Source organism: Brachyhypopomus gauderio, chromosome 16 (assembly GCF_052324685.1).
Source record: "Brachyhypopomus gauderio isolate BG-103 chromosome 16, BGAUD_0.2, whole genome shotgun sequence".
In the NCBI taxonomy this organism is placed as follows: Eukaryota; Metazoa; Chordata; class Actinopteri; order Gymnotiformes; family Hypopomidae; genus Brachyhypopomus; species Brachyhypopomus gauderio.
This window is the reverse complement of record NC_135226.1, coordinates 8,085,658-8,157,746: the sequence shown is the minus strand read 5'-3', so window position 1 is coordinate 8,157,746 and position 72,089 is coordinate 8,085,658. Positions and strand designations below refer to the sequence as shown.

The window sequence follows — 72,089 nt, the reverse complement described above, 5'->3', positions numbered from 1 at the left end:
AAACAGAATAAATGTGGAGCACCTTGTGATCAAAATGTGAATCTAGCTCTGCACTTCTCTGGAATACTGAATTACTGAGTAGTGAATTACTGAATATTCTGAATAATGTAATAACGTTTTGCTGAAAAAGGTACAAGCATTTGAAAATGCATGCATTTATCATAATTCATCTTCAATTTTCATACATTAGGAGTCAATAAGCAACATACTGCAATTATTTTCAAATTCAGAACAAATCTGGACCCAAAGGCACAATACTGCTGAGTACAGAATTCACTGTCATGTCTTCTGCTGTCCTGCTCTGGTGAATTCTGTTCTGATATGGACTATGTTAACACTCTCATTCGCAATTACAGAGACAAGCGATGGCATATCCTTCAGGCAATATGTCATAGATTTCAATATACAGTATTTGGCTTGTCAATATAATAATTAAATAATATTTTTTGTTAGTGACACCCATTTTTTTAATTGAACTGTATTCATTACTGGAATAAGTACAACACTCGAAATAAACTGCTTTCCAACACTGAATCTTTTTACATTTTGATAATTGTATCCAGAGTTCACTTTATCAGTTGGGAAATTTAAAACGATCCCTAAAAAAATAACAACCAGCGTCAGCCAGAACAGGATAGCTGTTCCAAACTGATTCTAGGGACACGCCCTTCTCGGGCCACAGCCTTCAGTGGGCCACAGCCTTCAGTGGGCCACACCCTTCAGTGGGCCACGCCCTTCAGTGGGCCACGCCCTTCAGTGGGCCACACCCTTTGATGGGACAATGCCCTTTGATGTGCACACTGCACATATACACATATTCAAAATGACACACTAATCTCAAGATGGACGTTTCTTTTTACCTCTGCCTGCTGCACAGTTTGTAGCCAACAACAGGAAACGTTCTCTTTGAAGACATTAGTGAGCTCCAAGCAAAGCTAGGAGGTTGTACAGTTAACTCCCAGGGTGTAACTCGAAACCATACAACCTACTACCTCAACCTGGACGCACACAGCTCTGCATCACGGGTGACTCTAGGCTTCCTACACAGAGAGTCTGGGATTTGACTCAGACAACGGAAAGTGAAGGTTTTATACCTTACAGTAAACAGGACTGGCGTCCTGTATCCAGTCTCACATCTGCAAACGTACGTACGACTTAAACACAACCAAAGAGTTGGGCTACCACAGAGACAGAGACCCATAGAGACGAGCTTGTGCTGTTGACTTGACCACAAGATCGGATCTACGGGTTAATGACAAGTGGCTCCGTGCTGACTGCAGACTTGGGGATTAACAATGAACAACATTGTTTCGGAGTAACGAGACGCCCAAACGGATGCGCAGAACCAGGCCGGCCAGCACACTATGAGGCTTCTCTTTATTTAACACGCCTCACCACTTGATGTCCATTGCGGACCTACTAACAGATTCATATGAACTTTTGACACGAAAAGTCCTATGAGGGGGACACTGCCATGGCCTCACGGGACTCGCAACTGTTTGAAAAGGGGTTAAGGACTTACCACACGGTCAAGTGCGCCTGTTTACCTTCGTTTTGACCTGGGGAGGAAAATAAAAAGTTTACATGTTAAACTATATAGTTTCAGTCCCATTAAAGTAGACTATGTGGGGAGTTCCACGTTTTGTGTTAGAGTAACAGTAAAGACATGAGACGTGAGAGCTTCAAACTCCTCATGGGAAATTAGGGGGAAACAGAGCAGCATAGGAGATCATGCCCCATCATGAATTCTGCAACAGACAGTGGGGTTTCTCCACTCTTTTCCTCACGTTTTCATCTTCGGTCATCCCTCACACTTCAGTGACAGAGATTTACAGGATCGCTATTACAGAATGAACAAGTGAAGCTTGTCGCTTTCAGCTGAGCAGAGGAGAGAAGACAAAACTCGGGGAAGCGGAGAACCGAGCCGTGTGAAGGCCGCTCCTCTTATCGCTAATTCAATAACTACAACAACAGATCTGAGAGTAAGCCGCAAATTACTGGTTGTCTTTGGACTGAGTTCATACTAGAAAACGTTATAATGAATTGCGGGAATTCCCCACAGGCTCACGTTATAATTGAGAGGCTGAATTGGTGCGAAGTCTTCTTTTTTTATTTTTACATGAAACTGACAACCTAGAGCGTCATGTTCTCTGACCACCGTGACTGAAACGTCTAATTTTCAGGAAAGGTTTTCGACAACCATGACAGGTCTTGGATAAGCGGACCGTTCACAACTCTTTCGGTTAAGCTCCGTGGGCTGCTAAGCTGAACACGGGCGGTCCGATGTCTGGGCTGTAGATAATGTTGCAAAGGATTACGCTCAGTTCAAAAAAAGGTCAGTCATTTCGTAAACATCTACATCCTCCGATGACTGGCTGACTGAGCTACCTGAGCTGAAATTAGGTGTTCTAGGACAGGGTATGGAAGACAGCATGTTTGCAAACAAGAAACAGATTATTATGCAACTGGTCATCCGTGGGTCATGTGAGGTGTCATCCACGATCAGTTTAATAGTCAGTTTCTTTCAAAGACACCGGCATCTTTTCATCAGTAGAAATCACCACATTGGACTAGAAACCCAGTGAGCGGAACCACACATCACAAAGTGCAGTAACGTTATGAAAAAGCAACACCGTCAGGCAACATTTATCTGAGGAAACAATGCGCATGTGTGTTGGGCCCACACCCGGGCCTCCGCGCGCACAAGAGCGCTCTAGCAGCGGGGCCACTCACGTGCCATTTGGCCACAAGGCAGAGTTACACGCAGAGTCACTCGGTTCGTAGCAATTACTCAAACATATGACAGGACTCATGACTCGCACACTCCACCGCATTTTACCGAGCAAAAATAAGTCCCGGCAAGGACTGAATCCTATTAAAGTCGCAGGGAGAGAGAGAGAGAAAAAGAGAACTTCTGGCAGATGCATCACACTCTTCTCCAAATCTCCCAAGCTCATAGCTGTGACCAGAAAAATGCTTTTGGATCGCTTACATGAAAAATTGAGAGGTGGGCCTCTGTACAGCTAAGCCTGCACTGACAATGGCGTTAATGGGTTCATGCAGAGTGTTTCAAGGCTTGTGTTTTTTCCCCTCTAATGCAACTTATTGACCTCCTGTCTCCTGAAAGGGACTGTCCATCTGAAATCTATACGACTATAATGCTGCTAATTGTACTCATAATGCATAGTATGCTATCTAGGTAATGATCTTAGTACATATTAAATATCACCTATTTACACATGAGTTTATTAACAAAATTTTCTCCATCAACAAAATATTAATCTCTGCAATAAAGATGCTCACAACTCACTACTTAGGACGCATGATGACCTAGACAGGTGCTGAGAAAATTTCCCAAAGGAATCAAACTCACTAGGACTTTACACGTGTTTCAAAATGGAACATTGAAGAAATAGGCCCTAGGTCGCATGAACAGGGCACCACACCGGTCTGTGGTAGTCAGCCTCGGAGGAGATGGCTGGTGTCTGAAGAGTTCAGTGTTCGGTGTACAATGTTCCTCTGTGCACTCTTCCAGATATAGAACTATCCGAGAGCATGTCCCTTTCCAGATATATATTTTTACATATTAAAATGTGATATATTTAATATGCATTATATTACAAATCGCCAGATATGAACTCACTGGGCCTTCGTTTTATACCTTACAGAAACAGAAAAGCACACGCCTGACCCTGCTCTCAGCTGTCTGGATTCCGCACTTCCTCATCAAGAACATTTAATTTCCCTTTTGTGCTTACTTTAAGCCGTCATCGTGTAGACGGGGGGGGGGGGGGGGGGGGGGGGGACCCGGAGGTGAGCAGGGAGATGGCTATGGTCAGCCCCTCTGGAAATGGACCCGACACCACTACCCAATGCAAGCGGAGGTTTGCCTGGGAGAGGCGCCAAGAGAATGACTTTGTTTGACCCGGCTGCCTGTCAACCGTACCGCGCAGTGCCAGACTAAACACAGTCAGTATTTCAGCGGGACTTGCTGGCAGCAGCTGCAGGCGCAGGGCTGTGAGCTGGGGCAACAGAACGGGGGCAAATTCTGGGGTCCTTTTAGGGGAGAACTAGAATGGGCACAGAGAAACACGCAACCTGCCCCAGGCCTCACGGAGAGCTTAAATACCTATCTGTATACTCACATGCTCACAGCCGCCTCCGGCCCTCCATGTATACCCACATACCATTGGATTCAATTCAGTAGATGTCAGATCTTAGATAAACTGCAGGCAACAGATGCAACACTATGTGCAAGTGTTCAGCTTTAAAGTCATGCAGTAGGATATCAGGTCCAATCAGAATATCAGTGGGATATCAGATCTTATCAGAATATCAGTGGGATATCAGATCTTATCAGAATATCAGCAGGATATGAGATCTGATCAGAATATCCATAGGATATGAGGTATCAGACGATCAGTGGGATGTTTGTCTCCGCACCAGGACTGCTGGGTCATTTCACGCGGTGCCATGAAGATAAGCAATGGGATCAAGTAGAATATAGTTGTCAAAAGCTTTCAGATGTCTACCGAAATAAATAGAGCTGTTTCATAAGAAAAGCACGTAAACTTCACGTCCATAAATAATACCACTACTGAGAACCGGCCCGAGTTGAATCCATCAATACTTTATGAATTTCAAAATGATCCCGAAGGCTGCAAAATGAACATAAACCTCCGAGTGACTAAATATGGCACTTTGCCAGGATCAATGCTTACAGCATTTTAAAAAGCCTTTGAAAGCATTAGCTTGATTGGCTTTTCAGAAGCACCTTGCATGAATTCAGACTGCATTTTACTTTAATTACCTGCCTTGTTTTGAACAGAATGCTGATCAACTCTGCACAGGGTTAATGGCTTCTTACCAAAGCAATATACCATTGAGATTTTACCCATTTAATATCTAATACGATAATGCATCATCAGAGCAATGATGAAATGACCGTGACACTTCATATGCATAAACAGCAGCCTGTGAAGTGAGATCGAGTCAGCTGTGATCAGCCCATTCAACTTCGGCAATTTCACCTGATGGACGGTATTTATTTATACGTCTTCACACCCTCTCCACTATCCTTTCATCATCAGGCTTTGGTTTGTAGATGCTACAGCGATTACAGAAAAGAAGTTGTTAGCGAAATAATTTTATTTTTAAAGGTGAGTATCAAAACCAAATCCAGAAATATATTAAGGAGACACCGTGCTTGTTAAAAACACTGAGCTGAAACTCTTAAAAAATCAACTGTGAACTCAGTCCTGACAAAGTGTTAAAACAACTCACGTTGCCCTGCTGTTCAGTCCTGTTGTTTTTGACTAGTTTGCACCAGCTTATTGAGCAGAAGCAATCACAGCTAGCTACAGAACTACTGTTCTCTTCAGTACGTGAGAATTCCTAAGTGTTAAAGTAGACCATACCAATACACCAAGATTTCCTCTATCCAAATGCCATAACATATATCATAACACAAACCTTGCTCTTTGCAGCATGGTAAACACACTGCTGTTTATAAAGCACACTAGTTTGTTTTTTGTAATTATGTAAAACACTTTCCTATCATCCAGCAACACGAAGAGAGTTAGATTCGTTAGATAATGGTTCTTCGTGCTACAGAGCTTGAAACCTCTTTGTCATGTCCAGCAGATGAAACGATCCAGGACACGATAGCGGTCCAGGCCTGCATGGAATCGTGACACTTTCCTTGTGCTGCTCGCTTTGACCGTGGGGGATGGGAGCTTTTAAAAACGCTGGAACGAAGACGGGCAGGATGGGCGTGGGAATTGGGAGCAGTGGCCCCGTCCCCGAGGGAGGCGGCTGACGGAAACCCCGCAGAGAGGCATCACGGGAGACGCGAGGGTCAGGTGAGGGCAAGGACTGCACAGGGCTGGAATCCGAAAGAAGCAACAGGACACCGAGCCTGTTCAGCTGTGTGCGTTTCTGTGGTCTAATAGCAGCCTTGCTCAGGAGCACCGCACTGGTCTTAAATAGCACTAGACATCACAAGCAGCGGACATGATATGATACCGTGCCTGCTGTATACACTGCACACATCTCTGGCTTTGATGGTTTGTTTGAATTGGGCCAGTGCGCAGTGTTGCATAGCAGAGCCAGGCTAGAACTGTTAATGCAAACTTGCTTGAATGTTTTCAAATAAATGCGATCAGCCATACAAATGCTCTCTTAATTAAAAACGGTGAATGGCTACTTTTAGAATTTTGTAACAGAGGACAATAAGAAAAGCCAAGATGAAGAACAAACATTTAGGTCTTTTAGATCAAATTTTTGTCATTAGGGATGATGTAAAGAAGCACTATAATGATAAAAATGGATCTTTTTAGCAGATAGAGTTTCTAACTAAACAGTTTATTAGCGCTTTGGAATAAGGATACAGAGATTGCAGTCAGTTCTTCTGATCCTCCCTAATCCACATAACTCCTGAGAAATGGGCTTTATCACTGGTAATTACATAAATGTATGAAAGGTAACCCAAAGACTCGGGGCCTTGTTCTTTCTTGGGAACCAATGGAACAAAAAGCAAAACCACAGCAATTTGCTTTATACTTCTGGCACAAAAAAGGCCCATGTGTCATTATGTCATCTTCAAGCTCAAGTGCACCCCATACAGAATGTATAAAGTGTAAAAGTTCAATATGACAACATGACAAAGGCCTATGAGATGCAGGGGAACTATTACTGTTTCAATTGTTCAGAGAATTAAGCAGAAAGCACGAAAACCAAACAAACCGAAAAATAATAAAAATGTAACCCCCCCCCCCCCCCCCAACTAAAGCACAAATGTCCGAATCGAAAGCTAAACCAGGGCTGAGGGTGCAGGAGGTTCCTGGAGCTGGCAGCGTTCTTTCCCTGCTGTGCAACATGCTCTCATTTCCCTTTGTGTGCATTTAACCCATTAAATACCCCCAGATGACTATTCAGTGGAGGAGCGTCTACCCCAGGGGTTAGTGGGACACTGATTAGTTCCTCACAATAGATGTAAGAGGTTAAGACAGTAGTGGTACTTCTCAAATTGTCCTAACTTCCTGCTCACTTTCTGTTTTCTTACGGAGCAAATGTTCCAGGTCACTGTTCACTCTGTTTAAGGACCCAGTGAGACATTTTACTCAGGTTTCGTATGTAAGCCATATTGTGCAGATCCATTGTATGCCGTGTGGTTTGGGTTGAGGTTGGAACAGCAAGAAATAACCAGAATCATCCTAGTTTTCAAATTTTGAAATGTTCAACGACAACAACGTTTGAAAATATTATGTTCAAAATCATAACGTCTGAAATTGGACGGTATAGCAATATTTAATATATAGTTTGGATGTTACCTAATAATAAAGTATACAACAGAACTACTAATAATAATAATATTTTATCCAGAATCAGATAAACTTCATAAGCCCAACAGCAACAGGTCCTGTTAATTCAGCACCAGGAAAAACACACTTGCTACTTCCAGTCAAACTTTATGGACTGAAAGCTAAAAAAAATGGAGCTTAACGTTAGGAATAAAAAGACTATTTGTCCTTTGTGGCTGAGTGTAATCTGCTGTTTCGCCTCAGTGGTGAGGGAACGGAGCCTCAGGACGGTCGGAGGGTGCCGGTGATGTGAGCTGAGAGGCATCCCATGCTCCCTACGTGCAGTGACCCCACCATCTGTCTGAGAGCGAGCGAGGTGTCAGCTGGGCGGAACTGGACTAGGGTGGTGCACTAGGGCCCCGGGGAGCCCCGCCGCACCATAACTGCAGACCTCGGACGTTGACATTTGCAAGCTGTAAAAGCTCTTTGGCGAATATATTTTTGACCTGGGAGTCTTGAGCAGACGGATAAGGGTGGGGCTGCACTCGTAGGGGGTCTGCGCCCGTCTGGACCGTGATCTAGATTCTGACTGCAGGATCACCTTCCACAAGGAATGTGGGAAGAAAACTAATAATACTGATAATACAGATGAATGAGTAATTACCATCACCTGTATAGTAAGACTATACTACGGTGAGGCTCCAACATGCATTCTGGCTAAAAATCAACAAAAATTGTAAATTTTTTGAAAAGATGTAATGCCTCATGTTAGAATCGTATGTAATGATGTTTTTAAAGAATAAAATGAGATTAATCATTAAAACAGTACTTTAAAAAGCCAATAGAATTATTAACACAATGGCCACCCTCCCATAACAATTAGAATGAAAGAATGAATAAATAAATACACAAATAATAAAGAGAGGCGGGTGTGCTAACCAGCAGCTGATCTTTAGACTCTGTCCAGAGTGTCGCCGCCTCGCAAGATGCAACAAATACAAGACAAAAGGACTCGCGAGCGAGAACGTGCGTTGAGATTTGTGATCTGAGGCGAGCGAGATGCGTTACGCCGTCGTGTCCCGCCTCACCGTCCCTGCCGGGCGGGACACCAGCCTCCCCTTCTGCTTTCTGACAGGAACCACGTCCCGCGCCGCTGCTTCGCGTCTGGAGCGCGGTGACACCGGCTCGGCGGAGACCATGAGAACACAGCCTCCTCAAAAGCAGCACCCTCATGCTTGGCCGGTAACCATGGAAGCAGATGCTTGTCCCCTACCCCCCCTCCACCCCCCCCCCCCCCCCCCCCCCCTCCCTCCGCCCTCCTTACCTCTGGGCGGTGGCGGGTCGCTCCGGGTCTGAAAGGAGAACTGGCTTTCTTTCTCCTCGCCGGACCAGCCGTTTCCCTTCAATGGGGGGCGAGGAAGGGGTCAACGGTCTAGACTTGTTCGCATGGTCCGCGGAGCAGCCCTGGTGTAACCCTTGGTCCCTCGTAGTGTGGACCACTGCAGGGTGCAGCGTGGAGGGGAACATCAGAGATGTGAACGTGGACCGCGGGCCCGTCCGGTTCGGCAATGGCGCTTGTTTACCAATCAGCCGGGTGAATATTGAACCTTCCGTCTGTGCGTGTGTTGAACGGACAGCTTAGCAAGCATTTTTTTTTTTTTTTTTTTTTATCAAGCATGTGTTGCGGGCCAACTCTCTCACTCTGTTCTGTCTCCTACTCTCTCTCCCTCTCTTTATCTCTTTCGTGCTCTCCCTCTTTCTCTCTCTCCCTCTCTCATCTCCAATGCCGTGTCCACATTCGCGCTTGCATGATGAGCAGATGTGGACAAGCTTGCTAAAGTTCCCCAGAACAGACTCATTTTAAACAGAGACTGTTTCAGTTCTGTTGTGATCTCTACAGTCAGTGATGTTGGATTTTTGTATGATGTAACATTTCTATTTTTCTGTCCCTCAGTTTGGACAACAATGATCTACAGATGGGGAACAACGTTCAGAGAAGAATATGACTGATTACTGCTAGCATTGACATTGCAGCTTAAGGGATTTATTTATAGTTTTTTGTGTGTCTGGCTTGTTAAAATGAAGCACATGTGATTTTGTAAGTATGACAAATGCATGTTTATGTTTTCTAGTCATCTATTAGTATCTCATGACAGGAGTCTTATTTCTCTGATTTGTAACATTGCATGGTGTTTGAATTTAATCATTTACTGAATTTGTATGTATGTTTGTATTGCATATTTGTATGTATATAAAATATGAAACGTATTATATATATTAAACAAACAGTAGTTGCTCAAATGCTTTCTTTGTGCAACAAATATACACACAGATCAAGTGGTATAATATTTGCGAAACATGATTTTAGTGAATAATTGATTCAGAATATCTGAATCCTATAAGCAGTCACTGTCACAAATGATCTCAATGTTTATTTTTATTATAGTAGGTTTGATGTCATGATGTAAGTGCTATTTTGTAGATGATCCTAAAATTGAATTTCATCCTAAAAGTTGATGAAAATTCTGTCATGGGCTTTGATTTTTTTCTTTTTTTTGTATCTTGCAAAGAAGGGACTGATCTTACTAAAATACACCTGTTCTAATTTGTTGCACATATTTTTTGAGAAACATTTATATGGGTTTTCCAGTATTAGATATGAAAACTGACTTTTTCATTCATGCAACAACAAAAATCAGTAAGTATTCAAATCAAAGGTATGATGCATTTCCTCACTGAACGCATTGTTTTAATAGTGCATGGCATAAATGGAACAATTAAAATGTACACAGCTCATTACAAAGAATTTGGGAAGGTACTTCTGACTCTGAATGCTGTAAGCCCAAACTTCTTAACAACCAAGTCCAGTTATTTGGTTCTAAAACATACATGCACCAAACCAGACAGTTTGATTTAGGTAGAGGGCATTTTGAGGAGATGTTTGATTGGTTCAGACAGTCTCCAAGGAACGCAAAGCGTCAGCATCAGTGTACACAGACACACACACACACACACACACACACACACACACACACACACACACACACACACACACACACACACACACACACACACACACACACACACACACACACACACACACACACACACACACACACACACACACACACACACACACACAGGCGGGGGCAAGAGCACGGTTTGTGTGCAGCCTAGATACAACAGCCAGCCGCCATCTGTCTGACTTTCTACTGACAAATACGTGTCTACACTTCAATCAAGAGAGCCAAGAGAGAAATCCCCAGTCCTGTGCCGTGTCACAGGTGTTCAGCATTGCAGCGAGCCCTGTGAATCCCATTCCGCTTAGGTGCAATGATTTGCACAAAATTTGTGCTTTAGCAGTGTAGCCATTAAATGGAAAAAAAATGTTTGAGAAAACAAGGAACCAAGTTATTAGAAACGTATGGGGTGGAAGTGAAGTGGGCTTACTAAAACCTCTTTCTACAAGGACGAGCTTTTGTCTGTAAGGAGTTGCTTCTCTGGCTCTTGTCTTTGTAGTGGTAGAATGGAAACAAGCTCACTACAGTCCATCTCTCCCAGGTAAGATGTGCACTGCTGCATCATAACACTGTCACCATACACCCCGATGCACACACGAAGACGGTGACTCTACTTCAAATTCACTCTGACGTAAACAGACCATGCTCTAGATATTAAGACATATTTTTGCATTCATTCTAAACCTGAAAATGATCAAGGACACGTCTAGACATGGTATTTTGAAATTCAAAATCCTCCAGACAAAGGACCCAGCTACGCACGGTTAGGAAAGGGTTATGAGCAACAATGCATCGTGACCTAGCAACAATGAGCTGTGACCTGGCAACAATGAGCTGTGACCTGGCAACAATGAGCTGTGACCTAGCTAATGCCCTTGACCTTCGACAGACTGCAGATCCACTCTGTGACGTCACGGGGACAACACATTACGTTTTTTTTTTTTTTATAATGCAGCGTTTGTGACTTGTTGACAGCATTAAATATGCCCTTAAGGCTTGCCTGAATGTGTGACTCACGACAGAGGTAAAGTCAAGACCCGCCATGATTTCTTTGGCCAGCGTCTGTGTCCACCCTATGCATTATTTATGTGGCCATCAGTAGATTAGGCAGCAGGTTCAGCTCTGCAGTATGGTGGCCAGAAAGAGAATGAAATCCCAGCCAGGCGACCAGTGCACCCACACCGATACTGGCACAATAGAGCAGCTCCTGTGCTAACATTGTGTCTCCTCCACACTTCTGTCTGTCTCGGTCTCCCACACACTCTCTCTTGCAGGGAGAAACACATGTGCACACATACATATACACACACACGCATGCACACGCACACGCACACACACACACACACACACACACACACAGCAAGCTACTACATCTGCAAAAATCTCTCAATCATTCTCCAAACCACCAGTTGGCACTGTATGCACCAGTGTGTGTGCTCATGTGTGTTTTTGATTCACAGTCAGTCACTGATGCCATACCAAAAAACCATTGTGTGGTTTATGGGAGATATGGGTAAACTAAGGAGCAAAAATAACTCCCAAAACACAGCACAACGTGATTGGCTAATCAGCAAGCAAAGAAATCCAGCTCTAACACTGCAGCTCTGTGGATTACACCAAGCCGCGTCGTCAACAAACAAACAAACCAACTGACCACCGGTTTCAGCCTGGAACACAAGAGTCGCACAACGTGATTCTCCCCCCTTCATTAACACAGCTCAGAGAGCAGCACTGTGTGTTTAATGCTCTGAAAACTGCTAAGTGCCTTTGAGTTACACAACAATGTATCTTGTTGGGGGAGTGTGGCATAATCAAGTCATGGAATAAAAGATTATTACTTTCTCCTGCACACGCACACACACACACACACACACACACACACACACACACACACACACACACACACACACACACACACACACACACACACACACACACACACACACACACACACACACACATCCTGCATGGACACTTATTTTGTTTTACTTTGTGTAGTTTATTTACATTCATGCATTAATTCATTTATTTAAGTATTTCTGCAGCTACAGTCTCTGCATAGGACGGCATTTAAACAAGCTAAGAATAAACCTAGTTCTCTATTTAGGTACATGTGTGACATAACTTCAAAAAAGGTTTTTTAATAACTTCAGACTTTTAAACACCATTCATATCTTGATGTTATGGTTCATAAATGGAGATTAAAGATGTGGAGTGGAAGAACGTAGCCACCTGAGGACAAGGTGGATGGGAGAGTAATCGCTGGGACTCATGTTGGACTATTAAGACTAAACGTTCTCTCCGTTTCTGTCATTCTCTCTTTCTCTCCAGTGCGGTCTTTGTGTGTGGTGCAGGAATGTGCTTTACATTTCAGACTTCGAGTCTGGTGCTCTAGGCCTTACAGGCCGTCTTAAGCCACAGCATGGTCACTCACACACACACACACACACACACACACACACACACACACACACACACACACACACACACACACACATATATGCACAGGGGCAAGAGCAGGCAAACATGCAACACACACACACACACACACACACACACACACACACACCAACACACACACACACCAACACACACACACACCAACACACACACACACCAACACACACACACACACATTCACACTCTGTCCACGTTTATGTGAGAAGCTGTTCCTCCCTTGGCCCTGTTTTCCATTTGAATAGTTAATAAAACAGCCACTCTGAGAGAGGGAATCCCTTAGACAGGGGGACTCGAGGACAGGAACTATGGCTTTCAAACGGCCTCCTCCCTCCTGCCTCTCACGGCTGCAACCCCGCGAGACCCACCACTGGCTCAAGTCATTATTAATGATGGGCCTTTCCATAACCCAACTGTCTGCGACTCTCCTTTTATGAGACCCACCTGGATTCCAAACGCTTATGAGTTATCAAGACATGAAACATTCCTTTAAGCAAACAATGCTACAATTTCCAATACGCACATTTGTCCAAATTCCACAGATTGCAGGCATCGGGATAAGAAAAACAAAATAAATTCATGAAAATAACAGAAGAAATAATAATTGTGGGCTAAATTCTGTAAACGTATATGAACAAGCTATTCTGAGCTGCAGAAATGATGTCTGGTGTTTATATCAGCTAAATTATGGAGCCCTAGTTTCCTTTCAAAACTGGCAGCCATGGCTAAAGAATGAGTTTGGAGAACTGCAGGTATGGGGAAGAACTGGAAAGGATGGCAAAGCACCTTGACATGTGCAGGAAAGCAGACAGCCTTTCATTCACTAACTGCTGCCGGTCCTACGCTCTCTAGAGGGCAGGGCAGTGCGCAGACTTTGTGACAGGTGAAGCACACGTGTCTCTTGACCAAACGCTCTTCCCTTCAGCCTTGTGTACTCACACATGTGTCCATCCTTCTTTTGTTCCGGGAACCACAGAGGGAAGGATCTCTCAGGCCTGAGTGCAATAAAAGCAACAAGAATCGGGGACTGCCCTCTCTTATTTCTGTGATTTCATTGGTGCACTGTCCACTGGGTGCACTGTCCAATGATTCGGATTAGTGAGGTTTAGGATGTTGAGACGGGTAGTGATTGGAGGAAAAGGAAAGTAAGTCCCTCCCACCACCAGATTTCTTGACTTGAGCATTCAGATTACACTAAAGGCAAAAACATAGATATATGTATGATTTTATTATTCGAAGTCCTTGGAATGCAGATTTACGGACACACGGTGAAGGCAGACCCTTTACTGGCTGTTTGACATCCTTATGTTTTCTCGTTGAAAGAACGAAAGACAGTATAAAAAACTTTCAACCGCCATCTGCACTTAAGGAACTGTGTTTTGTACAAAACATAATAACAAATGGATCCGGTACAGCACTGGTGACTCTGGGCCACATCTGTGCCCGTCCTGCAGGCCCAGATGATGGAGACAGGCGATGGGTTCGAGGTCGGTGGCGTGTCGGCCAACCAGACCAACACAGAAGAGGAACATGACATCAGAACATCAGTGTGCCGTCATGCCCACGATCTATTCAAGGCTTACAGTAGGGTTTTTGCGACGGCCCGGGGGAAACGGACTGCGCTGAAACTCTAGCCCCGCGCTTTCTCGACCCTCGTTTTTAGCCAAGTATCGATGGTGGGGACTAGCTTAAGACAGAACAGTCGTCATTACACACAGCTCTTCTTACAGGACTTACTGGGGCTTCAAACCCCGCGAGGCACTGACATGATATAGGCACTATAACCACACGATCATATCATATGAAAGTTCCACATTACTAAAACAGTGGAATACATCTGGGTATATTCGATGTATACTGTATACAGAAGTGGTAAGGTGTATCAATCCTAAGGTCATTTCATTTAGAAAATTAAACGTTGATTGCTCTTCTGACATGCAGTAATACAGTTACCTTACTTATCATATGACTATTACTTTTCTTTCTAGTTCCACAAAATATTGTTATCCCATAAAATATTAATATAGGATGATTGGGGAAACTGCGCAATACTACATTAAGTTTCTGACACTTCCTGATATTTTATGTTGATTAACTTTTGTGTATTTTTAAATTTGGATCCAAACACGTTTTGTGATGCATTTTATATTGATTTTATTTATTTATGTGTTGTGGTTTTATTTATTTATGCGTTGTGGCCAAAGAACTCTACCATGAAGTTGAACTTCACTGCCTAAACTATAAGCCAATGCTGTGCTCAGAGCAGTGTGTTCTGAAAGCTTCCAAGGATATGTTGTCTTCGTTTTCATCATATGCCAAATGATATTGAACCTAAGGTCACAAAACCAACAGCCAGTTTATCAGAATGAATTATGTTAAATTTCGCAAACAAAATAAACTGGAATACTTCATCAAGCATTTAAACAACTAGTTCACACAAACTGCCTGAACCCTCAGTCACAGTGGACCATCGAATTCTTATTTAAAACAACAAAAAAGAAAAACACAACAATAAGACCAGTAGCTCAGGGATTCAGATGAAAATATAATTTAGTGTTTGCGAAGACTTCCTTTTGCAATAAATGTTTTCTTAGTACATATCATAAGTAAAAAATTTTCTTCTTTTTTGTATTGTTTTCCACAGTAGTCCAATAATATCGTAATCCAACATTTGGATTAGTCTTTGCACCAATCAACACCAAATAACTCAGTATGTTACACTGAACTTGCACAGCTGTGTATTTACTGTGCAGACAAGTGCCTGCAATATTACTTTATTACCTTATTGTTTTAAAAAATCTTTCTCAAAAGCCAACAGCAAGCCCTGAATAGACATCACAACGTTCTTTCTTTCTCCCGTGGCCTGAAACCGCCTATTACCTCAATATGCTGGCAAACTCAAGTCTCATGTGCATCTGAAAATATTTCAGTCAATTTCCAGTATGCTTTAGAGCAAAACAGAGTTACCACGACGGCATTAGGATGGTTTCATCATTTCTACACGTCTTCTCAGTGTACTCTAAATAAATGGCTCACCAAAAAAGGCTGAATTCAAATATGATGATGATATGTTATCCTTGCTGAAGAACAACAGTGTGGTAAAAAGCTTGCGTGAAGTTAACTAGCTAATTACAGCTTTCCTCTTGCCCACCAAATCCTTCGAATATTTTCATCAGCCCTGCTCACAGCACGGCTTGTGCCTAAATGTCATTGTGAGCTGAAAAGTTGACACTGAGTCACCGTAACAACCCCCCCCCCAACCCACGACTACTGGCAGCTGTTTCAACAACACTGTCAAACTGAAACATGGCACAGTGCACACCGTAACTCCTGGTAACGTCAGGATTTCGTCACCTCCCCGTACAGTTACACTCCGATGACACCGGGTGAATTAGTGCAAGACTAAGTAACCCCATTTGCCTACTTACAAAACCAAATTCCCTCAGCCTGCAGGACCAGAGGAGGGAGAGTGTTTCCTGTGGAAACCCGTGATGGGCCGCAGGACGTGCTGACAGAAAGCTCGCTCTGGTCACGTCATTTCCCCAAATAACTGTCCTGTGAGGTGAGACAAACCCTGACGTTTCCATGGTGCTCTTTGGACATGACATTAATTGAAATTAACAGCCAAGGGCATTAGGCCTGTGCATACACTCATGATAGGGTTATTTAATTAAAATCAGTGTGGGCTATTTTAGCCTTTAAAGATTTTAAGTTTTCAAAACCATGTAAACCACTATTACAGAGTGTTGTTTTAAAAGCCACTTGTGTACCTGTGTGGTGAAATGGACTACATCTTTTTTTGTTCAACACTTAATAACAAATAAAAGACATATTTACTACTGGGATCTACCCAGAACAGTTGTAAAATAGATTGATTGTTTAGCATTTGTCTAAAAGCCCCAAGGTCCTAATTAAAGAAACATATTTCATCACATATTGTAACCATCGTGAAGCTGATTGAAATGGTTTTAATTTAGCCAAATTCCAGGTTAAGACCAGTTATCTTATTGGTCTACACTTGATCAGTCACACATGTAAGGGATCAGAAGTACTGCAGTTGGAATCACACTTAAAATCCCTGCAAAGTTGGAACATTTAAGCAGTGTTCTGAGATGAGCGGCAGTTTAGTGAAATCTTGCTCATTGCTCAAATTGCACAAACCTCAGGAGCATTAACGGTGATCTTATTCAGCCCTTTTGTACAGCACTGTTAATAAGTCTCTGTTGACATGCATGGTAGTTCATGTTAAAGTTTAAGTATTTTTTTTTTATTTGCATTTTACAATGTACAAATGTTGTCAAAATTAAAAATTGTCAATCTTGCCTAAGAGACCTTTATTTAAAGAAATGAAGTCAAGTAGAAACTGTCACTAATTATTACAGATAGAGCAAGAGAGCATGAGAAAATTTGTGTGTGTGAGAGAGAGAGAGAGGGAGAGAGAGAAGAGGGAGAGAGAGGGAGAGAGAAGAAACTTTGACTTCATGCGAGTCTTATTTGTGCATGTGAGAAAGGGGATTTTGGTTTCATTTAAATGTGTGATTTAAACTTTCATTGTCAAGTGATAAGCACTACACTACACAAAAAGAAAAAGTATGTTTTCTTTCTTAATGTTAAATCCACAGACTGGCACATTTTACATATAATTAAGGTTAAGGTTAATGAATCAATTTAAACAATTACAATCCCACTTTTGTATATATAAATAGAATTGTATAAATCCTAATAAATTAAGAGATCAAAACAATATACATGTAATAAAGTCTCAAAAAGCATTAACTGTCTTTTTAAGCAAGCACAACAAATAATGGATTATACAGAAAAGGTTCAGATAACCTTTCTAAATGTCTTTATAATCCAAATACATTTTTCTACATCAAATCAAGCTAAATTTCCAGAACCATCAGTGTCCATCTTTTCGGCTATAGGTGCAAAATGTAACCTCTCAAACCAGAGTTCGAGGCCATGACCCTCAACTTGTGGGGAAGAGCAACACAACAAGCTTTTCCCTCAGTATCCGACTCTGTTCGGCTGATAAGGCAGGAGAGAGTTTGTTTACGGAGTGCAGAAAGACAACCCCGACAGGAGCTCATTAATCAAAAGATCCACTTTACAAAATGAAAGGACGGCGAAGATTCACACCACGTCTGTTATCACAGCCTCATGTGGACAAACACACACACACACACACACACACACACACACACACACGCTGCGGCTTAAACGCACTTCTGCCTTGACTTTATTCAAGACCAGCGCCTGTGTAAACACAGAGGATTACACTTACCTCAGCCGAACTGACGCCCAACACTGCAAAAGGGAATAAGCATCCTAGCTTATCTCCAATCTCTCCCAATTACACTTTTCAAACAACTGCTCTGTGGACCGCGGAGAAACTTGGAGCTGGGAAGTGGAGACACTCTACCCCCCCCAACCCCCCCCAACCCCGCAACCCCTCCCCCCTTTCCTCCTTCTTCCCGAACCCCATCTCCCCATCTATGAGGGGAATGGCTTTAAGCGTCCGTCAGGCAGACCGCCGGCTCGAGCAGTGTGCGGCTTCAGCACTTCCCTGTCCTGCCCTCCAATGAGATTCTTTAAGCCTCTACCACATGATTCTGGGCAGGAAAAAAAAAAAAAAGAAAGAAAAAAAAAACCAGCAGCAAGCCAGGGAATGAAAAAAAGAGAAAGATCGTGCTAGAGTGAAGTCTGTAAAATCCTGGCTGAAGGCCTCTGTCCACCTGAGTTTCGGGTGCAGGTTTTGAGTGCTCATATGTGGTAGTTTATGGAGGTGGTGGAGCAGAGTGGGGTTGGCGGTGGTTTGGGTGGAGGGGTGGAGGGGGTGGGGGTCTGTAATCTCTGCCCCGCAGAAACAGGCTTCCGCGTGAACATGATCCACCACTCTGTGTCCGAGCGCTGGAATGCGAAGGCCAGGCCGATGTGTGTGTGTGCGCGAATGTGTGTGTGTGTGTGTGTGTGTGTGTGTGTGTGTGTGTGTGTGTGAGTATGTGTGTGTGTCTATGTCTGTTTGTGTACTGGTCTATTTGAAACTAGCCTTAACGCTACAGTATGGACAGCAGCAACATACCAAAATATCAACATCAGTCAAGCACCATTTTTTCCTGAAGAATAAACATTATGTCTTATAATATATTCACTGTTTAACTTGAAATATGTTCACATTTCAAGGATAACAGTGAGGAGGATGCGTTCAACACGTGGCATCATTCTACCTGTTTTTTTGTTTTTTTTTTGTCCTGTTCCCCAAAATAATTTTTTCTCCGAGTCACAGGTCAGGACAGGTCATTTTATACGTCGGCACAGAACTCCTGCGTTGTCACCGCCATTAGCTGCAACCAATCCCCAGTCATGAGATTCAGATGACAACCGTCACGTTTCGCAGTCATGCAGAGAGCTCTGCTTTTTTGGAGTTGGCCTTACATCACACAGCGCCGCGCTGGTCGTAAGGGACTGTTTTGGATGTCAAAAGAGATGAGGATCACTTTCTGTGGCCAAAAGGAGCAGGGAATATAAGTCGTAGCCCCTCAGGACAACTTTCAGACTTTTACTAGTTTCACACGTACCACAAGAAGCGTTTGTCCTCAAAGTGGACTGGAAATGCTCAAACTCATATGATTAAGACACACTTCCTCTGCATACAAACAGGCTGTCTTAAGACAATCACAAGACAGGGACATCCTTTACTGCAAGTCTGAGAGAGACGGCCAGCTGTTCAAGCTCTGAACATAAACACAGCTTCTCCCGTGTGTGTGTGTGTGTGTGTGTATATGAAAAAGTAATTTCACCTCCTTTTCTCTAAGCTGTAAGACGTCCAAGTGAACCTGAGCTCACGCATGTGAGTTTTCTTTCGCTCTTTTTTTTGTCATGCAGCAGTTGGTTTAGTTTGAAATCAGAGCGCGGGACCACACGCACCCCTTCGCTACACGGCCCCGGCACCACGCGCGTCTCACCACGACGGCGTCGGTGCCCTTTTCCTCAAATTATTCCGTAGACTAATCAGACCCCAGGGACGGTGTCCACAGAAGGTGGGGCCCCGAGCAGGCTCCATTAGATCTCCATTTGGACTGGAGCCAGCAATGAGCAGATGATTTGTGCCTGTGGGACAAGTCGGTGTTCCACCCACTGAGGTTCTCTGATATTTTTTGCAGTCTACAGGCCAGTGAAGTAATCAGCTCACTTTCTTTCTGCATCTGTATAGGTGGGAGTGGATATTAGTCTCTTTTAAAGTGGCTTGTGCCAATGGTCGTTATGCCTCTGCTAAAACAACGTCCATCGCGGACGCTTTCATTCGTGCTGAAGCCATTCGGAGCTTCCGTCCCTGCCTGGGACACCCGTACGGCGTGTACACGCCGACTCACAGACACTGCAGATTGAACTCCGCCCATGCATCAGGTCCCACACAGCAGGAGCTGCCTCTGAAAGTGTTGAAACAACCACACAGAGAGCGAATGACACTAAAATGCAGTATGTGTTCCCATCATCTTGTACCAGTACAACACAACATTCCAAAGCACCACAGTACTGGAGTTTTAGGCCAACATTAGATGTGTTGTTTTAGCAATGGTATAATGACCATATTTAATTATTTCTCAACCTCTGTATTAAGATAAAACCAAACGAAACACAAGAAATATTTAGATGAAATTAAAAATAACAAAATGGCTTCTAGAGGCAAAACCATTTATTTTATTTAGTATTATTTAGTATTTATTATTTTTTAAATATTTAGCGTGACCCTCCTTGATGCAAAGTACATCTCTAACCTTTTTGGGGAGAAGGTCCTGAGATGTTCTGAGGTAATATTCTGGCACCATTCCATTCAGGTTCCATTTCATTTAGGCCTAAGAGAGCCGGGTTCCTGTTATTGCTCTAGTGTAAGGGGGGGGTCACTGTAAATACTTACTGCTGTACTATGGAAGTGTTTTTTTCTGTTTTTTTTTATATCTTAAATACTGCATACATGTTGTGTCTTAATAAAGATACTGAGAAACAATTAGATATGGTGGCCTCAGACTTTTGTGCAGCACTATGTGTGTGTATCTATATACTTACATAGAAAGGCTATATATATATATATATATATATATATATATATATATATATATATATATATATATATATATATATATATATATATATATATATATATAGATATAGAGGAGAGAGAGAGACACTTGGGGTCTCTGCCAAATCATCACTATAACTAAAAATACTATACTTTATGAATGATCTAAAAGCAGTTTTATGAAGTTCATGTTAATTACATGTTAACCAGCTGCAGTATCAGGGCGTGTCTCCAGTAACCAACCATATCTAGTCCTGAGGAACTTTTGGTCCAGGCGTCTTTATCACCTCGTGAGTCAATTCACCTGCAATATTGCAGTGAGGAGATGTTACGTAAGGTGCTATTCAAGTGGCAGTCAGTGTCTGCAGCCCGCGAGCCCAGTGCCAAATCAACACATCACCAGCAGAAACACCGACACCTACGACAGGGTGTCACCTCCACTTCCACATTCAGCCCTCAGCCTGTCTGCAGGTCATAAAAACACCACTGCACCCACACGCCACACTGTAAAATGTAAACTATATATAATTCTGTCTTCCAAGACATTTCTGTGTTCGCGTACGGGCCGAGTTTGACAGTAAATTGCGTGGTCATTACTGGAATCAGTCTTCGGTTAGTAGTTATTTCACTTAGGGTCAGAATCAGGTAAGCCCAGACAGGGGAGCTGTTTTGGTCACATTACGGTTTAATGTACATTTCTTAAGTCAGTTCAGGTTGAACTGCTGATTAAACTGGTAGTTTAGGAAAATTAATAAAATGAACTAAATGGATACAAGTCTGTGCATATTTAACCTGTAGAAGACACGTGTCCAAAGAACCAAGACAGTTTAGAGGATGATAGCAACCGTCCCCTGACTTTGAAAGGTTTTCAATTATTCATTTAAAACTGTCCTATCCTGGTGATATATTATGCACATTATCTTGACAGATATTCACATTTCACCAGAAAAGACTTGTCGGTCAGGATGAGAAAATTCTATGCAACAGCTCTATGTGTTCGAGTCAGCACATTATTATGGGCTATTATATCACAGTCTGTCTAGACAGTAAAACAATAAATAAAATTGGAGAAAATAACAATGGGAACTGACGGTGCATTCTTTGCCACTCACAGTTCAGTTTGTTTTAACGTATGTGAACACACTTGATATTGCATCCTTATTCTGCATACTTTAAAGTCCTGAATTTGTTTAGTTTATTGCAATTCAACTGTGAGCAAAACAGCTCATTTTAAAAGGGAGTTCTAAAATACAACCACATCAGTTTGTCCTCCAAAACCAAATACCACCGTGTTTTCTCGTCTTTCTCCTTCCATGTTTTTTGGTTGACTGATCAAAGGACAGAAGGCTTTTAGCACGGCGCTAAATAACCCTTTAGCTTAACAACGCAGGGGAGTTTAGATCTTTTCGTCTGTGGATCGGTTAGCTGATAATTCCGGATTCTATTGTTGCCCTCACAACTCACAAATACAACGGCAGGACAGAAGAGAAAGGACACCGACATTCTGCAGAGCCCTTCCTCAGTAACTGCAGGCCTAATCCCCTCGCCTGATACGCTATTATTAATAACCTTTTAATTAAAGCGCAGAGCGACATTGAACAAGAAGTAAGCTGCTCCACACTGGGCAGTAGAGGAACGATCAATACGGCCCATCAGGACGCCCCTGCTACGCCGAAGGACGCCGGCAATGAAGAGTATTCTGTGAAGTGAACAATGTCACGCAGGCAGAGCCGCAAAGGACAAAATAGGTTTGCTCATCAATTGGAACCGGCAGCCAAGGAGGGGGGGGGGGGGGGGGGGGGGGTGTCTCAAATAATGTTAAAGACTTCACTAATGCCTTTTTTCATCACATATTTCTGAGTTACATTTGTAAATATGAATTGGTTCATGCGTTTAAACAATTTTCTGTCCATACAGGATCACTGAATACCATATAGAAAAGAAAAGCCTTCTTTACGGTTTGTGTTAACTTATAAGCTTGAAATGAAGCAGATAAGTAAACAACAGCCTTGCAACAGTGCAAAAGCCAAGCAGAAATGAAAGATAAGGAGATGAGAGGATGGGGGGGGGGTATCCGATGAAGTAGAAGCCGGAGTTGAAAGAATCGGGTAAGGCAAGCTGCTCGTCTCTCTTCAGCCTGTGTTTGGCATGCAGAGGTCATGAGCTGGTCATGAATCGCTTCAGCTCCAGGCTGGGGCGAGAGGGGGGGGCAGAGGAGGGCAGGGGAGGTTTGAGTAACCATGAGGGCTTTTGATCTTGCTTGGTCAGCCAAGCAGCTCCGCAGAAGAGATTCCTTGGGCTTCTAGAACAGGTTTGCCCCAGTAGGGGGAGGGGCGCGGGGCAGGTCAAGAGCACCATTTCGGTTTTCCTCTTCACTGAATCCAGACTCCCTTTTTGACCCCTCTGAGCTCCCGTAGCTCCACAGCGGCTCTAAGTGAAAAATGCACTCTGCTATGAACAAATCCGCCAGCCTCGAGTACATGTTGCGTAGTCAAAAGCCTTCTTAGACCTTGTGTTCAAGGAAACGTTTGCTTGCTCATTAAAAACTTGCTCGTTACTCAACACAACAAAGAACGCCAGAGGAAGTCTCATTTGAATCGCCGTTGCCATCTGATTCAGTTAGTTAGTCAGCTGAGATTTGAACAAAAGGTTGTGGTCAAACCAGGCATTTAACAGAGCCAAGACCCCCTTATAAGGCATGTTACTGCCATGAGTTTGCTGTAAAGACAATAATTAAGACAGATGGAAAAAAAAAAAGCTTTCATTACATGTACATAAAAATAAATGACTCAGGGCAAGGTGTACTGGCAAACCAGTGGGGTGTTCTCGTTTTACCAGTACAGTAACTCCTTCACAAATTGTTCTGGCGTTTTTATTATACATGTCTCCGTGTTTCCATGGGAGTCTCTGGACTAAGGGAGTTTTACTATCAGAGGGCTCGACACAGCTTCTCTGCAGTACGCCGTGAAGAAATTCTTCTTGCAATATGGTGTTCATAAAATGCTAAACGTTGGGATCACCGATTTTATAAGCTGATCATTTGGTTTCGGTCCCTAATTACTCGTTGCTTTCAGGCTGCATACTAAAGACAAGTAAAAGCATGAACATGACCGTACTTTTAAATACGTATGAATTAAAAAGCATATCACGCCCTCAGCAGGATCTCCTAATATTATAAAACAGCCTGCATCCCAAAGTGACAATCGTGACAAATAATGTATACGGCTAAAATGTAATTTGGAGGACGGAGAGCTTAGGTTTATGTAATTCAAGGTAAAATAATAAAAAATGTGCAGGACCAAGCTGGACAGATCCAACTACGTAAACGCGAGGTGTGTGGGGACACAGCAGCCATCATCCTGTGCTCTCCTTTACCCATCACTGAGTCCTGCAAATTCCTGAAACAGACCGGTCCACTTTACGGTAACCCAATGCACAAACCAGCCCAGCGGACTCTTGTTCTGTTGATAGCCATGAGCAGGCTCTCTCACTGCATGTTACGGTGCTATTCGCAGTGGCTCTTGACGCTACATGCTTTTTAGCCCCTGGATATTGACAGTGCATTAAGTGGGCGAGAGTAATGGGATATGGCCTGGGTGAGCTCCAGCACGGAGCACTTTGGGGAGAGGTGAAGTGAGGACAATGTGAGATATTCCTCAGAGCTCTGTTTACACTTACCCACAGAGCTGGCTCCTCTGCGGGACTGTGGAGGGCTCGATGCAGCCTTCCCCGGCCCTTACGACGGGACTTCTGCCCACGGGGCGGTCTAGGTGGGCTCACTTTAGGGCATGTTTAAAGCTACACATGAGGCTCCATGAGGAAAAGGCAGACAGGCCATCATGAATCACAGCGAACACGCGGCCAGTTTGACAGACGTGCAAAAACAAGAGCGCAATTTCCCCTTAAGATTTTGTAATATGGGAAAACACTCCGTTCTTTTGGATACTAGATGTGGGTTTTTCTTTCTTTGTCTCTGTGCTGTAAAAGTGCACCGAGCACGTCATTGTAGCTCTAGATTTAATCAGCACCTAAAGCTAGAGGAAGTGCACCAAACATGACGTATTCAACATCAACAGCAGATTGCCATGTTGAATGTTAGCTCTGAACACAGAGATCTCGGGTACCTAGAAGTGTGGCAAAATGCCTTTTGTAGCCTAATGTAATGTCCTCAAATGTATGGTAATAAGAATACATTTAGTAATACATTCAGCAGTCATTAGACAGCAATCGTTTTAATGCCTAGTGAGGAAGAATTGACAGTGTACAAAAAATCTACATACCGCCCGAGTTTTACAATTACATTATAAATATGAAAATAAAAGTGGATGGTTTATTCTTATTTGTAGATGCAGTGAGTGTCATTGACACTGGTGCACAATTTGTCTGTGCAACTGCATAAAACCAGAATATCCAACCTGTCACAAATCAGAGACAACAGACCAAGCCCATTTGAGTCACAGAGCAGGTTTTTTTTATTAATATTTTCCATATTAATAGAATCTCATACCATTCTAACTGAACATATCCACTTGACTGACAACATTAACTTGATTTGATTTTTGTAGATGAATAATTATTAAGACGTTTTATAAACTGCCCATTGGTTTCAGGGATAATGCCACTACCTGTTAAGCAAATTTGTGCGTTTATATTGATAAATGTGATTAATAACTAATACATTTTAATCATATTCACTGCATGCTTTATGCCATAAGAATGCAACATTCAATCATTGCATCATCTGATAAAACATCAACAAGAAACTGAATTGTGAGAAAATTTAATGAGGTAAAAATGAACTTATTCTTAGAACTTTACTGCCATCTAGGGATAACAATATTTACTCTAAATAAAGGATTCACATTAAGTGTTTAGCTTAAGATTTTATAGCTTCTATTGTTTTAAAAAAAAAATCTATGAAAATATCAGTCCACAGTCGCACCAAACTAAATTCTTTCACCCATTTGGAAGCACTTGGTTATGTTGTCATGTTGCCATCACCATTATAAAATCCCCCTTTCTAGTGCACTTGTGTTTGCTGAACAAAACACACATGCACATGCATTTAGCATGTTGTGACGCATTAGGTTATTTCTGAAGAAATTATTAACTGTACACCTTTGAGAAAAGGCTGCAGACGCTATTCTACAGAGGATCCTCACTAATGACCATCCAGTGAGCTGTTTCACAATAGCCATTTCTATAGAGTCAAATACCAGCCATGTGTTTGATGGTGCTGGGGTACTTCAAGTTTAAACTCAATTCCACTACACACTCTCTAGTAAGATACTGTAGCTCCAACATGATAAGCGGAGACAGAGCTGGCTAAACAGATGGACCATTTTCAGGTTATTTTCATGTCTAAAAAGGCATCTTAAAAGAGGCTTAAAGATAAAGGCCAAGGAGAAGGTGTGTGAGTTAATCTGGACCTCCCATAGAAGACGGAGCTATGGGGTGTTGGACTTGACCGTCACACCGTGGTCATGCGGTGGGTCTCCCACTCTACCCACAACCTGCGTGCCCACCAAGCCCGTCTTGTTGCATAGATTCACAGAGGAGCCCAGTCTGTCGGCCAGCGCAAATGGATTCAGGTGCCGGTACTGAGCAAAGCACAAAGAAAATAGTGTGGATATAGAAGTTGTTTCATAATTGTGGAATTATTGCACTGTTTGTGTGTCTGTGTGTCTTTCTGTCTCTCCCACAGAATGTCACTATTTCAAGTTGGGATTAGTTCATGGGTTTAGAAGTTATTGTCAACAAAATTACTCTCACAGATTTATCACAAGATTGGATTGGTCTATGTTTGCATACCATAAAGAGCACGCGCACTAACTGAATCACATGTAAAGTGTGCATCTTTGTTGAAACACTCACCTCTAGCACAAGAGCCTATTCCCTGTACAGCTAAATGCAATAGCCCATGACAATCTTGGCTAAATGCAGCTAAAAAGACCCACAGTGGGTTTACAAAATGTGTGTGTATGCACACACGTCCGTGCTATGTGAAAGGGGAGTGGATGAAGAATTACGCTCTGTGAAATGACGAAGGGAATCTACTACGGGGGTGTGGTTATAAGCGTCTTTGCACCCAATCATGTTACTTGTCTCATACTTTTAAAACAGCTACTCCATGCCCTCTGGATGAACATTAAAATGGAGAACTTTTGGCAACATCTTGGGTATAATGCAGCAAATTAGACTGCAACTGTTGAGCTGTATCATAATTAATATTACTAGCAGCACCCTTTATGTCAATCTATTGTCATACAACAGATCTTAGACAGTTGACATTGCATTAAAATTAGACTTGGTCTTTGGCGCTCTTGCTGCAAGAATATTTTCTTATTTCAGTGACATTTAGTTGAGTGAACCTCACCGGCCTTGAGTAATTTGAAGAGTGTTGGGTCCAAATGACCAAATTGACCAAAATGACAAGCGTCAGTCCTGTGTGTTACCTGCGGAGGGTGAGTGAGTCCAGGATCGGCCACGTCCGTCATCCGTACGGTGAAATCCGGAGAGAAACGTGTGTGCTGGAGGACAGCAGCCACTTCTGCACCCACCTCCACCGGTACGCTTGTCTGCATGACACAAAACAGCGGCACGGATCGGAAAATGGCACCCAGCTTATGGGCATTAGGAGTGGCTGTGAATGTCAATGGTGCAGAAACATCACCAGCCATTATTCTATGTAGAGGCCCTTTAGTAAGACCGTGTACAAACACTGTCCGAACACTGTCCAAACACTGCGTGAACACTGCCCCCCAAGCCCTTACCCTCCTAAGATGTACAATGACGTGCAGCACAGAGTGTGTTGTAGTGCAGTTGCTGGTGTCTGCAATCAAAGGGTGTGAAAGTGCAAAATACCTTAAAGGCATAAGAAGCATCAAACTCAAAACACTCTGGGTAGTCTGGCACAGTTCCCTTGTATGTAGCCAGTGCTTTGGTCTGAATGAAGTGTTGGGGAAGTTTAAAAACACGGTAGGTCCCGGATGCATATTTAATACCACCTAAGAAAGATGCAAACAATTAAAGTATTAACTAGCATGCTACTCATATTTGCATTTATAAAATAACTGCATAATAATATGTAGAGGAAGGTTTCGATGCTAAAAAACAAACAAACAACAACAAAAAAGGTCTGGTCTGGTCTGGTGCCCTGAGCTGCATATGAATACATTTGATTTTACAAAGTGTATATGCTAAAAGGGTTAATTTTGTGTGAAGTTGGTAAAACATATTGCAAATGATTTTCAAAACGTATTTACACCTCAAGCTATTGCTTCAGTGTGGAGGTCTCAACTTCAGTAGATACCAGGAATTATTTTGGGTTTGGTTTTCCTTCCTCACAGGGCTTATTAGAGCAGGTCAGGGTTCAAAACACCCCAGGGTATTTATCACACAGGCACACTTGAAGGCACCTTAGGGGTTCTTGCATAATTGGTGAGCAATTAACTATCACTAAATTGCTTTTGAGGAAACTGCTCAAAGGGTGAGTGAATATGCAACATTACCTGCTTTCAGTTGGAGCTCTGGATTGTAGATGTGAATATGACTGGCGTTAACCAGGTGTGGAGTACTGAAACCCAGTTCCTTCACGATCGAGATGAGATCTTGCCAATAGAGGGCGCCAGCCATTCCCTCTCCTGACCAGACATGTATAAAGTATTAGAGACCCATACTTAAATAAAAGTACAAGTACTCTATCAAAAAATTGACTTGAGTAGAAGCTGAAGTGTTCTTTAAAAACTTTACTTAAGTAGAAGTACAGAAGTATTCAGCATTGTACTTAAATATTGCAAGTAGTTCCTTCTAAAATGTATTACTCAAGTATTGAAAGTAAAAAGTACAAGTATTGTGTTTTGAATTAATTAAAGAAAGCTGTCAAAGTTTGATTTTCAATTGGTCTTTATATATCACTTACAAATCAAAGCTGTCAAAGTCCACAAACTCAAGTGGTCTGTATGTACAAACAAGTAGCAACTTAAAAAACTGGGCTTCACACTTCGTACACCAGAGGTGGGTAGGAACGCGTTACATTTACTCCGTTACATTTACTCAAGTAGCTTTTTGGACAAAAATGTACTTGTAGGAGTAGTTTTAATATGAAAGACTTCTACTTTTACTTGAGTAAATATGTGGTGAGAAAAACGCGACTTTTACTCCGTTACAATCGGATTTGCGCCGCGCGCTACCGTTACTTTCGTTTTGTAAATAATTCGTCTTTTCATTGAGAAGACTGACCAACGTCTCGTCACCCGAGTATGAGTGACCAATCAAATGAAGCCGGTCAATCACGTGATCACATACGCAAACTTTCTCCACCGTAGCAAGAAAGTGACAGAAAAACCTACCGAGCATCCCTGACCTCACATACAGCCAATGTTTATATTACAAACGTGTAAAAAGGACAGCTAATGCGCTGCAGGGTTGCCAAGTTTTCAAGATCACTTTTAGTGAGATTTAAACCGGGGTGTGGGATGGGGGTTTGGGTGGTGAACGTAAATTGTTGACGGGGAGGGGGGTGTAAAATGGACACAAATTAAGTATTATATCGCGATCGATCGATCGCCGGTGGTTAGCGCCAGAGCGAACTAGTAACTCATTGAATCATAGATGTGGATCAGAGGTAAATAAACTAGATTTTTTTCGGCGTGAGAAATCGGATGTGTGGCGTGTAAGCGTGTGAAGACAGCCAAATGCGTGTGTCTCACGCTCAATGCGTGAGAGTTTGCAACCTTGGCACTGCCAATCGTGTCTGCAAACGTGTGGACATTTCAGCCTACAAGAACTCAACACCAAATATGAGGAAACACGATGCGATAAGTTTGCTGTATGTATAATTTTGTGTAATGCTATATCTCTGAGGCATAACGTTTGTATGATGTAATTATTAAACGTAATGCAGTGCAATACTAAAAACCAGTTCTCACACTGATTGTACACACTAGCAATATAGGATGATTAAGTCTGCTAAAAATTTATTCAGTTGGTGTCAAGTTGTAGCTACACGTATTGGCTGACAGTCTCATCAGTTAGTGCCTTTGTGGAACACATTAAAGTTACACAGGACTAATAATTAGGAACAAACAAAAATACATATTATTTATAATAAATAATTTATATATATAATATTTATTTATAATAAATTATTTTTATCATTAAAAGTCATTGTTTCCTGTAATTCAATTTACCATGATGTAATTTACTGACACGAGACAGTACTCATGCATTTACTCACTACTTGAGTAGCTTTTTATCAAAGTACTTTTTTACTTTTACTCAAGTAAATTTTTGGGATGCATACTTTTACTTTTACTTGAGTAACATTTGGTTCAAGTAACTGTACTTTTACTTGAGTAAAATTGTTGAATACTCTACCCACCTCTGTCGTACACAAAAAACAGATAACCTATGTCCCGCTACATCGTATGTTTAACGCAGAAGTACAAGTTCGCCTTAATTTAGCTGAGAAAACGAGGTGTATTTTGGACATAAAATCCGTCCGTCAGATTCTAAGGGTGAGCCTACTGCCCTGCGTTTACCCCCAATAAAGATCCTATAAAGACACCACACTATTAAAATGGCCACATGATTAGTCAGCATGACGAATAGGGTTGTGTAACTGTCAGAGTTTTGCCACTGAAATGTTTAATTTATGTTTATTTAATTTATTGTAATTTCAGTTCATATAGTCGTTAAAGGGTGTGTGGAATGTGCATCCTTCAAACAGTTGACCAATAAAACTTGATACTTGCGGTGGCACTATGGAACTATGGGTCATAACCAGCGTGGCAGAACATGAGAGACATACACCCCAGAAACACCATAGTTATACGTGGTCTAGGAGGCGCACACAGTAAACGCTTATGTTCAAATTTATGTATTAATGCACCCCTTTTTATGAATCTGTTGTGTAATTGGTGTCATACAGTACTGTTAAAGTTGTATTTTATGTAATCCTGTTGTGCTAGTAATACTAGCAACGAGCATTACCGCTAGACATTACGAGACGGAGAAGTACATGTCTTGAACAAAACCTTTATTTTTTGTAGTTTTCACGGTGTCTGAAGAAGAGAGAGAGAGAGAGAAATAAAATTTCCGAAGACATCAGTATGACTCGTAGCCGTCATTCCATTAGACCAGTGTAACTACAGGTTGCCACCTAGGTCTGACAAAAAACAAGGACACTGTCATACTGACACAGGGTGGCGAGTGTAATCTGTTGACGGGTGGGGGGGGGTTGGCGAACGTAAGTTGTTGAGCGGGGGGGAACGTAAAATGTTACCGGAGGGGTTTAAAATGGACACAGCGAGAAAAAAAAAACAGATTTAAAGTGTGCAGAAACAGTCTAAATCGTGGTTTAACTAACCTAATTTTTTTCCGGGACTGAATATTAAAAAGAAGAAAAACCGGGACAGCCCGGGAAAACCGGGACAGGCACGTGAAAACCGGGACAGTCCCGGGAAAACCGGGACAGGTGGCAACACTAATGACGAGACACGGGTTACCGTTGCTAAAAACACAACTCAGCATGACATCGCCTTTATGATTGCCAGCTAATGTTAAGTGAATACTGCAGCACATGAAAATAATTAGGTTAGTTAGCTAAGATATCTAACCTAACTAGCGCTTACTGACAGCTCAAGCTGGTGTGTCTTCTGTGCGTTATATTTATAACTTACATTGATGTGTTTCTTCAAGTTCAAAGGTGAATTTTTGAAGGCCAATATTTCATCCTCTTTAGGGAGGCAGAGATGGCAGGTGTGGAACGTGCCAATATATGTACATTAAAATGCCAAAAAGCTTATTATGCAGCACTTATGCTGCTCTTCTGTTGTTACCAAACACGGTACCATCTCTTTTAATGAGATAAAAAGTGAATTATTTGGAATAATTTCGAGTATATGTGTATTTGTATAAATGTGAAAATTTACGACCGCGCGCGGCCAACGTGCATGGGCAGAACCACCGAGATTACGTCATTTTTGCTGCGCAGACCCTTGCGGCAGTCACGTGTCAAGTGAACCTAGATTACGAAGCTCAAGTGTTCAGTGAAGGCAGCAGCAGAGTAAACGAGACGCGACCAGAGCATGCGCAGTTTTCTCATAAGACAGCCTGATCGCTTGACCCGGTGATAGCGCCAGCTAACGTTTATAATTGTAACGAGTAACTATAGGCTACAGCACGTAAAAATGTATCGGAGTAAAAGTATTAAACTGATGTAAAAAAAATACTCCAGTAAAGTACAGATACAGCATTTTAGTACTTAAGTACAGTAGTGAAGTAGTTCTACTTCGTTACTATACATCTCTGCTCCTGATAGAGAAAGCGTTCATGTCAGACCTAACACAAAACATTCCAGAAAGATCACTGAAATGTCTTCTGCTGGGCATTCCAAGGACAGGAGATTGCAGAGGTATGTGAAGGTCACAATATGTGTATTACACAATGAAAACAAAGGTGCACTAATATTATCAAATGTTAAACCGACAGTTCTCAAACCAGTCCTTGAGACTCATCAAATAGTCTACATTTAATTTCTTGCCCTACACCCAGTATACCTCTAAAAGATACTCCACCTTCATAATCCCATGTTTCATTTGTCATAGGAGGTGTAACTGCAAATATGCAAACCGCATTGGAGAAAGACTAGCTTAAAGCATACCCCAAAGCACTGGATCCTCTTTCAAAGAGTCCGGAACCACTTTGCTTGCGTACATGTCACTGAAGTAAAGTTCCCCACCTACCTATGGTTTACAGTGAAATAAAACACAAAGACTCAATACACTGTGGAGTCTTTTGAATAGACGCCAAGTAATCTATGAGTGTGAAAGGAAAAGCAACCATGGCTTGAGGAAAGATCTCACCTTGAGCACCTTAAAGGCTTCAGTGAAAACTGCTTTTTTGTCTGGACACAGACACATCACACAGTTTGATCTGCACACAGGAGGTTTGGTTTTAGTTTTAGGCAGAAAGATGAATTCAGTTACAAACTAGAGAGCAAACAGCTACAAACAAATATTCTTGTGTTAGTACAAAATGTGCGTAAAGCAGAATGTAAACTCCTCTTTTACAGTTTAGTGTATTATACGACCTGTTGGTTTTTTAAACCATACAGTGATGCTGGTTATCATGAGAATTGGATTCTGCTGAACAGAGCCAAAATAATCACAACACAAAGGTCATCTTTAAATGGTACAGTACGTATTACACTGAAATCTCTCACTTCAGATGATCTTAGCACTATGGTGTTTTTGAGAAGCATGATCGTGCTCATGACAAGGTCTTAAGGACGGGCACATACACCACCACATCCATAGAGTTGCTGGCTATGCCCACATCACCCAGCTTCTCCAAGTATCCCTGGATAAACTCAGTGTTTGGCTTAGCATAGCCAAAATGCTTCTGGTGGTATGGGATATATTTCCTTGATGCTTTTATCTGGCAAAGAATCAGATGTGAAGGTTCTCAAATAAAACAACAATTAGCAGTTTGTTTACAGGTCTGAACAAAAAATATCAAATCTGCAAAAGACCTTTTGGTTTGGGTATCTTGTTTTCTTTTTGCTATTATATTAAGACTATTTCTCCACCAGCTATACAATGCATTTGCTTAATTTACTGTCATATTTAAAGCATAGAGGTTTATGGGGTTTAAACTGTAACTTTATGAACTATAAATGTGTTTACAGCACGGGCACTTAATGTTGGCAAGTGTTGCTATGTGCCTAAAATGTTCAATTTACTACAAAAGTAGTATCAAGACTGCAAGGCAGCATACGTACCAACTCCTCCGACATGTCAATACCAGTGACATACCCATCCTCCCCCACCATTTTACTGAGGGTGTAGCAGTCTCTGCCACAACCACTGCCCAAATCCAGAACCTTGCATCCTTTCAATTTTTCTGGAACCACCAGACCACAACCAAAGAACCTGCAACAGACACCACCAAGAACCTTGAACACCCAACACCCGAGTCCATTTCCTACACTCGGAACATTAAATGATAAATGTCTATACATTTCATAAAGTGATTGCCCAGATATAGTGGTCACCTTTTGGAAACCTCTGGGTGGACTTGACTGAGGGCTTCACGGGCACTCTGGGAGAGACGGAGGGAGGAGGCGGAACACGGCGCACTGGTCTGCAAATCACCCGAGGTCTCCAGAGAACCATAATAATTCTGCAGGAACGCAAAGTAGCTGTGACCCAGCTCCATCATAAAACCTCTGTGGTCCGTCAAACACGTGAGCTACACACTCACCAACCGGTTCAGGAGAACACCTGCACTCACTGGACCTTTATGAGGTACACCTACCATAAAGACACACTTTACTGATGGATCTTCAATTACTGACCACCAGATGCCATTACAATCTGTCAGCCACCGTCAACTCCACTTATCTACGGTGACTTTCCGATCACAAGACCGATGCTCACCGTCTTATATTTGCATGGGAGAACATTTAAAAACACATTCACTTCCATAATCATAATAATAATATGGCAATCACAGTGTATGAAGGCGTGTCCTGCCTCATGCATGAACACATTGTTGGATATTAGACTTCGTACTCTGAATGGATAAAGTACAAAGTCCTGTCAGCGAATTTTCAGTGGCTCTGTGGTCAGAAAATCACTATTAATAAAGTAGGCCTACTGGAAGATTTGGTTGATTTGTGTGTAACTATAAATGGGTTATACTTCGTCTGTCTATTTACAAAGCTGACATTTGTAATTTAACATTTCAATTTAACAAGTGATTTGAGAGCTTTATGTTGTCCAAAAGCGCATCAACTCACCTTCACGTTCTCGTGCACAAAATGCGTCATAATCCTGTACGGTATTAATTTAGTGCCAAAATGATCGAGGGGAGAGAATTGTGTTTTTACAAAGGAGTCTTTCACTTTTACAGGGCAATGGTGCTCTGAGCTAATCTTGAAAGCTCTTATCAGCACTAAACGTGCAGGGAAATACCTTCCGGGGTTACACCGTTGCTTTCATTCAAAACTTGAAAATCGGACTGACAAATGTTACTTCCATTCAAAACTCACGCAAAAGTCTGGCTGTCAATTCAGAACTTGAATACGTAACTATCCACTTCGGTTTTTACATCTGCTTGGAGTAGCTAATGTTTGTGCCAAACTGCAGACCGATCAGGGGTGGGTTTCCCGAAACGTTCGTAGCGCTAAGTACTTCGTAACCTCGTATGAAACGTACGAGGTTAAGAAGTACTTAGCGCTACGAACGTTTCGGGAATCCACCCCAGATTTGCAGTAGTGTCATTGACTAATAATTTGTTAAATCGTTTGTTAAATTTATTTATTTTTTGCCTTGGTCGTCAGTCCTTCTTTCTAGCATCAAATAAAATGTGAATTATTTATCAATCAGATATTGTCACAATGTGGCCATCAATGTAATTTAAGGTCATTTTAGATATGCCATTAACTGATTTGATCTGAACTTAACCATCAATATAACATTAGCTAACTAGCCAACAAACTTCAGATTAATAATTTCAAAATAATAAAGTTTTGAATAACATTTAATCAGAGAAATTAGCTAGAGTAGTCTATTGCTCACTTGCTGGCAAGAAGGGGTGATGCCCTGAAGATCTTGAAAGTCATGCTAGTGTTAACACATGTTGATTTCAAAGGCATAGGGGCTGAGCATAAACATAGTTTATAGCACGTGGGTTTCAAATGTGGAGAGCATTGCTGAGTAAATGTCCCGCTTTTGAATTGAGTGGTTTGAATGCAAATTACACTGTCAATCACGTTTTCAATTATTGAATGAAATCAGAGTGCTTTATTGTTGTTGCATTTATGTTTATTTAATTATGTCGTACCCGAAGGTAGCTATTTACCTGTGCATTTAGTGATGTTAAGTGCATTCAATATTATATTAACTGCTCGGAGCATATGTTATGTTATTGTGTATGTTATTGCTTATTAAAACAAGATTATCGTGTCTCAAACATTTTGGCACAACATTTACCCCACAGCTATATCTACTTAAATCTGTTTTTACTTCATTGTAAGTGTAAGGGTCTACACTCCATGCCAACATGTTGCAGCAGACGCACAAATTTATACTGCCATACTACAGTTCACCACAAGGTGGCAGGGTATGATTATTCTTGTATTATGCGGCGAAGACATGCCAGACTCCCTCCATTTAAAGTTCCCCCTACGTTTGTCAAACAGTAGTCTAAACAACCACGTCTCCTTCGATTGAGATTCAGGCAGACCCGTTTTTGTTTTCACGGAACAGCCGTAATATGTTCACTGCCTACATACCCTAATGTTTTCATTACACTAGCAATCTGATGAACCACCGATTAACTAATTTATCGATCTACTGGATATAAAGTGTCATGAAGTTACATTACATTTACAGCTACGGTGAAACGCCCTTGTCCAGTGACTTACAGAAGAGCTTTGTATTCGCTATCAAATACCTATCCTCATCCCATCAAGACTCAAGGCCTTACTAGAGTGAAAAAGTAAAATAGAGAGTCAAATATTTTTAAAGTGTACATTTAAGTTCAAAGACTCCAAGCCGATAATTAAAGGGTATATCTCAAGTGAAAAATCATGTATTTCCATCTAGAAATGGAAACGTTGCTGAGCTTACGAGGTGCACGAGATGCCTTTTTATGAACAATGACTGAACCGAGTTAAAAATCAAATCTTTGATTATTCCTTATGCAGATTATTATGCAGAAATGTATGTGACCTGTGGATTCATATTCTTCAGTAACCACGTATAAATGCTCTTTAATGCAAACTGGTGAAAAGCATAACATTCACAATAAAAATACAATACTGTGGTTGCCATGGTAACAGGGAATACCATAACTATACTCTTGACGAATTCTACTCAGAAAAATAAGTGGTGTATAACAGTTAAATTAAGACATGCGGGCAATATCCTCACAGCACTCAAACCAGACGAGGCAGAAGAGGAACACAATGAGACTAGTAGGAAGATGACAGGGCATGAGGAGAGATGAGGACAAAGTCTGATCAGTGATGATGAATACAGACATTATGTGTGTGTGTGTGTGTGTGGTTGGAAAACTAAAACTCTTCCCACAGTGTTCTGCTTGACATTAAGTCGAATCAGTCAGCTGTGACCACCGCCTCTCTCTCCCCCAGTGCCCTCAGCGACCCGAGTCACTCCCAAAACAATAGTCTGTACTTGGCTTTAAGGGTGGGCCGGCCACCTCTCGCTTTCACCTCCCTGTAAGTAAATAGCTCTGGGAGTTCAGAGACTTTTCAAACCTAGGGTGAATGACTTTCCTTTTTCCAGCCGCTTGATGTGATACTTATTAGATAAAAATGTTCTATCAATGACATCACTGTGAGTAAAAAAATTAAAAGATTTGCAATTTGTTGAAGTCATGTAATTGAATAAAACTTGAGTAGAGCACTATCAAACACTACTTGCATTGTCAGATTGTCACTCACCGCCCCCCCCCCCCCCTCCACAAACCCCTCACCCTCACCCCTACCCACACCCACACCCACTATAATTAACAAAGTTAGAGAACTGAGCTTTGCCACTTGAATCAGTGGCTCTTTGTACTCCATCCAGAGTCCATGGATCGTCCACTGCAGGACTTCAAAAGGCGGCTTTTCCTCTCTGTCTTTTCCCCTCTCCGTGTTCTCCGACAAGCGAACAGTTGTCAAGATCCAAGCTTGACCCTGGTCTTGGTCTCCGACTTATTTGTTTAATTTCTGTTCCTTTTTTCTGTAGTCAAGGCAAGCAAGGGGTTATTGGCAGTTCAAGCCTGACAAACACGTATTGTATGCTGGGGAGAGTTCACTGCCAGACCAAAGGTTATGAGAAGTTTAAGAAAAGGGTAATCATTGGAAGATCAAATAAAGTGGAAGCTGAAGGAGGGGCAATGTGAACGTGTGACACAGACAGGCTTCTCCTCGGCAAACAAAACCGCACTGTTCAGCTCTCATACACACGCACACAAACACACACATACGCACGCACTCACAGAGGTCTCATTTAACCTCTGCTCCCCCTTTGAACCCCGTAAGACCGCCTGGTTAAAAGAAAGCAGTGGCGACATGTTCAAGGTTAGTTGTTTCCCTTTGAGTGCAAGAACAATGCACGCTGCTCCGGGTCCTGCAGGGCGAGCTGGGTGTATGTGCAGATGCACCGCGTGACGCATGTCAAAGAGATGAAAAGATCCAACCGGAAAAAGAATCCCACTGGATGTTCTGTGCCTTACCCTGCCATCCGTCCTCCCCATCATCTCTTCTCCCTCCCCCGAATCCTCCCCATTTCCTCATGTCTATGCAACCTCTTCCCACATGTAAACTGACAAACATAACAACATGTCATTTACACAGGCGTAACTGGGTCACGCTAGGTGCCTTTTGGTTTTTGATCAAACATGGAATATGAATGATCTGGTTTACGCATGATCCACCCCACCTCACACCTTTTTTTTCTTTATTTTTTTTAAAGCATATGCATTTGAAAATAGGCCACGCAGTGTAGAAACATAGGGGAAACCTATATTACTTCATCACCTGCTTCGGTCATCAATGTGAGGCAGCACACTGAAAATAGGTTACGCTGCAGGTATGATACGAGGAGGTTGAGAACACCGTTTCACATACAAAAACACAGATGCGCACTGAGAAGGCCTGTAGCTCTAGGTTACCATGACTTTTTAAGCGCATGCCTTGGGGACGGAGCCATGCCTGGGCTCAAAGAGACGCAAGGAAGCGTGCTCCGACACAACTTCCCCCAGCGTCATAAATCATACATATGATTTAGAATTCCTCTCCTAAGCGCAAGGGTCATTAGCCGTCAGCGGCCAAGCAGGGCGTGCTTTATGTGTATTGTTCCACACGGGCAGATTCGTGCCAACTGTGCAACTTTCTTTGATCCAACAAAAATGCACACAAGCTCTCGTCCAATTACCCGGGAGAGGGTGTGTAAAAGGAAGTCCGCGTGACGCTGAAGCGTGTCCTCTCTCGCCGACGGTGCAGCGAGCGGTTGAAGGGGCTCGCCCCGCGGTGCAAAGCGGCACGCGTTTCGGCCTTTTCGGTCAGACGCGCGAGGAAGGCTGCAGCACGTGACTGAGCGTGTTCATGAAGTCCCGCACGCGCCACGCCGACCACGTTCGAGAGGCACGCTCATTAAGGTCTGAAACTGCTGTGGCAGGAAGTTAATCCTGTCAGCGTGCATTCTTCTTTTTTTTTTTTTTCGCCCTTCCCCCGACCCCCACTCCACTTTCTGACACACAGACATAAAAAAGGAAACCATACATGATATGACCCAGTTTCAGGGGAAATATAAGAGATTACACACAGAAAAGGGCCTTCATGAATTTCCTTGCTCAGGGTGCTCAGGATACTACAAAGATCATACAGACACAGGAGGAGAATCTTAATGACTTATGACATTCTACAAGACATCTGAGTGACTGGTTGCCACTAACTATGCGTGTGCTTTCTTCTTTCTGAATTTATACCCTAAAGATGTTTGGGGGGGGGACTTGGGAGCAGCAGCACTGGGCCTCAGGTTTTTGCCCTCTGCTTGAATGTCCCTTTCTTCCTGGGTTCCTCTTTCCAGGCCACTGATCTGTCTTAATGCTGACCTTAGCGAAGCTCTACCTTCTCACTTCCCCTCATGTCTGTGTCACTGTGACCGGCAAGAATTAAGGTCACGTCACAAGGCCCAGGAGAAAAATATGGGTCAGCAGCTTGGTTGGGCCTGGCTCAAAAACAATCTTACTACAGATCAAACAGATACTCCTAAAAATTGTTTTTTTCTGGTGTCAGAAAGGCAGAGCCATTTTCCAGTTTGGAAGAAAGGTGTACATAACGATAAAGTAATAAACATTACTCACCTAAAAGGGACTTTAAATCAAAATATTAATATTAAAGTTTGCTTTCTTTAACCATGAAACTAAAGACAGCTTTACCTCATGTGACACTTTAATTCATTCTGTAGTGAACTCCAAAAGGAACTGAAAGACAGAAAGAAAAGGTTTGTTCTAGTTGTGCATTTTTGAACTTTATTCAAAATCTGTGCAAGTAAACACCAAAACGAATACATTTCAAAAATGATATCACAATAATATTCAATATGTTGCAGTTAGTCTGCTCCAAAACAATTTCTTTTTAAAACCAAGTGAAATCCGGGAAACATCAAAGTAATCCATACTTCCATACTGTACTGTACATGACATGATTGTTTTACCTGTTTGTTTTTTCTCTTGTAAAAAATAAAATAGAATAAAAAGAAAATAAATATTTTCATATGCACATCTGTTTCAAAAGTTCGAATACAATATTTTGCTCAGCAGTCTATTTCTCAAAGTAAACAGACGTAATACATTTTACGTATCGGGCTTCATGACAAAATATTTATGCTTAAGACTTTGAATTCTCCCATGTCCAGGTATACATTGGAACCTTCTCATGCATCTGCATGCAACAGGCATTGGTGTACTGTTGAATATCTGACATAACACAACATGTTGCAGAACGGATTATTGTCATTTTACCAAGAGACACATGCAAAAGAAGGACAAAAACATCCTCTAAAGTATGTACATATTCACACAGCCATTACTGTGAAGTCTCTTTAGGAAATTTCAAAATAAAATGCTTCTCTTTTCATCCATATAAAATAGCTGTCTTTCATAAAGATAAAGATTATGGTATGTACATAAATATATTTTAGAACGAGTCTTTAAGATCAAGGGGACAAAAAAATAACTTGTTATATTCCAATATGTGAAATATCAGACCATACAGTATCATATATGGTGAATGGCAACTGTACCAAACAGTCCCTTTGTTAAAACACTACATCCCCCATAATTACTACACTCTCCACATGTCTGGCAGGCTTGATTTGTTTCATCTTAATGCAACAATCCAAATTTCTTGCAAAATGCAACACATTCATGGCACATGCTGATGCCAAGACCTATTTTTAACATCAGATTAAACTTAAACTTTAGCTGAGCAAAAAAAAAAAAAAAAAAAACTATATTTAGTAGTAATTTATTTTTTGTACCTTTTTTCCTTATAGGGTAATGTATAAATATTTACTCTTGGCTTGGTGCAATAAAATGCTGAGTCATTGCCGAGTTCACTTCACAACTTAGTCACAAAATAAAGAACAAAAAATTAAAAACAACAACAACAAAAAACATCATTACCAAAGTGTACAATCGTCACATATCATGCACATACTATATCATGGTTTCATACAGATGAACTTTGTTCATCTACGATGGTGAACAAATTGTCTACATTGAGCAATGCACAACTCTGTCTAAAATGACAAAATCTGCTGGGTCAAGATCTTTCCATCTGCAGTATCACAAATTATAATTCACATTATAATATTAATATTAGGGGGGGGTTGTGCAAGAAAATTTAATTAATTCATATCCTGCACGATTTGCTCTCAAAACTCAACTTCAATCATGTAAAGAAATAAGCTATTTTGTTTTCATTAGGACATTTAGCTACATAGTTAGGAGCTAGTGACACTAATGTAATAATTAGAATACTGATTTTTAAAGAATACCATTATGCTTTTGAGGACAAGAATCAGCCACAGAACGAAAAATCAGAACAATGGCTCGAAATAAAAGTACAGGGGAGCGTCATCTTACTGAAAGCATAATGAATTACACAAAATAAAACAATCAACTGACCAACAAAACTGCAATGCAAATAAGGAGAATGAAGAAAGAGAAGCATGTTTTAATTCCAAATAGGTCTCCTCCATCACTTCACAACTAGGATTTCTTCAGTGACCCGTTCAGTCGTGGTGATTCACAGTTATGAGTTCCACTGTGATTATGTGGACTTTGTCGCAAGTTCATTTTGAGGTCAAAGGTCTCAGACTCGTCCTTCGTCATCATCTGCGATCTGAACTGTCCTGACCTCTGTTCAAGCTCCCCCCTGTCTCTAACCAGATGTGCATTACTCCTCTGGAGCATGTAGTACAAAATAGGGTTAGCCTTGGTCAACCGTGGCGAGTCTAGCTGGTGCTCTTGTGTTTTATTGTCACCGTTGACCAAACTAACAGAGTCCCTCTGCATAGTGATGTCAGGTTTTGACCTGGAAGGATCTTGGGCCACATGGAAGTCTGGGAGCAGTTCTGGTCTGTTTATACCTGTTCTTACAGTACAGATTTTGTTGGGGCTCTGGCTTTGATTAAAGGTTTGAAGCTCACCATTGTTAAGTGGTTCGACTGCACTCCCATTTAGGATGGGATGCGTCATAGGACTAAACATGTTCCTTGACTGAGAAAGTTCCTTCAAACAGTTGTCAGAGAGAAGCAGCTGCCTCAGAACATTGAATCCACGATTTTCATGACTTGGAGATTCACAAGGTGGAAACCTCGCTGGTGGACTGTCTGCCTCTGGGGGGCTGGATGGATCACTGGTCTCTTTTGTCTCTGGATTTCCAGAGGTTGAGCAGTTAATTTTGTCATTTTGGCTACCAGAGGTAGTACAAATTCCTTGCTGGCTTACGTCTGTGTGGTCCTCTGGTTCGACTGAAAATTTTCTCTTCTTTGGGATGGTTGGTCCCTGATGTTCTGCTGGTTCCTCTTTAATGTAGCTGTAGTTTGAGTCCTCTAAAGGGTTTGGCTTTAATGTTCTAGGCTGCTGTTGCAAAAGATGAGAAAGAAGACCATCTCTGTAGACAACCATTGGAGATAGTGGCTCCTGCTTTATAGTACCCTGACTGAGAGTGTGGAAGCTCCGTTTAGGAGATTCTACCAACACGTTCGGGCATTGATTTGTACTTTTGCCAATGTTAAACATTTCACCCTCGTCCAGTGGCTCAGTTTTGACTGAAATGTCTGGAGAGGGTCTGTCCAAATTACTGTGGCATTGTAAGTGGTTTGGTTGCCTTTCTGCTGAAACACTCCGTCCAGAATCTCTTTTTCGCTTATTAGTAGATCTTTCTTTTTGCGATTTGTTCCCCAGAAGAAGCTGAAGGACCGTGCGCCTTTCGAGGAGATTTTCAATCTCTGAACCACGCTGAGTTGGTTCTGCCACAACCGGTGAATTCATGCGAGTTCCTTCCCACCCTGTCGGGGAATTGTTTTTGTTAACTGGTGAAGCAAGTCTTTCTATCAAAGTTGCAGAACTTGATGTTTTAAGTTCTTGAGTCTGCCTTTTGAATGGGGGCAAAGGAGCTTTAGACGTTGGTGAAGCAGTTCCACTTTGTTTTCCACACTGTGCTAAGTTTTGTAGCAATTTACTAGCACTAAATGCTGGTTCTTTGACACTTGCACCACTTGAAGGGGTTTTAGTCTTACACAGATTCAAGGGGACAGATTGTTGACTGGGGGAGCTGTAAGTGCGGTAAGGAGATGTACAGGTGTTGCAGTCTCTGCCTTGAGGCAATACGGGCATCACTTTGGGACTTCTGGTAGTCATTCTACAAACTTGGCTCAGTTCCATCGTGTCCTTAGACCTTCCAGTATAAAAAACAGTCTGACTTGTTGAACATGCACTACTGACCTTAGGAACTGTGACTGGCTGTAACTCTGGATTATCCAGGCCCTTCTTTGCCTTCTCGTTGTTTTTGTGATCAAGAAGCAACTCCAAAAGGGTAACCTTGTGATGAGGTTTCATTTCTGGACAAGTATGTACCTCTTGAGGTCCTACAGGAACTTTTGGAGGTGGGTTATCTAACATCCACCTGTTTTTTGGAGACTCTGTGACTTTGTCCAGTGCCGGCGAAGAAGACGAAGAGAGAGGTACTGGGATGTTTATTTTGCCCTTTAAAGAAAGGTCAATAGGAGAGCAACTAGAATGTGTGCTCTCAGCATCGCTACTGTCCTTTGGCAGGCTACTGGCAGGATTCGAGTGTTCACTGTCCGAAAACAGAGGAGATTCTCGACTGGATAGGACGCTGACATCCTCCTTCAGGTGACCCTGGCAAGTGAGTCGTTGTGGTGTGTTGTGGCTGTTCAGAAGCTGAAGCAACAAACTGCTGCAGTTCTGCGATGGCCTGCCATGCCTCTCAAAAGGTCGTCGTTCTCTGAAGGGATGTGTTCTCCTCACGGAGCCCTCTGATCTACTTTGCCCTGTACTTAGGCCAGGACTCTGCCTACTTGTTGACGTTTGAGAAGGTATCCCATTTTTGGTGTGTAAGGAGCTTAGCGTGTCCTGGTTTGACTGAGACTGTCCAGATGTCGTAGGCTGATTCTTTTCTTGAATTTGCTGTGTGGCCATGGCTGCAAGCCTCTCACTGGCTGATCGCCCTGCTAGCTGAGCTTTCAGTGCCTGTTCCCGGGAATACTGTTGCAAGTGAGCCTCGCTAGAAAGCAGCAAAGCCAGCTGACTGCAGGCCACACTTGGCTTGGGTGAAGGTGCAGGGCTCGACCTGATATTCACCAGACTGGCCACAGCCTTCAGACGTTCAGTGCAAGGAAGGGATTCTGATGAAGGGGGGCGAGAGCTGTGCTGTGGTGTCATCGGAGACTCCGATAGCCTCTCCCGGCTGGAGCGGCAGTGGTCAAATGGCTCGCCCATGCTGTGATTCTGCACGTTGGCATTTCCCGTCATCCCTTTGAAGTGACTTGGGGCAGATCCAGGGCTGTGCTTGGGTGCATTGTCCTCCTGGTCAGGCTCTCTGACTGGACTAGAGGCGTTCTGTTGTATCAGGTTTTGAACAATGTGCTGTGACAGAGCAACATTCTGGAGCCTTGTGCTGAAAGACTGAAGCAAGCTTGCCAAGAGTGTGCTCTCTCCTTTACACTGTGAGGAACCGTTCATCCCCCCATGGAGTTCCTCCTTCTGCCCATTGAGGTCAGCAGAGGCCGTCGACCTCTTCTGGCTCTCGCGTTCGGTCCAGGCTTCCGAGCATAGCAGACGAGCTTTTTTGAGATGCTGTGTGGTCCCTCCATGGGCAGCTGTTTTATCCTGTTGGGCACTATGACTGGGCAGTGTAAGCCCTGTTTGCTCTTTGTTCATCTGATCCCCGTTACCATTGTCAGCCTCACCTCGTTGTGTTGCCGTGGCACCTTGGGCTCCCGCCACCCGATGCATGAGTAAACCTTCCAGATACGTTAGAACAGCAGAATCCTGGTGTGTCTCAGGGCCACTCTCTTCCCCATGAGTCATGTTCAATATTATGGTCCCTTCTATGGCTGGCCACCACGACAGAGGAAAAATAAATGCTCAATTATTTTCCACCAAGAGACCTAAAGGCTTTTTTAGCTTCAAAACAGAGGGTTTCAATCCACGCAGATATGAGAAGTCAAGTGCAACTTTACTAGGATGTTTGCTCGTCACAACAGAAGGTATGTCAGTTTAACTTCTGGTTACCACTGCCGAGATATGAACAGGGCCATGGTCCTGTGATCCATGCAAGCTCCCAAATCCTTGGGCATGCAGTTTTGCTTCTAGAGCTTCGGAGTCAAGTTAGTCTCCTGCCCATACCCTTATTTCCTGATCACAGGCACAGTTGGAGATGGTCCTGCATAATGAAAGAGAAAAAACTCAGAATTAACACAATGAAACCATTAAGACAAAGCATCCTTGTCAAAACAGGAATTTATTAACTATTTGTGATCTGTAAGATCAGGAATAAGCTGATTTAAATAACTCACTAAAATACAAAGTTCAAACATCTACAAAGGCCATGAAAATGGAAATAAAAAAGGGATGTTAGTCAGCTAGGTTCTAACAATCTCGCTTCTAAAATAAAGGGTTTACTTAGGAAAGACATGAAGCATGCAGACAACTTGATATCGACTCGTACACAAACTCATGGTTATGGATTATTAGCTCATGTTCTAAGACACACTGGCCCAGTCTCTGACCCTAGGTATACCACAGGTATGGCCTGTTAAGGTCATCACAAAATCCTTGGCAGAGCAGCTAAAAGTCAGTAATGAACCTCTGCATTTTCTACTTCAATAGACTCTCAGTTAAGCAGTAAGCATTATCCTGCCAGACCCCATTAGCTTTAAATACACAGAGCACTGAAAGAACCTTGATTGATTTGACAGATATTAAGCAAAAATAACAAAGTGTTGTATCCCAGAGAGTATTGAATGTTTTGATAGAACTGTTTCCAATGTATCCCACACAACTGCCAGGTCAGAACTCTGCTAGCGCAGACTGGCTAGGTTCTTGCCTTTCTTGTCCCACATCATCCGTGTGTAACTGGGGAGGCATGCCGATACCATCAGTGTCAACATGTGATTTATGCTTAATAAAGCAGTACTGCCGACAAAGTACGATCAGTCGTTTAAGTTGCTTATTTCTTATAAAATCTATGTAAAACACATTATATTCTTACATAATGTACCTGGGTGAGTTATGTTTGAGACAATTCAAAGAGATACCAAATAAAGGTTTCTTAAAGTCATAGTCCCCTCCTTCCCCTCCTCTTCCTCTGCACCTCTCTCTCTTCCTCAGACAGCGCGCCCACCTAGCGCCCACCGAACCCTACACAGTCACCATCCTGCTGCCACTCTCGCCGCACCATATCAAAATGTGCCACCTCCAGTTCCCACACTGCCATGAGCTGGGGCTAAAGTGCACGTAGGATGATGCGTTTCTGCATGCTGTCTTCACATCCTGCATGTTGGACCCAGTGCCTCCCCACCCACCAAGAAGCCATCGACATCGCAGCAGGTTTGACAGCCATCCTGACGAGACCCTTTACCAGTGCTGCCTTTCGTGGAGAACTTTTCATTTCATTAATTTTGTCGGAAAATCCCCATTCCGCAGGGCAGTTTCCCCAGGCCTTTTACAAACAGTATTTACTGGTCCATTTAGAAAATAGCAGAATCGTCATCAAGTGTGACGCTAGTCAGTAGTGCGACACACACCGGGCTGAACCAGTCAAATCTCAGTGGCCGATGCAATACAACAGCTAACCACAACTTTTACCTGCTGCTAACTGGGATCCTCTGATCTTGTGAAGCAACTTCTGCAAAGAAGACTTGACCAGCTATCAACTTTATGGCCTCATAACTTATAACTCTGGAAGCAGAGGGATGTATCTCTGTAGTTAGTGACAAATTATTACACCCTGACACTGGCTTTTGCAAGGTTTCCATAAGTCTATTACACAACAGCAGGGTTTTGCAGTTTGCACCGAAATGCTAAGATTGTTCTGAGTAGGTAAAAACAGCTCCTTGAGATTTAGAACGATCTGCCTTTTTTCCCCAGTAGTAACCGAATGACATTATGTTACTGCTTCAAAGCTGCATTGCTAGTATGTCAAAGGTGTGAGAAGGCTGATTTTAATCGATCCATGCAGACTGTATTGACACTTTACTCAATTATTTCGTCAATAGGCTTCTTTTGCTTGTTAAGACAACAAAACACGGACATCCGAAACAATACTCTGCGAGTCATAAACGAACACGTGAGCCGCATCTGTTCACACAACTGGTTAAGTATGGGAGCGCATGTTTAATCGCACGTTTACCTATACGACAACAAAAGGCAAGAGTAGGTGCATGGTGTGAACAATGGCAGAACAAAATCTTGGTTACGTATGACCCTGTAGCAACTGTTCTATTCAGGGCTGTGACGTGGCGATATTAACACCAGAAGAGATGGGTGAAGACATCCCTGAACTTGTATCCTGAGGGGAAAAAAAATGAGCAGTCTGATATAAATGGAAAGGACCTGATATCCGGACTGGATCCTTCATTTCTCAACAGTAAGGTAGAAGATTAATTACTCTTTCCCTCAAAAAGAGAGAGAGAAAAAAAAACATATAATGAATTATGTCCACAGTCCAGAAATCGTAATCCATTTATGCTATTTAAAATGCATGATGAGGCAAAAGAATCCGAACCTGCATCCCGGCCGGTTTGAAGTCAAGGTCACCCACTCAGCCGGGACTGTTTGAGCTGATGCAACAGCTGGCACCAATGCAAAGCATTAGGTCGTAATAAAAAGTGACAAACCTGCCCTTGCTCTGCACGATCACACGGCTGACGGCTCGGCGCCGCGCAGATGTGGCGGCGGCTTCGATCGAGAGTCGCGCCGAGATCGGCGCAATCGGCGCCGCGGCCGTTCACCCGTGGCGCAGAGGCCTGCGGAACCGCGACATCGCCGGGTCGCCATGACCCACTTCTGACTAGGCAGGGTGGGCCACGGGCGCCGAGATTTCCCGCTCGTGTACCCTCAGCTATCCTCGGAGAGCCTGAGCAGGAATCCCCGTGCCCACAGACACGTGACGTCTCTCAAAATCCTTTCAGAACCCCAATACTTACATGGCTTGGCCTCACATTGGCCGATATATGGCTGAGGAGTATCGATGCCTGCAGTGTTGAGAAAAAACCACCACTACCACCCATCATCAAAACAGACCGATACTACGCGCTGAAGTCATACTCATCTCATCTCGGTGTATAAGATGAGGCCAAATATGATTACAGACAAGACGCAGGATGAGAGAACAAGGAAAATATTTGCAGGCTACCCCTAATTGTTTGTGGGAAATGGCCCGATTTGCTTGGAGGTAAACTGCTGTGGGAGTCAGTCTGGGACCATTAGACAGTGATTATTCCTCAGAACCTGACTAGCGCATTAAGAGCTGGCCCGTGTGAGCGATCCAGAGCAGGTCTGATCAGCCTGGACCCAACCATGGTGAGGGTGTGAAGAGAGCAAACACAGTGACCTAAATTACCCAGGTTAGCAACTGCTGATCTGCTCCAGACCACACAGAACCACAACAGAGTGTAGTCAATGCAAAAAACAAGGAGCAAATTATTACGGCCATTGAATTGTTGTCAACTGCATGCATAGATATGTATACAGCTGATGTGTGATATGTGCTGAATGCAACATGAAAACATTCATAAGAAATTATCTATGGAGTATTGAGCACAATAATTATTAAAATCTTATGCATATCTTCATGTAAATAAGCCATTTTACAAGCAACAAAATACAAGATGATGGTTTTTACTATTACTGGCCTAGGATGATGTAATCAGGGACAAGACATGTCCAAGTAGGCAAAAAAATTGACTCGTGATTTTCTATACATGCTACTGGATTCTGTATGAATGATAAATTACTAAAATATGTATTTCACATTTATTAGACAGTGAGTCAGTGAGTATGGAAAGTCTCTCAACTTTTAAGAAAAGATTTAAAATGTATTTAAAAATTACATTTACTTCATAACACGCAATGTGTGTGATTATCCTCTCAGTCCAAAAGCAGGTCAGAGCAAATTGGCTCCACTGACTGCCAAAATTCTCCACGTCACTACTTACTGCAGAAGCCATGTTGGAGAAGATGGCGATCTCAGTCAGATGAGGGATCTTCCACACAAACAAGGGTTCGGTTTGCTTATGTCATCAGCTACTTCCTTCTGATAAACAAACATCTTCCAGACTGCTTTGATCTGCACTGCACATATCTAATCCCAGACTGATCAACATAGGATCTCCAAGCAGAAAACCACCCAAGCAGTAGTGAAGAGAATAGCTGATTTACCATCCAGCATGTTTGACTGTTGTTTTTCTTTTATTAGTAGTCTTAAAAATAAGGGCAAAATTCTGAAACTATCAGGATTGTAATATTAGGATATCTGTATCCCAAATGCGTTGAACAAACAGCCAAGCACAGAATCTACGCTTGCTCGTGATGTTCTCATGAGCTTGTTTGAGTTCTCATTTGCGACCTCCTCATTTGATTTGCACACATTAGCTGGGAAGCATCTCTAACAGGTAACAAGTGGCCAATGACTTTCCAACATTGCAGGTCTTAAATGTTGACATGAAACAATTAACAGTCCTATTTCTGTGGAAGATAAACAGATGCCGCTCATATCAATATTTTACCCGGCATTACGAAAGCTATTCGCACGACCAGCCGACCGTCTGGACGTTCTGATGTCTTCTGATAAACCACGAAACAGCCTCAGTGCACACGCCTGCAGTACTACAAGCTCTGTCAGAATGTAAACAGCGCTCACCGGTAACTATTCTCGTCTCAGACCCTTAAAGGTCACAGGAACCAGGCAGGGAGGCTTTCAACCATACAAGCACACGCCTGGTGTACAGACCTACCGCCTTGCCAAGGGACGCCAAGACCAGGTATGGTGTAGTAATCAATTTGCTTTGCAGGCTAAAAAGCTGGTCTGAATACTAATACGTCTTCGATGCCGCCTCATTCTCAGACAGCCAGTCTCTCTCTCTCTCTCCCCCCTCTCTCTCTCCGCCTCTCTTTCTGTCTCTCCTTCTGGGGTTGACACTGCAGTGTGCCCCAGTCCTGACCAGCACACAGAGGGCAGCAGCTTGTCCTCTGCGCAGATAACCACTGCCACTAATCGTGTGTGTGTGTGTGTGTGTGTGGTGGGGGAGGGGGGGATTAGAGGGCTTGCTCGGTGCAACTCAGCACTGAATAGCATCTAAGTGCATACAGAACAAGGTCACCATTAAACCTGCAGTAACCCCACCACTGCTGTCTCCCGCCCCCACACACCCTCGCCCACTCACCTACTCTGTGTACTGCACACATGCCCTCGATACACACACACACACACACACACACACACACACACACACACACACACACACACACACACACACACACACACACACACACACACACACACACACACACACACACACACACACACACACACCTTAGCCTCCTTTCACTCCTTCACATGCACACATCCACACACCCACCCACCACGCTCCTGCACTCATGACAAAAGCCAGCCTCTGCTGGCAGGGATGTTTCATCAGATCTGACCGGTGATGACGGTCCACCTTGCCTGAATGATATTGCATGTTGGCAGGTTGACAAGAACGAGGCAGAGGCTGGAGCCCAGGCCGCCTGCTCAGAGCGAGGATGCGCCACTCTGTTACCACACACTCACATTTATACCACGGGAGTACATGCATGTGTGTGTGTGTGTGTGTGTGTGTGTGTGTGTGTGTGTGTGTGTGTGTGTGTGTGTGTGTGTGTGTTTGTGTGCGTGCGTGCGTGCAAGTACCACAGAAAGCAACAGAGGTTGACTAGGGCTTCTCTGCTATGCTCAGGGAGGAAAGCTAAGCCAAGCTGAGATGCTTGAATGGACAAGACCTTTATTGCTTCAACTTACCCTGCAGCACTTAGCAGCGAAGCCACCCCCCCCCCCCCCCCCCCATTTCTCTAAGCCCCCCCCGCCCTTCCCATCACGAGGGTGGGGACAAGCTGAACTTCCAGTGTGCACTAAAACATGGGAAATTATAAGCAGAAGAAAAGCCCATTTAGAGTCATTAAGTTGCCATTTGCTAAGCTAGCGAGGCTTGGGTGGAGGTGTAAAAGAGTGTGCCATCACCAGGGGCCTCCGTTTTCTTTAGAATCTCGGCGCAGGGCCCCACTGTCGGTTTAGGGTCCGCATGAGGTACCTGGGCTTCGGTGCGCTCCCGCGTTCTTCGGGGCTTCGATTGAGCGCTCGGACAGGCGGCCTGCATTCTACCGTCCTGTTTGTGACTGCAATAGCGCAGGACATCAGCTGTCCAGGTCATTGCAGACTAAAGAAGGCACAACGGCAGAAAATTCCAGAGAAGCGGTCACGCGTTATGGCGTTATGGTCCCGCAATCTGCCATGGAAGGGCCGTCTAGATCAGGAGACATAACTGGGCTTGATAGGAAAATGGAAATGCAATGTTCCCTTTATGTCAATAAAAACACAGCCAGAGCAGTAAAGGGTTACTCAGTACATAACGAGCATCATTATCACTCTCTAACAGAAGGACTCGACCTCCCCAACGCTATTTCCTACCCAGCAGGAGGGTGGCGGAGAGGAGGGAAAAAAAGAGACTGACAGAGAGAGAGAGAGAGAAATGACATGCAAATGAGAACAGAGTGAGAAAGAGAGTGAGAGAAAGAGAGTGAGAGAGACAGAGAGAGCGAGTGAGAGATAGATGAACAAACTAAAGCACTCATAGGCCTTGACTGCCTTTCATTTCACTCTCTATTTTAGACTGGAAAGAAAGAGAGACAGAAAGAGAGCGAGAGAGAGAGAGAGAGAGAGAAGTGAGAGAGGAGAGAATGACAAGAGGGAGAGCTAGGGTAAAACACAGTCGTGTGTGCTTTTGGGGGGGGGGGGGGGGGGGGGGTCACTAGCACTAGCGCCACTAGCTGTGTCCTTGACATACTGACATCAGGCTACTGTCATGTGACACTCTGTCATTGGCCACCTGGCAGATCCTCCGCCTTCTCACGACCTCATCCTCCAGTGACCCGAGGCGCTGAGCCGGGCCCCCCGCCCGCCCGGCAGGCCCCTCCCTCCTGCTGGGGGAAGGTCGAATGGGTCACTATGTCCTCATCTGTAATCCACTGCCATTCGTCGGCAGCCAGGGCTGGAGGAGGCGGCCTCGCTACGACGGGAGAATGCCCAATTAGGCAGCTGTCACACAAAGCGGGGGTACGGCAGTAAGAAAGTGTGTGTGTGTGTGTGAGCATGTGTGTGGTGTGTGTGTGTGTGTGTGTGTGTGTCAGTGAGAGTGAGGGGGGGGAAGGGAGAGGTGTGGAGGGAGAAAACCCTTCTGTCTGCTAAAAGGACGAGCAGCTGTGGGTGCCAATTACAGCGATATGTTAACCATTTCCACCCAGAAGGGGAGGGGGAGGGAGTGGGCTGCCAAATTTGCTCTTACTTTATCTGGCTCATAATAAAATCTCTCTCTGTTCGCAAGCGGTGTCACGCTCTACTGACGAGCCAAGCTCAAGTTGTCGTGCTGAGACCCGCGTCGCACCGGCAAGGCTGCCCCATAGATCTCTCTCAGTCGCTCCCTTCCAGTTAATCGCGTGCGGACTCCAGGCGCCCCGACTCCCAGGGCAGACGCACCAGCGGCGTCTCGGAAAAGCCGCTGACGCCGCACCCAGGGCGACCGTTCCCCGTAAGGCACGTCTGCCACAAACTTCGGGTCCCTCTCTTCGCACACCGTCGCGACCCCCCCCCCCCCCCCCCCCCCGCACCCACCGTTCCTCCCATGGGCCCCAAAACGAGAAGGAAAAGTATAGTTATGGAATATTACAAGTTTAATCAGAGATAAATGAATCTGCTGGAAGGGAGAGGGAGCTGACTCCAGCTTGAATAATCTCTCCGTTCTTAATTAAATGATTGAAGAAAAGCCAGCACATTAAAAGGAAGAGGGTGTCTGGGTGCCCTGCTTTTCCCCTAGATGGGAGAGAAGTTAATAAGACAGTTGAGTCTCCGTAGTCATCAGAGCCAAAACTGGGAGTGTGGAAGAACAGAGAGTTTTCAAGGGTGTGACCGGGCTGTGACAGAACACGGCTGAAGGCGAGTTAGATAAAGGAACTCGCTGTGCGGCTCAAAATTGAAACTGCGACTTTAATTCGAAATCAAAGAAAACAAACAGGTTTTGCCTGATAACTTCCAATGAGCAGTATGCGGTGGCCGCATTAATTACGCAGCTGGAACCCACTGCTGAAGTCTGCGTTTCGTCGTTAAACAATTAACCGCTGAGCGTTTATAAGCAGGAGAGCATCTGCCTGATCTCGAACGTCTTCCCAATCCGACTCGGTGTTTCGGGGCAGGACGACCAACTGAGGGGCAAACGCCCTCACTGTGGTCCCTTTACTAGCACATGGTCGTCAGGGTCTACGGTTTCACCTGATGTTTCTGTGCCGTCTCAAAATGGCCTGCGTAAGGTATATCACATTAACAACGGTATCCAAGCGGGGCTACTAAACATTTGCCATGCCGCGAGTCTCCAGGTTGGTCTAGTTTCCAGGGAATACAGGAAGTATGCTAGCTTTTGCTGGGGTGAATCAAACGTTGACATTTGACTGTTTTTTTTTTGTTTTGTTTTACTTCAGCTGCAGAGGCCAAATGAATAATGATGCCAATGACGTTAATTCAGCGAATTCTGCTGAGTTATCAATGAAATGTCCATGTTTCTGCCGAGTTTCGAAGCAGATTCCTTGCGAAATCAAAGAAATGCATGTCATAGTGGTGCCATGTTCACAGTAAACGACACGTGTCTCATGGGAAGCAGAACAGCCCGGGTTGACTAACGGACTCTAAACCACAGCAGGAAGATGATCACGCTCTGAAGAAATGGTGGAACCTACTGCGAATGTGACGACTACTTCAGAAACAGACATAAACGCACAGGAAGCTACAAGACAGACACACACACACACAAGGAACTATTACTAAACTATGGTGAAGCCAGCTAAACACATTCAGTGTACAGCCTACGTGCTCCCTGTTCTGACCTCTTGACCTGTGCAGACGACAGCAGCCACACAGCATACCACATTCAACACGTCCCGACAGGGCCACCGTTAATACGACTCTACCAGCCACGTTACTTAGCGACCGGTAGCTCCGCCCTGTAACGAGGCCTCCGCCCCGCCCACAGCCCGCCTTCCACCCTTTCGCCACGTGCTCTCGCCATGCTCTTCATGCCGTGACCCGCCCTGCTCGACAAGCGCTGACTACACACTCTCGCACGCTTCCACTTAAATAACAATAAGCACTTTTGAAGGACTTGAAAAAGACAAAAGTAATGAACAGGGCCCTGGGATGAAGCACGGTGCCTCCCCGGCACACGCGGCCCGGCTGGGCGTTGCCCCGTCGGTGCTGGGCAAGGTTCACTCTGACCGGCGCTAATGAACAGAAATGAGGCGGGATTAGGAAGTTAATGGGGGGAAAGCGGGGCAGAAAGCTTAAAGCTAAACGAGTCAGCAACCCTGAGAGGGCCTGTCACTTTAAGCTGTTTTCACGATCCCTGCCATCACGCCTGCCCTGCGTCACCACACACACACACACACACACACACACACACACACACACACGTATTCCGCAGCGCCGAGCTCAACCGTTCTGAAAGGCCATGGGACAGAAACCTCTGTAGTTTACTCATCCACAAAAACAACCGGTAAAGAGGTCTGAAAGTATCTGAGGTGTATAAGCTCGGAGACTAGCCGGCGTGAAGACGGCGTGCGCGCGCCAGGGAACATCACGTCTCAGACTGTCCTCACATGGCAGGGATGAACGCAAACGCCTGAGCAAATGAGTCACTGGCAGCATTTTGCCAGTGCAAAGTGAACTGCTGTTTGCCCAGAGCACACAGGGAGAGACGACTTGTACGGCAACACCATCCTCTGCTCCCCTCCCCCACCGTGTTCCACACGCATGCACATATACACACACACACACACACACACACACACACACACGTAGATACGTGCGCACACACACACATTCTGCACCTCCCTCTCACTCTCCCTGGTAGTTGAATGTCAGGGGGTGAGCGCGTGACCTTCAGTCGCGTCAGAGACACAGTCAGGTTAGAGCTGCCTGCAGCCGACCTTGCACAGCATCTGCAAGACACAAAAAAAAAAAAAAAAAAAAAAAACACAAGCCCCCACGCTTTCCTGATGGATGTCTCGAATATCCTGCTTTTCTCCAACAGCCACATGGATTATCAGATCTGTGATGGAACATTTCAGCGAGGCTCTGGATGTTTAACCCTACGCCTTGGCCAAGTCAAACGGCTATCAAGCCGTCTGGCCAAAAATACAATGTGGGTCTGGGAGACATTCGCCAGACAAAACAGGAAGATTAATTACAAAAAGAAGAAAAAAAAAAAAAAAGTGATGTGACTGAAATGATACCAACACAACGTGAGACACAAATTAGTACTTGCAGCATTACGTTAACACTTCGTGAAGTGACACCCAAGCCGGAGGGGGGGGTGTATATTTTTCTGAGAGACCATTTACGACAGAACATTCGTGACGCGAATGACGACGGGTTCTCCGAGGAGCGGGGCCCCCTTTCCGAGGAAACGGAGTCGCTGCTACCGGCGAATGAAACTCTAGATCGCTCCACCCAGCTGCTCATGTCCTGCACGCGGGGGGGTCGGCTTCTTTCTCCCACTACGCCCCACCCTTGGCGGACTGACGGGGGGGGGGGGGGGGGGGGGGGGATTCGGCGTTGTTCATCATCCCATCCTGGTACGGGCCCGAGAACAAGTTGCCAGGAACCTCAGCTGCGAATGCCAGGCCTGCAGGTTGGCTCCTGGCGCAGCGGCTAAGTTTACAGCACTTCGTGGGAAGCCTGGGCATTATTCCCTGGACTAAACTGAAGGGAACACAGGTTGGTCAAAACGTGGCGTGACGACCACCAGCTGCTTAAAGACGCCAAACGCTTCAGCCTGTTGCTTGTTGATCGGCTCTTGGGTTCAAAAAATGGCATTTAGAACATGGAGAAATCTGACACGCTCTTTCTTGAAGATCCTTCATTGAAAACCTTTCAATCCCCCAAATAAAAAATAATCTATCTGGCTGTCAAGTAGATCTAACCCTTCTTTTCTGATGTCCACTGATATATAATATATATATATATATATATATATACATACTTTCTTAATATTGGCATTGCACTGAACACCTGTCTGTGTGCTGATGACGACTACAGTGATGATGTGAACCTGGACTGAGGAGCTAAGTTTGAATAGCAATATAAAAGGAGGTTGTGGAAAGTGACCTCCAAGCTTCTTCAATGGCAGCTCAATCAAGGGCCTTTAACTTGTGAAAGGGTGGATAATTACCTCACATTCTTACAACCTTTCAGTGAGGTTGCACTGAACTGACCTTTGTGTAAGTAAAAAAGGGAATTCATGACCCATAATAAATATGATGCCAGAACCGAGTCCTGTTAAAGTTCCGTGAAGGCAGTTTAGATGTCGGAGACAGAGCCTGTTTTGTTTAACACCAGAGGTGAACATTCCAGGTTCACAAAGTAAATGTCCTCACCAAGATTTTGCTCAGGATTCACGGATTCCAATAATTTTTACCTGGCACTGATTAGAAAATCCAGCAAGCTTGAATAAAATCCTGCAAAGGAGTTTTACTTTCTGAACCTGGAATGTCCACCTCTGTTTAACACCATTTAAAAAACACTCCCAGGAGCATATGCCATCAGAAAACAAATGACACCATTTGCCAAAAATGGTTCAAACCAATATGTTTACATTCCAGATAACATGGAAATTCTTATAATATTCATGTTATAAAGTTTAGTTTAATACATACTCAACTTTATAACGAATATGAACATTTATTTTTCACATTCAGATATACTTATGAATTGGAATACATCAGATCAGCAGAGGCCAAAAGTCACCATCACATTACAACAAATGGAATGAAATATGCTAATCATAATGTGTGATCAACTTTCATTGGAACTCTGTGTAGCTGTTACCGATACAGTTACATGCTTACTTTTGAAAACCAACAACAATAAGTGCATGTTGGTTTCAGTTCCTTAGTCCATATCTATGAGATAAGAAAAAATAGCATAGAATTAGCACATCTTTACTTGCAAGTCATTTTTTTGTGTTTGCGTTAAATACGCTGGAAGGTTGTTCATTTACAACCCAACATATACAGCCACACATACAGAAGTGAAGCCAAGCTCTTCAAACCAAGTTGCCAGGGCTTACTAAGTCTTGTTTTGTTGAAGAGAAAATAGGTCAGATCCTGTTTCTTTTTTTACCAAACAAAAGAAAAGTTCCAGAGAGTTTTATCGTGCAACTCTAAGGAGTCCACCTTCATTAACCCCAGTGAAGAGAGTCCAAGCACTCATATGGCCAGATGCGTTTTCCAACTCTTATCAGGCCGACTGCATGTGAGACAGACACATCTTAATTAAATAGCGCTCCGAGCCCAAGGCTGTGCCGTCCACACGCTTTCGCCCGCTTCCCCCAATCAGCACGGAGATAATTGGAGCAGCTAATGGTGGAGGATCCTTTCTGACTATGAACATCCCTCTCGCCTTATTTAATGACATATTGTGCTGCACAGTGTCTAAGGCAAGAGGTTTTTCGCCAATGACAGTAGGAAGCACAACTTGGGAACATTCTGGCCCGGGTCAGTCATGACAGTGTCCTTTGCAGTCTTTCTATACCGGTTTAGAAGACAGTAGTAACTCATTAGATTGAACACACACGGAAGTTAGTCTTTTGTTCCTTCTGGTTTCTGTGAACATGTCTTTTTTTTTACATTTTCTCTTCTTATCCCACTCTTTATGAGAAACCAGTTCTCCTTAAAGCAGAGGCCAGATCATAAACCCGGGGCATTAATACAGCTGGATACAAATGCCACTCCCCCAGTGTCTTGGACCTGTGTAAACAGACAGTGCATATAAAAATAGCCTTTTTGTGAACTGGAAAATGTTCTTGCGATGGACTGTGCGAGTGTGCGCTCACGCCTCTCTCGCATACCTTCCCGCTTGCGAACCGCCGCTCTAACCCTGGTCTGACCTTCAGCGCCGGGAGGCAAACAAGGCTGACCCACTGGTAAACTTTTCCCCACCTGGATGATAAGCGCCTGTTTAATTATATTCATCTACATGGATCTGACATTGTTCGGAGATGAAGTCATGGGAGCGCAAGGTTACCGCGTGCTGAAAGGGGACGGGGATTTTAAAAGCCACCCGCTGCAGTTCTTTGCAGCCAGCGACTATATTTTCTGCTTTGTTCCATGAGCCACAGAGGACAGCGTCCCTATCTGTTAGCGTGGAGGACACACAAAGGATCTTTGCAGATTAGTGTCTTGTCGGTGTTGATTATTACGGGGGACGGAGGGAGTAAACATTATTCAAAAATTAAACAGATATTTTCATCACTTTCTTCTGATACTTTGCTAAAGACTGTATTTATTTTTCTGTTAATGCAATGCAAGCCAGGTTTCCGCATTCCCCCACTAGATATTGCACGTCAGCAAGATATTCACTTCTCCATGTCATTTGCCAAGTGAGCACAACCAAGTGACCCAACTCGCCTGCTCTGCTATGACTAATTACATTAAAAGAAAGACCATCACGGCTCCTTCATTATTTCAATGGAAAGTAACCACGTCTGGATGTGAACGGAGGGCAGTGAAGTTATCATGACAGCAGTGGGTCCCATCACTCACATGCATGCCAATTCTCTCTGATAGATAGGTTTACGTGTGTGTGCGCGCACGCATGTACGCGCGTCTCGCGGGCGGAACGCGCGGGGCCGCCATAAAACATCTTTTAACGGCTGTGCCCAGCACTGTTCCAGTCTTCATCACATTTACGGGCAACCTGGATGTTTTATCACCTTCATCTCTCCTTGCTAGGTCCACCTAGCCCACACGAAGCACGTAAGCAAATAGACGCAAACACTAATTAGATCATTGCCCTTATTTACGGCATTCAAATGTTTTCAGGTCAGCTCTAATCTCATCCTAATCAGTAAGGTCAAACCACAAAAAGGGCAGATGGTTTAGAAAAAAAAAGAGGGGGGGGGTGTGGGTTCTCTCCTGTCAGATGTCTGACTAGAGCATCAACGGCTAACTGCTAAAGAGCGTTATGTAATCAGCACAATGACACAGAAAGAAGCGTTCAGTCGGGCGAACCATGTTTGAAATGGTGTCACTGCAGTTGACTTGAGTTTTAGCTCAGTTCACGAAGGGTTACACGCCATTCTGCATCTCACAGCTGACAAGTTCAAAAAGGTTGTTTCAGACCATTTAAATTCTCCTCAGCTTGACATTGGCATCGTGAAATGAGATAAACTTGTCTCCAAGGCTTCGGGGAGAATTTACCAGCCGAATTCAAGGTGACGGCTTCGTCACCCCTCATATCTTATGCAACACTTTCTTTGTCAGGGAAAACACATTTAGCTAAAAGCTACCACTCGAAACTTTATCTAAAAGAAGTAGCAGTGCTATAATCCTCCTCCTACAAAAAGACACCTACTATCATGTCAAGCGAATATGATTCACTCTGCTATCAGCAGGATCTAGCAATCAGACGAGTGCCACACATTTTGTGCCCCTTTGGCCCAGATGATTTTCACAGCCTAGCAGTTCTGGGTCCGTGTTCCACTTCCATTATGCTGATGCTTCAAACGAGCGCTGCACTCGACAGCGAGCCTGCGAGCTCCGCGCTGAGCCTCTACCCTTCGAGCAAACGGAGTTAAATTTGTACACTCCTCCATAAGAAGCCTTGTGACCTTCTCCATGCCGGGGTTAAGAGAAGACTTCACCCCATGACATCTGGGCGTATGGCTTCAGTGAGACGTTTAAGGCAGACATATTTAAAATAAATAAATCGCCTTTCCAGTGCCTGTGTACGTTCAGCTATCTGGAGAACAGAAGAACCCCACAAACAAAAGACAACCCAGGATTGGATATGCCTAGGTCAGAAAACATGGGATTCAACAAGCTGTTCAGATTTGGCTGCCTTTCCTACGTTAGGTGTAGACCAATTGCAATAATAACGTCCCCCTTCTGAATATCTCCACCAACGGCCCAAGATCTAACCACCTTTGAGAAGGCACGCAGATTCTTCGCCCGCTAGCATCATGTCAAAGCTACAACGTAACTTAGGCAAGGGAACGGCTCTGTTGTTGGCTACACAGGCCAGCACAAAACACTAGGTCTACCCCCAGCCTCAGAGGACAGAAGAGCTGAGTGGATAAAGTTTATTTTTGATTGCAACTTCCCAGCTACAGTCGGCAAAAACATCTACGCGTGTGCTAACCACTTTGTGTCTGACTGGTTTTCCAACCTGGGTCAGTACAATGTAGGACTGACAACGAAACTTTTACAAAAATAGGGACCAATACTAACTATCTGTAGCAAACTGCAGACAAAGAAAATGTAAGCATTTAAAAAAAGATATTGCTGTGTTTCTTTGGCCATTTAGCAGGATATGACATCAATAGCTGAGGTAATATATATTAGGTGTAATTTGGTATACAATGAGACAGTGGGTGTAGATACTAGCAGTGGGTTTTTCATGACTACGCCACCACAGCCTGAAAAAAACCATATGACCTCGGGCCACGTACAGATATACAAAAATAAATATCAAAGTGACGAAAGTTATTGACTAACCACCCAAACATCCTGTTGTATCCTTGATTCTCAAACAACTTCGGGGTCCAACAGGTTATCGTCACACAACTAACATGTTTCCCCGGCATCCATGTTTCTCCCAGTGTTCCCTCTCAACAGTTGCCATGGTAGCACAAAGCCATACTCACATTGACACACTGCATAGGAGAGAGGGGTGGGGCGAGCGACGGCTGATTAGCATTTAAAGGGACAGGCACTCATCAGCCACCGTGGACAGGGCTGTGATGCTTGTTCATTGTGGTGTTTTGATACAAGCATATAATCGACATTTTATTTAGACTCTGGGGATGCGTGTTAAGTTGTGGGGAAAAGGGTGTTACCTTTTAAAAATAAGGTTTCGATGTGTGCTAAATAATGAGCTGCTAATTAATGAATCATCGATAATTCATTTAAAACAGCCAGCGTGGACATTTTCCAAATATGGGCATGTTTTCTACAAGGCTACAAAAAAGCACTGCTGCTGAGAAACCATTTATTTTCATGCCCTCTCCCAATTCAGAAGGTGCATTGATCATAATTATCCCAAATAACTGACCTGGAGATATTGAGTTTTTCTGGTTCTAGTAAAAACAGCACGTTAAACCCAGTTTGACCTCGACGTGACTCCAGTGCTGGATAACAACCTTGAACCAGTTGCGACACTCACCAAAGGCACACAGCCCTTTATCCACTCAACAGAGCCATATGGATCAAGTTTCAGGCCCATTGCTGGAGATGCCCACTAAAAATACACCAGTGAACATGGAAGACCTGGTCCAGAGTGGTCTGGAAGATCATTATCTCACGTTAGAAAACAGTGTGCTCTTCAGGGTCAGGCAGGACGACTGTATTTAACCCTAGTATTTAACCAGGACATAACAGATCCATCAATGACATGACCACTACCAAGTACTGACACGCAGTCTAGCGGTACTGTACGCTCTCTTAACAGGAGTAGAGAAGCATAACGTGGGAGGAGATGAGTGCCTATTGGTTATTAAACAGTTAAACAGCTGCAGCCATTTGATGAATCTGAAGTGACACCTCCCTCTGTAAGGCCAGTGAAAACCATAAAAAACCCAAAACAGGGTCACAAAAGACTGAAGGCACCACCTTTCTCAGAAGGCCAAGCATTAGCATATCAAAGTGCCATGTGGAAAGCACAGCACTGTAATATTTACTCAGCTGTCGCGGGCACTTCTGGCCCATCCTCCACCGCGGACTCCCTCCCCAGCTCCCAAAATGGGAGGGCCAACCCACACGAGAGCAAAACAATGGCCCGTGACCTGAACTTTAGAAAAATAAATAAATAAATGCATAAATTAATAAATAATCTATCCCCTGGGTAACGCCATGGACTACACACCCACTCGTGGCGATATGGTGACCACTGTTGCTCAGCAACAGATTAGCCTAGCCTAACTCTTAAGCGTAGTGATTCATGGAGCAGCGCTTGCACCCTCTCAAATCATGAGAAAAGGAGTTCCCACACATTAGTACCAATGCAGCTCTCGACGGCGAGCAGCCTTCGACTGTTCAAATCATCCATGAATCTGCCGTCCTGCTGAAAGGACTCTTTCTATGGCTTATAAAGGATCTCGTGCAAACGTTTTCCTGCCCGGGTGAAGACATGATACGATTCTTCCGTGTCCTTCTTTAAGACAGCCGTTGCAGGGTGAGCGTTCGGCTATGACATCCTGGTGAAGAAGACCGTTTAAACAGAATGCATTCTTTGAAATGCCCGATACACTCGAACACCACTCATTAAGCCAGCGTCCCTTGTTAGCACACACCTTTCTCAAGTTTGCTGCCAAGAATTGTACTCGTCTTATGACGATTCAGCAGGTGAGCAGTAAGAGGGTGACTTTCTTTTATGGTCTGCAATATCCTGACCTCTAAGATCCCACACACGCAGGACACAAGCAGGTCTTACATCCAGGATTTAAATACAGTTTGTATAATCTATAATCTTGCTTCACCATATGTTCAAAATGAATCGACTCAGTTTTAATTAACCCTTACAGGATCGAGTAACGTGACCAGTAAAAGACAGCAGCCTAACCACGCCACAGGTCACTGAATTTTATAGAAATAAAACTGTCCAAAATTTAAATAAAGTTCCAAATATTTATTAAGTCCATAATTTTACAGTGTAATGTATGTACAACTGTATTAATGGAATCATGGTTTGAAAGCCTTTAGAATCCATGCATCAGTCTGAATCAATACACCGTTTGCATTTTTGACTCTATGCCAACATGAGTAGTTACAACAGGCTAATCGGTAGCATAACCACGCAGACACAAGCGTGGATACTTCAACGCATTCAAACGTTTCAGAAAATAAACATTATAGTAAAGATGCACCAGAGAAATATGGTGTCATGTTTTCAGCACATGTGCGAATTTATGTCCTAATCATGTTCAGGAAAGCAGTTGTTTCAACGTTGTAGTAAATCCATAACCCTCTTTTACCTTCCTTAGGAAACGCCACTATTCTCACTCTGCATCCCTCTGTCTCTCTCACCACATATCAATCTTCTCAGTCGTTCATAAATTCAGAAAAAAAAAATCCCCTTTTAGTTAATTGCTGGGCAAATTTAATTTCTAAAGAGGTCCTCGGAAGAGCAAGAGGTAATGAAGTTGGGATGCCTTGTCCGTCCGCGTCACCGCCCCGCCCCGTTTCGGGGAGGCCAGATACGCGCGCTGTGTCAGGTGCCTGCGTTACAGTCGCACGGTTATGTAAGGGTGAAGTGTTCTGCAGCTCCGGCTTATTGCAGGCAACACTGTGCCCTTGCCTGAGCTCTGAAGACTCTGGGAAAGACAGGCAGCTAAGAAGTTGTGAAGGACAATTTTCATGCTCCCCCTCCACAACACCGCCTCCCTCCACCCTGCCCCCTCCCGCAAAAGGGACGGCGTTGTAGCGGCCTTGAACTCCCAACTCCTCTTGCAGGATGAGAGTGTAGGGTTTGGCGGATACGGGGCTTGGGGTAGCAGGATGACATTCATCAATCCGTCAGGGCCCGGACACAGACGGGCCCGTAACCTTCAAAAGTCTGTATGGGTGTAGGATGACTGGCATTCTGCTGAGCCACCTCCCTCAGTGGGCTTTGCCCAATATAACCGTGGGGTAGTTAAATTAAGTTGCCGTTGAATAACAGCCCTAGGTCCACTTTAACCATCACCCCTAGCTTGTCCTCCCGGGCCTGCAATTATGCTGATCCTGCTGTATCAGGAACCACTGCGGCCTTTCTTCTAGTGGCCATTAGAGATACTTGGAGAAGCGGGCCAAGAGAACGGACTCCGTCTGCCCGAAACAGCCAGGCACCAATCCATCAGCCAGCTCGCCGTTATGTCTTCTGAACTCGTCAATCACGGACATCTATTAAAGACAACCAGGCTAGAAATAGTCCCGAAACAGCTAAGCATCATAAAAGGCACCACAGACCTGAAGGACGGAATTGTTCATAAGAGCAGTACTGAGCTTTGTCTTATCTTCGTCAAGGGTGTGAAGACAAGCAAAGACACATGGTGGACAACACCATAACAGCTTGTTCTTGAAAAGGAACACAGGACATACACTGAGAACCTATTCATACAGATAGCAGTCTTTTTTCTTTTTTTTTATCATGTCCATAAGGCATTCAATAACCTGTTGGTTGATCCCACCAAACACTACAGCTTTGAGCAATCCACACCACTCACTCACTCTCTCTCTCTCTCTCTCCCTCCCTCCAAGACGAACCTCTACCTGCAGTGGTAACTCAGTATGAAACAACTCGTGTTGAAAACGTAATTAACTGAAACCTCAGCCTTCCTGACTCACCGTTGGCCCGCCCCAGCCAACCGCCTCCTATGTGCCGGTGGAACTCGCAGTCCTGCGTACGCGGGACGCCGCTTCGCACACGTGCCTCGTAAATTGCGTGCATAATACCAGTCCACTCTATAAAAATGTCACCAACACACCTTGCTCGCCCTGGGCTGACATTTCTATTCTACAGATGGTAAAATCATTCCAGTGTGGCACTGGTGACAGATGAGCTGGCACCCGGAGACATGATTTAAGATCCTTCTTTTCTTTTTGCCTTCTGCTTTTGCTTATGCCATTAGTTTAATACAGGACTCTTTGCTTGCATTCGTCTTTTTTTTTTTCTTTTCACCCCACCCCACCCCACCCCCGTTATCCTCCATCTCGCAAGCCACAGCGAGAGCCAATTAAAGAGGCACTGTAAATGTCTTCTTCTTTAAAGATGCTGCAATGCCGAGATCTTTGCTGTGGAGTTTGCGAGGCCACGTTCCTGCCCGGTGTCTTTGTTGCGAGCCGATAATTGGGTCGGGCCTACACCACTTGATTGATCTGACCTCCATCTCGGTGTTGTGCTGCTGTGTTGTTTTTTTTTTTTCCTTCTTCTTTCCAAACTATGAATAATGTAGTTCTGTCTCCATTATGGTCAATCAATTATGGGTCATGATTGAAGGATGTGATGACCTTATGTCCAGTAGATGAGGCTTGTGAACATGGATCCACAACATGCACACTGAGGTGTACACACACACACACACACACACACACACACACACACACACACACACACACACACACACACACACACACTAAAAACCATACTGCACTGGTGTGTCCCTTTTTGTTTACTGCTTTGTCGCTCTTTGTTGGACTCACACAACAGCATTTCTAATTCACTCTCAGTTAATTGCATTCAGCATGAAGGTCAAAGTCCCTTCACATGAGCCCTGTAATTCAAGTGATAAACTGGCATGGTAATTTCACTGAACAAACACAGAGCAAGAGTTCACAAACCTGTATTTTGTACTCAAACTGTCCACCCCTGGGGTCGTCTCAAAGCAATGCAACAGCCACTGAAACATCCACACTTGAAAAGTGCATTTATCAGGGCGTTCGGTCTGACGTAACACAATCGAAGCTTTCATTTGGTTCCTATTCAGGCCTGCCGACAATCAGGAGACATTTGAAAAAAGTAGTGCAAAGCTCAGAGGACAAATCACAATGCGCTACAAATGAAAGCTTCAGCATATTTCGAACCAGCACTCCAAATTCTATTTGTATGTAGGGGCAGGTTTGTTTGTGATACAGCAGGCTTTTCCCAACATAGATCAAACACTCTAAAATACAGGGCTGGCATAAAGATACCAGCTACCATGCAGCTAACATCCCTGTTCCGATTTGGTCAAATACAGAAATTGGATCCATATTTGCACAAATTGCCATTCTATCCCAAAATAAACACACTCAGACACAAAGATCTCTCAAACATTTTTCTCCATTACTGGACACAGAAATTCTCACAACTAACTGTGTATATGAATATCTCTTCTCCCAAACTTTAAACAGTACATTTACAAACACCTGAACTAAGAGGTTTTTGACCCCTTCGCCTATGGCCTCTGACCTTTTGACATTTACTACTACTCTCCATGGATCTATACTGACTGGAAGCGTACAGAACTTAATAAAGTCTCAGTGCCAAAATCTATACTTTCAGTTATCACTGACTTCAAGCAGCAGAGTGTTCAACAGTTAACAACCATCATACATAGAAATAACTCACTACGTGTTGATCTCAGTTTAGGAAAATGATAAGAAAAACTTTATTGAATTTCTTTCTTACTAAAAAACAAACAAACAAACAAACAAAAACATTTAAGATGTTCTTCTGGAGGATACACAGTTCACACCATAGGCAATATCAAGGACTTTAACCTGAATATTTATTTTCAGATACAAGTAGCAAACACTGCAATCTATAGGTAAAAATATTCCAGGGTTCAAGACGTACGTGCATCTGTCATGGTCAAGAACGCTGTAGGACCCGAGGGAGCTGCATTACTAAACATGTTCTGTAGCTCTACTAAAACGAGCTCGCGCATACACAACAGGGCCCATAATGATCAACAACAACAATATCTGTACTGGTGATGTTCCACCAACCACTGGCAAAGACACAAGACCCCCCTCTATATTTTGCATGTGTTGTTTTGTGCCTAAATAGAGTGCCCAAACTCTTATTGGCTTAAAGGGCTCTTTGCACTTGCCATGCATACAGTGCCTTCATTCCCATGTCATTTGGGTGACTACAGCCTATTCACCAAACAAAACATCCACCCTCCACGGAACACGTATACACAGCCAGTGTGTGTGTACTGCTATACACAGCCAGTGTGTGTGTACTCCTATACACAGCCAATGTGTGTGTACTCCTATGTGTGTACTCCTATACACAGCCAGTGTGTGTGTACTCCTATACACAGCCAGTGTGTGTGTACTCCTATGTGTGTACTTCTATACACAGCCAGTGTGTGTGTACTCCTATGTGTGTACTCCTATACACAGCCAGTGTGTGTGTACTCCTATACACAGCCAGTGTGTGTGTACTCCTATGTGTGTACTCCTATACACAGCCAGTGTGTGTGTACTCCTATACACAGCCAGTGTGTGTGTACTCCTATACACAGCCAGTGTGTGTTCGTATATACAGTCTGTGTATACGAGTTAAAAAACGAGATTCGGGCCACAATGAAACAAATGGACCCGTCGGTCACATCCACACCATCACGGTGTGACATTCGCGCTTTTCCGCTTGTTTTTTTGCGCAGATGTTCACACGTAGCGCTCCACAACCCATATTTACCGGAACAATGCGGGCTTGTCGCATTCGGTTCAAGATTCGGTTCGTGTAGTCTACGGACCCGTTCGCAACGCCTAATCTCGCGGATTAAGCCGACAGGTTCACCCTTTAGATCCGCACGTACCTGTTTCGAGTGGACTCGGACGAGATCCCGGTGAGAATTACGCTGCGTTTTCGACAATCTTCGACATCTTCGGGTTTCTTCCCGGCCGAATTCGCCGGCCCGTTCGGTCGCGAGGCGCGCGCGAGGCCCGTTAACGTCGTTTCACCGACACGAACGACGCGCTTTTCTAACGTTTTCTGCGCCGCGCGTCCACCAGTACAGCCGGAGTCCTGCAGTCGATAGACTGGATAGTTTATTGAAGGTATCCCCGGTGCAAAGACATGTACACTCCTCCTATACCCAGCATGGACGCCAGTCTTAAAGCTACAGTAGAACTCATTCCCCTCCTACCGAGCCCATGATATAATTAGGTAGACCTATATTAAGTTCCTGTATGATTACATGTAAGCAGCACAGGGGACTATATTCTCCTCAGGCGCCTACCTGTTCATTACATGTTAAGGAGTTACATTTCAGTTACTGTTAAAAAGAAATAGACCTACAAGTCTAAGGGAAAAATATGATTGAATAAGTTTCTAAAGCCCAAACATGCAAAACATGTAGGCTATCAGTTATTACTTATATTAATCAATTAAGCATGCAGTATGTAATGTAAGATTGCTTTTTATGATTGGTTTATAGAGTTATATACTGCAATCCCTAATGAAGAGGGATCTCTGAAATTCAAAAGATGCCAAATGATTGTGAAATCTTTTTTTCCTTTGTAATTCTACACTTCCTTTTAAATCTTAAATGGATGAAGGCTATTATTTCAAAATTTATGCTGATCCCCCTTTTATTTTGCTGTAAATGTCCTGCAGAATTCACAGCCTCCCGTCTTTTCAGCAAGTTCACACCACAGCCGTGCCACCTGACCTGCCACACCACAGCCGTGCCACCTGACCTGCCACACCACAACCGTGCCACCTGACCTGCCACACCACAACCGTGCCACCTGACCTGCCACACCACAGCCGTGCCACCTGACCTGCCACACCACAACCGTGCCACCTGACCTGCCACACCACAACCGTGCCACCTGACCTGCCACACCACAACCGTGCCACCTGACCTGCCACACCACAGCCGTGCCACCTGACCTGCCACACCACAACCGTGCCACCTGACCTGCCACACCACAACCGTGCCACCTGACCTGCCACACCACAACCGTGCCACCTGACCTGCCACACCACAGCCGTGCCACCTGACCTGCCACACCACAACCGTGCCACCTGACCTGCCACACCACAACCGTGCCACCTGACCTGCCACACCACAACCGTGCCACCTGACCTGCCTTTACTTCAGCAACTCTGAGCCCCTGCTGGGTGACACTACCAGGCAGCCAGAGCTTCACAGCTTGCCTGAATACGAAGACATGCAAAGGTGTTGCCGCCCCCTCCTCGCCACCAGACCCACGCTCCCTTTCAACGCTGTCATGCGTTTCACAGCATCGGGTGAAGCAACGCAGACAGACTTTTTTCTGCTGGGCACTAATTATGCATCTTAAGAGGTCATCGCTGAACTCTGACTAGGTATGAGGTTGAGGACACTGGTGAATTTTCAGCCTTCCCCCGTGCTCTGCTTAAAGCTGTCTGTGCCAGCTCCGTCACCCGAAATGACAACATTTTTAAACTTGTAACCCAAGCCAGTACATTCTTATTTTTGAGTTTTAAGAACTCAAAGCAGGGTATTCTTATTTTTCAGCTTTAAGAACTCAAAGCATGGTATTCTCATTTTTGAGCCATAATAACTCAAAGCAGGGCATTCGAAGTTTTGAGCTTTAAGAACTCAAAGCAGGCTATTCTCATTTTTGAGCCTTAAAAACTCAAAGCAGTGCATTCTTATTTTTAAGCTTTAAGAACTCAAAGCAGTGCATTCTTATTTTTAAGCTTTAAGAACTCAAAGCAGGGCATTCTTATTTCTGAGCCTTAATAACTCATATCAGTACATTTTGACATTGTTGATGTTTTCAATGCCATTTTTAAACCATGGTCATCAGCAAGTGAATATCTTCAAAACATATCTTCATAAAGAATAAATGAGCAGCATTAAGAACAGTGGCTTTTTTTTTTACCTTGACATTAATGCCATAGCACGTCATTGTGAGCTATCTTATACAGCTTAGTCATAGGGGTTGAGTTACATCCTTTTCTTTAATACCATGACAGAAATAAACAGTTAACAATTCAAAGAGCACTTCGAACCTGACCAGTGCACTATGTCATGCATGAGACCAAAACAAAGCAGACTTTGGACTCAGTACTTGATGATTACAAAGAAAAACATCAGTCTTGCCAAGAGACCATAACCTTTGATTCGGCAGGTCTTGCTTGAACTTACAATGACCAGGAAAAGCACAGGCTCCCAAAGAAGGCAAGTGCCCACAAGGATGTGGGGTGAGGGAGGTTCTGACTGTGTTGTCACCTTTGGACTCAGTTACAAAGGTCGCTATTTTGGCGACAAGAGAGAATGAAATTATAGTTTAACACAATATTGACATGACAACTAAAAATAGACTTTTTTGTTGTTTGGTTAGACGTTGAGGTCAAGAATGGGCGAATCAAGAAAAAAGCAAGGTAAATAAAGCAAAACAATAAATAATTAAATAATTAATATTTAATAATAGATTAATTATTCAGATTATAAAATGTCGCAAAATAAGAACACAGCGACCAATCCACTTTGTCTGTGGTAATGTACTTTTAAAATCTTTTCAAGTGTTTTCTAAACATGTTATATAACATATACATTTTGTGTTCTTGAGGTATGATGGTTTTATAAAACATTAGTAGCAATGGTATACAAATATTGATTGCTTGTGGCTATTATCAATCATTTCTCCCCATATTTGTGACTGCGATGTACACGTAACCACCATTAAAATAACAGTTATGTCACAGTCATAAATTCCTATGCTAAAGTGTACATTACAGTCAGTTCTGAGAAACAGAAATGTCATGCCTGCATGAAAACAAACAGCCTGCAAAATGATCTGCGCCCAAAATATCCTGATTAGGGCTTCGTCGCACCTGATGCAGTTTCAGAGTCATGTGATTCTGGGTCAGCGTGGCAGCCTCCTCTGAGATCACAGTGCACCACTGCACGGTGGTCTGGAGCCGGTGTGACTGCGGCGGGCCTCTCCGTGGGTTAGGACCCCGCATCATAACGTCACCGCCGCTACTCCGCCAAGCGATGCGGATCGATACGCTGCGTTTATGCATGCGGCCTGCGTACGCAGCACTTCGGCTCGTGAAGCGAAAGGCTCCTCTTATGGCTGCTTAAGACCTGGCACGGACGCTGCAGCAGCCGAAGGGGCTGGCTGGAGGATACGCGGCTCATCCACACAGCACCTTCTTCCTCATCGTCTTCCTCTTCCTGCTCTGAAAAGTCATAACGTAAAAAAAAGAATCAAGAGCTCGTTTAATATTCGATTATGTTAAAGAAAACCTTGTTGCAAATGTGAGGTTAATAAATGTGGAGGAACTAAAGTGTTTTGACAAGAAGAAAAGATCACAGGATACAGCAAGTTAGAGATAGATAGATAGATAGAGAGAGAGAGAGAGAGAGAGAGAGAGAGAGAGAGAGGAGAGAGAGAGAGAGACTGAGAAGGCATTAACATGTGCTGGGCTCTGACACATCGTGCCCCTCTGTGCCTGCATGGGTGAGTGGAGTGTGGGGGCGGAAGACTTGGCGTTTGGTTCAGGCCAGTGTGCAGCCATGTGTACCCGCTTCTCCATCGTCTACATTCCACCCATTCTCCCTGCCTCTCCCACGAGAGCCACCAGAGCTCAAAGCTCCCACAATGCCCTGGTGAGCGCTTGCTTAAGCATGAAACGTCACTGCCCTAGCTAAAGGGATCTGTTAACTTCATTGGTTAGAGGATGAAAGAACTATGGGTTACTGTGGTATTGCAAAAAAATGTTTTTTTTTATTCTTTTGCAGTTCAAATGAGATGTTTCTGTCCACGGTGAGAAGTTAAAAGTGACAATTCTCTGCTTCTCTCTTCTTTTTGTGATGCTAAATGTTGTTAATCTCTTTCTAAGAGCCACTGTAATCTGCCAAGCTCCATCTAACCCCATCAAACGTTTAAGTTTTGCATGCTTATGTTAATCTTTGCTCGAACATCCCTTTTATCAATGCGGTGTAGATCCACATTTATTTTGCCTCGGGCAAGTGTCTACCCCACGTGAGCGATCTCCCATTTTAATCTTCAATCCAACCTGAATGGAACATGTAACCCTTTGCTTTATGTGCACTCCTTAATTTTAAGGAGTAAGGGAAATGGAAGAAGACTGAACAAGACATCAGCTCTCAGCAGGCTTACGGCGGTGAGGTTTAGTGTAGCTTAGCTCTCTCTGTGTGTGATGTTGTTACCCGTCAACGTCAAGCCAAGCCAAGATGTTCACTATCTCCTCCTGTGGGTTTGCTCAGTTAGCTTTGTGGTTAGCATCATGCTTGTGCATTGTGGGCCAGGGATTCTGAGTTACATGATTAGCTTTCAGTTCTCAAAGGGGTGAATATGGACTAAAGCTTTTACTTTGCCATGCTG

General features: G+C 43.7%; 2 protein-coding genes and 1 long non-coding RNA gene across 4 annotated transcripts in view; all 3 read right to left on the bottom strand.

The window, feature by feature from the left end:
* LOC143477225 (uncharacterized) overlaps nt 1-18,188 on the bottom strand; it is a 32,195-nt gene extending 14,007 nt beyond the window's left edge. The window contains exons 1-2 of the long non-coding RNA XR_013121523.1: nt 18,063-18,188; nt 1,523-1,559 (exon numbers count right to left, since the gene is read on the bottom strand). This is a non-coding gene — a long non-coding RNA (uncharacterized LOC143477225). The remainder of the gene's footprint in view (nt 1-1,522; nt 1,560-18,062) is intronic.
* A 7,118-nt stretch (nt 18,189-25,306) lies between these two features.
* Nucleotides 25,307-35,049, bottom strand: LOC143478029 (arsenite methyltransferase). Its single transcript, XM_076976948.1, has 10 exons — nt 34,663-35,049; nt 33,916-34,043; nt 33,643-33,793; nt 33,163-33,299; nt 32,726-32,795; nt 32,524-32,605; nt 28,370-28,501; nt 27,723-27,865; nt 27,314-27,436; nt 25,307-26,458 (listed from the first exon to the last, which is right to left on the bottom strand). Exons 1-10 carry the CDS (start codon nt 34,690-34,692, stop codon nt 26,306-26,308), a joined length of 1,149 nt encoding a protein of 382 aa, XP_076833063.1. The 5' UTR covers nt 34,693-35,049; the 3' UTR covers nt 25,307-26,305.
* A 4,852-nt stretch (nt 35,050-39,901) lies between these two features.
* On the bottom strand, nt 39,902-67,859 carry nrip1a (nuclear receptor interacting protein 1a). Of its 2 annotated transcripts, none has more exons than XM_076976268.1 (2): nt 67,556-67,859; nt 39,902-45,357 (listed from the first exon to the last, which is right to left on the bottom strand). In XM_076976268.1, the coding sequence occupies exon 2, from the start codon at nt 45,000-45,002 to the stop codon at nt 41,655-41,657; it is 3,348 nt and encodes a 1,115-aa protein (XP_076832383.1). In that variant the 5' UTR covers nt 45,003-45,357; nt 67,556-67,859; the 3' UTR covers nt 39,902-41,654. The 2 variants fall into 2 exon arrangements, with proteins under 2 accessions (XP_076832383.1, XP_076832384.1); XM_076976269.1 differs by lacking the exon at nt 67,556-67,859 and adding an exon at nt 49,931-50,167.
* Nucleotides 67,860-72,089: the final 4,230 nt, after the last annotated feature.

Excerpts from the sequence above, each read along its gene's own strand:
- LOC143478029 (XM_076976948.1), bottom strand. The coding sequence starts at position 34,692 with ATGACGCATTTTGTGCACGAGAACGTGAAG. Across the intron at positions 33,794-33,915 it reads CACCCAGAGGTTTCCAAAAG|GTTCTTTGGTTGTGGTCTGG; the intron begins GTGACCACTATA and ends TGTCTGTTGCAG. Across the intron at positions 26,459-27,313 it reads GACTCACTCACCCTCCGCAG|TACCGGCACCTGAATCCATT; the intron begins GTAACACACAGG and ends TGCTTTGCTCAG.
- nrip1a (XM_076976268.1), bottom strand. The coding sequence starts at position 45,002 with ATGACTCATGGGGAAGAGAGTGGCCCTGAGACACACCAGGATTCTGCT.